The sequence below is a fragment of the Poromitra crassiceps genome (assembly GCF_964638095.1).
Source record: "Poromitra crassiceps genome assembly, contig: HAP1_SCAFFOLD_305, whole genome shotgun sequence".
Classification (NCBI taxonomy): Eukaryota; Metazoa; Chordata; class Actinopteri; order Beryciformes; family Melamphaidae; genus Poromitra; species Poromitra crassiceps.
Window position 1 is genome coordinate 174,679 of NW_028152096.1, and position 62,822 is coordinate 237,500.

The window sequence follows — 62,822 nt, forward strand, 5'->3', positions numbered from 1 at the left end:
ACTATTAATTATAATAATGTCAGCAGTGTCTGTCTGTCGTTCACATATGTGTGGAAAGCTACCTTGGGCCTGTGGTGGGCTCCTGCATCAGGCTCTCTATTTCTGTGAACTGGACCGCTCGCCCTCCTCCTCTGGTTTTCACGACCACACCCTGTACAGAAGAAGAATAGGGGAAACAAACAGGAGGCATTAGGTGCATTGTGTCCACCGCAGACCCTTCCAACAGGCTTGTTGCACCACATTGACCTGCCATGGGCCGAGCATGTGCTGCTTGGTGCAGTTTAAAACATTTCAATGTGTGTCCAGAATACAGTATCTTCACCATTTCAGCTGATTTACCTTGATGAGTTGGGTGTGGATCTCACCACTGGAGGCCATCGGCTGATGCGTGAGCACATATTGATTACACCTGGACAGGGCCTTCAAACTGGGGGCAGCAGACACTTTGATTGTAGATTTGGGGCAGACGGGCTGCAAAATTGACCCCAGGTCCAGGCTGGTGGAGGGGTTGTGTTGCATCCATTTTTTACGACCAGCAGAGGGGGCCCGGCGATGCTGGTGCAAGTATGCTGGCAGTGGACTCCTCTACTCGGATCAAGAGTGGAGGAGAAATTAGTGTCATTTTTACTGCATGGAGAGTGGTCTCAACAACATTTAGCCTTTATGTCCAATGATTCCATTAAAGCTTGCAATGACACTGTGCTTGCTCCCTCAAAAAACAAGCGCAAGTTAAATCTATGATATATTAAAGTCAAAGAGAGCAGGATGTTAATAGGTTAGGAAACACTATATTATTATAAACATTTTCACATTTAAGCTGGGGGAAAACATGAGCAAAGAGTGAAAAACACAACACCACCATCAGCTCCTGACAGCTAAGGAAGTGCACTGACCGTGTTGGTTCTCTTGAAGGTAGGAGGGGGGGACCGGACTTCATCCTCAGCACAGCCTCTCCTGACCTGTCTGGCCACAGGCCCTGAAGGGATGGGGAACTTCCTGGTTGTTGTAGGGGAATTGTTAGCCTGGCTGCTGTCCGGGGCTGCCCACTGCTTCCCTGCACTGATGCAGGAGGCCACAGATGCAGTGCTAGGGGTGGGGGAAGGGGGCCTTGGCCATGCCCTGCCCTCCAGAACGCCATTGGCTCTGGCTGCTAGTGACCAAGTGACCTTTGACCTGACATGGAGGTCATCATTAAAGCACTGTGGAGCAGACACAGAGTGGAAAGACAGTCACTGCATAGTTACATACACTCAGTACACAGACATCAAAGTAGTCCAGAGCATATACATGGCTGTTTTACACTATGTGTTGTATGTGTGTATGGACATGTATGCGTTTGGTCTATGAAATTAATGCTATTTTGATGTTAGAGACTCACCTGACCCAATCTCGACGGGGGTACCATCCATGTTGGCAGCGCAGGGCAGCGGGCAGCACTCACTGCACTCTGGGTGAGTGACCACTTTGCAGCCACGGCACACCAGAGTGGTCTTCCCACACCTGATCCTCTCCCCACAGGGCTCGCAGTACTCTGCCTTATTGACCTTAGGGAGAAACAAGACAAGACTTAGTCAAGATAGTGGGCAGACAGCGGGAAACATACAGTGTTCAGTGAAACCTGGGGAACACACTGAGTTTTGAAAATAAGCTCTTTGATCAACATAATACTGCAAGAGACGTGGCCTAGTAGCAGCTTCACCTGTCTAATAAAATGTGTACTTCTTCAGTTCACTCCAGTGCATGTAAATGCTTTAACACACTGTATAGTGGATGGTAAACATTTGCTTTGCATCACCATGAAAGCAATACAGTAGAACTAGCGTTACACCAAATACAGAAGACACAGAGGTGAAACTGCTTCTAAGCTTCCTGTCAAGTGTCTATCTGATCGACATGATGGCACCCCAGGTTGAATATAACCAGACTTATCCTTGAATCAGAAAATAAAACCTGCTTTTCTACTATGATTAAATTATGCTTTATAGGTGGCATTCTTACAGTTTTGGCGACAAACTTATGAAGGTGGACTCCGCCGCTTGACTCCTGCTCGACACTCATCTCGCTCTCAGAATAACAATCAGAGCTCCACTCCATGGCAGCTGCACAGGGGAGATAGAAAATACATATGAGCTCAGGTATATTACATACCAATACCATCCTTTCATCTCACAAACACACACACACACACACACACACACACAGACACACACATTTGAATACCTTTATTTGTGTTCACATTTAGACAAAAAATCCTTGAACACAAACAATAATAGATGCACAATCAATGGGAAATCTTATAGTGACAGATGTATCTAGTCTGAATCTATGGATAAAGGAAACAGCGCCTCCTCCAAATGTGGCGACTGCCAATTATTGCAGAAATAGAGCAGAATTTGGCCAGAGCCTTGGCTCTCGGTCTGGGCAGTCCTGCCCTCTGCACTGCAGGCCACTTACGACCAGCCTATGGACATTACCAAGGCTTCCAAATATGAAAACAAGCCATTTACAATTATACCCAAGCTGTAAAATGGCATCCTTGAGCAGTTGGTATTTCAATGGTGATAAAAGCTTCTTCCAGACTGGAATCAAAAGCACACCCCACTTCCAAAATGGTGGCCTCTCTACTGTCCTCATCGACAACAACAACATCTGGTGTATTAGCTGTCACATTTTAAACAAACACACACACACACACACACACACACACACACACACACACAAACACACACATTTCGAATGATAGTGTTGTAAAATAAAACAAGAAACAAAACATTAAACATCTGCTAAAAAAAAGTGGATTGGATCTGCAGACAATCAACAGATAATCCACTCGACTCAATTTCCCTTTTCCATCATTCCATCATTTCTGCTCAAACACAGACCACCCAATCAAACCACAGACACTTTTGGCACTGTTTTAGCCAAAAGCTACACAAACGCTGTGGATATTTCATAGAACATTTTCAAATGAATCACAATCACAATGTTTGTTTACAATAATGTCCCAGTAGAGAATGCCTAATGGGGCAAGATTAACGTTAAATGTATCCAAAGTCTGCATTGATTCATTTCAGAATTAACCCAACTGTATCATGTCATCAGGGCAAGCCAATCAGAGTAGACTGTCTTGTCAAGTACAGTAACATTAGTGGGATCCTGGCCGACTCCACGGTCCACTGTCTTCAAAGCGATCAGGACGGGGGAAAAAGTTCAACTAATATGAATGTAGTTGAACTACCAGCAAGCTGCTGCAAAGTGTAGTTAAACTACGTCGTTCAAATACATGCAATGTAACGTTAGTACTTCGTGCAGCGAGGCTGAGGGCGTTTACAACAGCTAAGCATAAAGTTATTAATAGTCTATAACCAACGTTAGCTAGCTAGCTGTCATTAGTTTAGTTGACTATCTGTTGTAAACGCCCGCAGCCTCGCCTCCAGACAGAAAGTGCTAACGTTACATTGCATGTATTTGCCGTTTTCATAAAAGTCCATCTGAAACACCGAGAAAGAAAAGGCAGCGATGCTAAGCAGCTAGGGAGATGAACAGAGAAGCATCGACTAGCTAACTGCTAGCTAATGTAGCGTCAGGCCGTATACGAACCTGGGACCTCTGGCTCAGCACTTTACCTCTGGTGTAACACCTTCACCACTCGAGCTAAACGGCCGGCCCGATATCCTGAGTGGGAGTGAAGCCGTGCATTTCTGAGCCTACACTATAACCAAACAAGCAACCTAAACCGAAACATACAATTCAAAATGACACCGTTTGCGATATATCCACAATTTAAATCAATCATTTGTTCTTTGTCTTACCTGGTCCTGCAGGTTCTTGCTCCACAAATCTCAAATGTAGCATTAAATGTAACCGTCGTCTTCTGACTTTACCGTCTTCAGTTGTGGCTTGAGCTACGTCCGAACTGGTCTGCACCGTCTGAACTCTGAACTCAAAACTGAACTGGCCTCTGAAATATTGTTTTTTGAATCGTGCGCATACGTGTGCGTGAGCTGATTGGTCACGGACACGCGCAAACACCGTGACACGATTGGCCGACGCGCCGTCGCCAAAGTCAACGTTACTTTCTGCTTCATCATGCGTACCAAGAGATTTTCATCCACCATTTATTTTCCCATAGACATTTCCTAAAATGCGTAGCCTATAAAAATAGTTTTACTTTGTCAAATCAAACGATGCAGCTATACTTAGAAACAGGAGAGACCAGAGACTAAGACGTAAAAAAATATTTTTATTAATACTGAAATATCCACAATCAGCTTCCACAGGCGGTAGAAAGAAATTAGCCTACCAAATGAGCCAGACCAAATATCAGGCTCAACTGAGTGGGCAAAACTTTACCTATGCAAAAATTGTTTATAGGGTCACTATAGCCTAAGTGAATTAATGATAGCCTAACCTTTCCACAGGAGTAGCTTCATAATTATTTGAGAGTTTCACCTATTATGGGCACCAGACAATAGAAAAATGAACTAATAGGCCTAGAGTGAAACTTCCCCATTACTTATATTAAGATAAGTAGGCTACAGCAGTAAATCACTGGCTCTGGTGTCTTGTCTGTGTGTTGTATTTCTATGTATTGTTGGAAAGGGGGTATAGCCTAGGCTACATCTTCTATGTTTCATTCAGAGCTACAGAATATAGACTAGGCTACTGTACCGAAACCAAATAGCCTACCACCAACCTGGTTGTGTGGCAATAAGTACCTGTATCTTGAAAAAATGCTGAACAGCTCTTCAGATTCAGGTGCTGTGTGGGTGAGCTATTAACCTGCTACATTGCTACTGCCTTTTCCAAATAGCTAATTAAAATAATGGTTTGGAAAAAAGTAGTACTGTAGCCTATGTAATATTTATGTGATTTTCAAGACCCCCCCCCCCCCCTCTCATTTAGAACATATTGAGGAGACAAAATCCATTGAGTTTGGTTTTGTTGCAATGAGTGAGAGGTTGACCCACATTATTACTGGACTATATGGGAGTAGGTTTGTTTACAGAATGATAACTATCATTAAGCTACAAGATCAGCACGGATATCATACCAAAATAAACTAGACAAGACATGCAGGAAGACAAAAATACCAAAATTGGTTGGCCATCTTGGGTGATGCCAATTTCTGGAAATGTCAGCATTGGCCCATGCAATGGATGCACATGTATTGTTCTTTTGGTTTATGACACCCAGCAATTTAATATTTTAAAGAAAACAATATAGGACACTTAATGCAATATCATTTTAAGAAAACATGTTCCTTGTACAATGTACATACATTCATTGCATTAGAAAATAGGTCAGATAACCAGAGCTTAGTTAATATTAATCAGTGATGTATTGGTGCTGTCTGAAATGCTAAAATAAAATAATTGATAATAAAAAAAGACACAGCCTTTGTTTGAGCTCCTTATCAATAAACAAATAAGTAAACTTTGCCAAAACAACAATGAGCCACGAACAAAAAAAAATCAGTCACGTATTGCACTTAAGAGCTACAGGTTTACATTCAGTATAGCAGCTTCAACAGTCAACTTCAGTTAACAATGAATGAACATACATTTTAAGAGCTACAGGTAGGTTTACATCAGTATAGCAGCTTCAACAGTCAACTTCAGTTAACACACTTTTCTTCAAGTATGTTGTCAGAACTTGTCACTGTTCTAGTGTTCTAAAAAAAAAAAATCGTAAAAAAATAATAATTAATAATCGAATTTCGTTCATAATTATTAAATTCGAATAATATTCGAATATCAAAATTCGTTTCAACAGCCCTAGTATATACTAGGCATTACTGTAAAACCGTGCGAGAACTGATTTCAAAATAAAAGCGCACTCCCAGAACAAATCTATACTAATTAAATGTTCTAATTTTTACATATCGTCGCCTTGCTAAACTAATGGCCTAAGTCATATTTTCAAGTTTTTCAGGAGACACAAAAAACTGAACCAAATAGAGAGTATGTGATATTCCTTAATCATTTCACACAAAAAGGTTATGAAAATATATGACTATTAACATACAAATAACGCTGTATGTTAAATCATGTTGCATAAGTGGATTAAATGACTTAGGCCAATTTATGAACATGCCGTTGCATCTTAGGCAATTTTAAACCTGACTTAGGCAAAACAATGCACATCTTTTATTCCCACTTCTGTGACCACAAACAGTTTAAAACGCTAGTGGAGCACATAGATAGAGACTCAGGAGACAGAGGGCAGTTTGACTTTCATTTAATAAAGCAAACTCATCTTTACTGGGTCACTCTTAACAAATTGTAATTTAAACTTAAACTTAAATCCTTCTTAAATCAAACAATGTCAGTTAAATCAAACACTGAGGAGGCATGTGCCTCACTTGTTCCTCCAGCTCTTCTTTGCTGGGTCACTCTTAACAAATTGTAATTTAAACTTAAATCCTTCTTAAATCAAACAAATGTCAATTAAATCAAACACTGAGGAGGCATGTGCCTCTCCTCACTTCTTCCTCCAGCTCTTTGCTGGGTTTTAACTAACCCTTTAACATTTCAAACAATTTCACTGTTCACAAGTATCACAATTTTTTGCAAGTCCAAGTCAAGTCTCAAGTCTTTGAGGGGCAAGTCCAAGTCAAGTCTTTGAGGGGAAAGTCCAAGTCAAGTCTTTGAGGGGCAAGTCCAAGTCAAGTCTCAAGTCCCTATGGATGAGCGTTCTATCCAGCTGCATGTACATGGTCCTTCGAGCCCGGATGGGCCTCAGCAAGTGGGAATGGACCAGAGGAACCAGCAGCCAGTAGGGGGAAGAAGGGCACCTCCATACCTTCAGTTGTGGGGATATCGATTCATCCACCATCGCACCCCCCTCCCCCACAACGATACCATCCCCATGTAGTTGGGCCTACACCTGAGCGGCAGCATGGTCAACCTGCACGAGACACCATGGACTATTTGAGACACCTCTTGAGGAGGCTTGATGCGGTAGAGGGATGCTTGTACTCAAGGAAAGCGCTCCCTGTGCCTCACCCAGCCCAGGCGCTCCCTGTGCCTCACCCAGTCCAGGCGCTCCCTGTGCCTCACCCAGCCCAGGCGCTCCCTGTGCCTCACCCAGTCCAGGCGCTCCCTGTGCCTCACCCAGTTCAGGCGCTCCCTGTGCCTCACCCAGCCCAGGCGCTCCCTGTGCCTCACCCAGCCCCCGCACTGCCAGTCCTGGTGCCCTCCGCACCGCCAGTCCCGGTGCTCCCCGCATCGCCAGTCCCGGTGCCCCCCGCACCGCCAGCCCTGGTGGGCCCCCTGGCGCCAGTCCTGGTGCCCCCCACACTGCCAGTCCTGGTGCCCTCCGCATCGCCAGTCCCGGTGCTCCCCGCATCACCAGTCCAGGTGCCTCCCGCACCGCCAGTCCCAGTGCCCCCCGCACTGCCAGTTCCAGTGCCCCCCGCACCGCCAGTCCCGGTGGTCCCCCTGGCTCCAGTCCCAGTGCCCCCCGCACCACCAGTCCCAGTGCCCCCCGCACTGCCAGTCCAGGTGCCTCCTGCACCACCAGTCCCAGTGCCCCCCTCACTGCCAGTTCCGGTGCCCCCTGCACTGCCAGTTCCGGTGCCCCCCGCACCGCCAGTCCCGGTGGCCCCCCTGACTCCAGTCCTAGTGCCCCCCGCACTGCCAGTCCCAGTGCCCCTCGCACTGCCAGTCCCGGTGCCCCCCGCACCGTCAGTCCTGGTGGCCCCCCCCAGCTACAGTCCCGGTGCCCCCTGCACCCCCTGCTCTGGTGGCCCCCGCACCTCCATCTGCTCCCTTGGCGCCCATCCCTCGGCGCCAATCTTCAGTGGCTCCCATCCCTCGGCGCCACCCTCCAGAACAGTCCAGTCGGAGTCGACAATATCTGGGCCGGCCCCCTGAGTATACCTGCCGGCGTCACCAGCATCCAGGTCGGCCTCCGGAAAGGTCCTGTCTGTGGCGTCAGTGTCTGGGACATCATCCGGGGTTGCTCAACCTGTCTGCTCTGCCTCCTGGATGCCCTCCGGACCAGATGGCCCCTTCAGCCCTGCCTCCGGCCGTCTTGGCTCTTTTTCCACCGGCCATGCAGCTTGCCCCATTTCACCCTGCTATGGGGCGGCCATGACAGCCGAACAGTTTGCCTCATTTACTCTCCTTACCTTCAATTCCTCTGCCTCTAGTCACTTTTCTTAGTATACATATTCACTAGTGAATATGGGGGCGGCTGTACAAAAGTGACTCTCGGACTCCAATTCCCATAACCCATCACTCCCTCACCTCCAGCCATTTACCCTCCCCTAAGCACACCTGCACCTAATTCTGGACTGACAGTGTGTGCTCCAGACAGCAGTGGAGGAGGCTGCTTTCGTTCTTCCCTATTGATTGCCATGTACAGATGCATTATTTGAAGCCTAAATCATCTGCTTGTATATCTGCATCTGTTTGTACATCTGCATCTGCCTGTACATCTGCCTGTACATCATCATCAAGGGATCTGCTTTAAATAAACACCCTTGGCATATGTTCCTCTGGCCCTCTTCATTCTAATCGGTGTCCCACTTGCTGAGGCTACACCCGTAACCAACCCACTAGCAGTTTGTACATACAAAGAGCTTCCTTTATGTTGAAGTATTTATTTTTCCTTGATGCAGATGCCATTTTAAAAGCTTGTAAAATGGCCTAAGTCGCATTGTCTTGTGACTTAGGCAAAAATAAAATGGCCTAAGTCACAGTTAGATTGATTTAGTCACACAATTGATTTAGGCCATTAGATTATTGAGGTAAAAACAGCAATTTCTTTTCACTTAGGATGTTGGCCGTTTTACCAGAGGTGGGGAGCATCCTGAAGAGCTGACTTAGGCAAAAATATCATTTTCGTAAAAAAGTGACTTAGGCCATTAGTTTAGCAAGGCGACGATATTATAATTACAATTGCACGCTATGAGAGTTGATGTACAATTTCATAGTAAAAGCCTACTTTTCTTTTGTTTTCACTGTTTTCTGAACATTCAAATGGATAGTTAAAGGAAACTGCCTGTTATTACAAAATAATTATACTTCAGACTGATAGTACTCAACCCCAGGGTGTCATCCAGACAATTTCATATCAGTCTGATGTAGCATTTCACAATAAAAGCCTTCTAACTATTCATATTTGACCGCATCACATGTACATTTGGAGGAATTTTGATAGAAAACTACCTGTTATTATTGAACCATTCCACTTCAGACTCATAGTACTCCACCCCGGGGGGTCACCGAGAAAATTCTAGTGCTTTTCAAGGAGTCTAAACCTAAACTCTCACAACATATGACTTACCTGTATTATGGGCTGTATAATGCCTATTGATCTGAGCTGTTTTTCTTTGTTTTGTTATTGTTTATGTCTGGATTATTATTACTATTAATTTTAATGAAAATGATGAAATTCAATTGTTAAAAATAATACAATCGAATATAAATGTTTCATATTCAAATGTTATTTTATTTTTTATATTTGAATATAGAGTATTCTTTGGCAGCCCAAGGGGCTTCTAGATGGGCTTCTCTAGAGCATGCAAACTCCTCACAGAAAGGCCCTTGGCCTTTTCATGAGATAGCCCACCTGGGCAGTAGGCACTGAAGACATGGCGGGACACACTCAGCGCCCATAGTGTCCCAGGCGGGAATCGAACTCAAGACCTTCTTGCTGTGAGGCAAGCGCTACCACTCCACAGTGTATAAAAACACGAAAAAACACGATTTCAGACAGCAGGCCGTCTTTATTGTCACACGAACACACTACAACACATGCATGCAGCAACTACACACACTCATGCTGATCAGGTGGCCGGTGAAATATGTCCTCTGCATTTGACCCATCCAGGCTTGTCCTTTCCTCCAGGGGGCAGGCCAGGAGCAGTGGTCGCTATTTCTTTCCAGCGCCCGGGGACCTTCATTGGACCAACTTCAGATGTTGTCGTCACTGGTCGGATGACGATCTTATGCATGTTTTTAGTGGGGGGTTATGTACGGAGGAACCCCCTGGGGGGTACGGGGAGAACATGCAAACTCCACACAGAAAGGCCCTTTCGACGAGATAGCCCACCTGGGCAGTAGTCACTGAAGATATGGGAGGGTCACAACTCCAGCGCCCACAGCGTCCCAGGTGAGAATCGAACCCAGGACCTTCGAGCTGTGAGGCGACAGTGCTTACCACTGCACCACCGTACCCCCAGTGTAGGCTATAAAACTCAAGATGTGTTTTGGGGTCAATGTGACTGATTTTGATAGAGCAGGTCACTATTGAATGAATGAATGAATGAAGTTGAATGAAAATGAAATAATGTACAATATTGTGTTATGGCAACTGTCCATTCTGCAGAAGTGATGTTATGTGTCTATGGGTGTAGTGTTGTTTATTTTATTAATGAATTAATTAAATCAAATGACAATGACAAGCATAGCACTTAGACCTGCATGTATTTTATAATATTTAATATAATATAATACTGTAATATAATCTAATAATATATGAGGGGGAAAGTACACTGTTGCTGACGAAGTTTCTAACCTTTACAAACAGCCAGAATAATAATGATGAATGCAAATAAATGCATACAGCATTAAGGTAAAAATAAATCAACCAGGGTTTTAACATGTTTATAACTGACTATTTCGTGAAAATGGGTTCAGAACTAAAGTGAGTGAGAAGTCTGTATCTCTCCATACACTGCAGAGCTGCTTTCCTTTGGGCAACAATAAGACTTCCTGTCCCGTGAGCTAGCAACAATAAAACTTCCGGTTCTGTGTGCTCTAGGCTTGTGGAAAAAGGTTATTTTACTCTGAAAAACGGCCACCGGAAATGCTTATTGTTGCTGATTCAATTGGAGGTACACTGCAGAGCCGCAGAGAGCCCATCCCCCGACTAGTGTCCTCTAGTGGCAGTGTCAGTGTCAGTACAAGATGCAATGGTGACTGGTGTCTGGTGTCAGGTGTACAATGCAAGAGTTGTTTTGATCTGGCTGGCTCTGGCTCGCTGTTGTGTGACGTTGCGCTGTGGCTCTGGCGCCGCCCTGTGGCGTGGCGGGGTTTTACACCACTTCCTCAGTCTGCACCACATGGCCTGCAGAGAGGGGAGTGAGTGGCATTTGTTTGCTCAGCGTCATTGCCAATCCCACAGAAAGACTACAGCCAACTGTGGGTAAGTTGTGTGCTCCTTGCTCCGTGTCAAAGCTGTCCAAACTCTCATTGAAGTCGTCACACAGTGTGGAAAAGTCCTCAGAATATCACGTTGTGTCTTACTGTCACTCTGGTAGAGCACACTTTGGTTAGCTGATGGTTGGCTCAAATGCAGTACTGCTGATTGAAACGTGATGAAAACGCACGCATTGGAATGCAGCTGCGACCTGCGGTGCGACTAGCTTGTTAACACATTCAGTGCCAGCGACGCCATATGGCGTCATTAGAAATTTACCGTACAGTGCCAGCGACGCCAAATGGCGTCATAACTCGATTTTTTTTTTTTGACGGGGGGGTGTCGATCTATGCCTCTTACATCGCCTCTTACAATATTCAGAGGTATTGAATGTGTCTAACCTATTTTACAGAACCCTTAGGTGGCGACAGCGCTCTCCAGATGAGAGAACGTGGAGTGAAACACACAGAAGAAGTCATTGGGGGGAAGGAAATCGCATCGCATCCGTCCGTATGCAGCGGCTTCATTGAAGCAACGTTTAGCTGTGCCCCTGCAGCAGCCAATCTGCTATCACAATTGAGCACCTCGATGTCCGCTGCAACAGCCTCCGTGTCCGCTGCAACACATGATCAGCCGTGGATTTGTTATTATTCTCAACTCGAAGCATGGGAGCTGGTACACGCGGCTGTAAAAAAGCAGGATCTAGCTGACTTTTTCAGTGCTGAGCACAGGCAGAGAAAACGAGAAAACAGCAGAGCAGAGAGACACTCCTCCCACAACGGGGGGGGGGGGGGGGGGGGGGGGAGGAGGAGGGGGGGAGGTGGGCACGCAGAGCCAAGTACACAACACAGACCCAGACAGCAGGACAGGGTTGGCAAACGCAAGCCAGAATATCCGATGCCCACCAGCAGCAAAAGATCAGCAAGAAGCTGCAACCAGCAGCGCATGCAGGCGCCAGCGCTGCTGGTTTCAGCTAAAAATATTATTCTTCCAAACAAAATTCCCTTGCCTTCACTGTTTTATTGAAGGAAATTATTTTTGAGGTGTGACTACATCAGAAAATTAGCTTCAGAGTCAGTGATGTGCTTGAAATGTTTAATTTCACAAAAGGCTCATTATCTCAGCTCGTAGAAAAAAAGCTCTGTTTTTCGTTCGATCAAGCTATCTTCTCCGGCTCATAACTAAAGAACGGAAAATGGGATCAATAAACTTTTTTTTGCAGGTGATAGAAGAGAGTCTCATCGTTATTTGTGCGTGTTCAGTGTTTACATAGTAATTATTAAAGAAATTATATGACTGTTTTAAAATGCATTGCGGCCTATGTGGCACAGCAAGCAACCTTTTGCCCAAGGGCCGTGGCACTGAAAGTGTTAATGTGGAGCTTTTCTGTCTTTTCAACAAAGTGGGAGCAAGTTGCCGATGGTCTTGCAGTAGTGCTGAACTGCTCCCACTGTACAGGCATGTCAAATAGCATGTTAAATAGCATCACCACGTTGTGTCAGTTGGCTACGTTAACACGTTAACTGCCAACGACGTACTGATACGTCAAGCAGAATCCAACCGTTGACTGCCAGCGACGTATGGATACGTCAAAAAAATCGTTTTTTTTTTTTGACGGTGGATCGTTGATCTGGCCCTTTTGCATCTTCTATTATACTGTTAGAGCCGCCGGGCGTGTGCAATCCATTCCGCCGACCCACTGAGTGGCGACGGTGCTCAGACTATTGAGTGTTGTTTGGCCAGAAACGCACGCATTCCAGCTGAGCTCAACCGAGGACCCAGAAGCGAACGAGCCTCATTCTCATACTGTAGGCGAAAACCTTTCACACGGGCGCACGGCGGTGGGGGCTTCCAAAGGTGGACTGGGTGGAAAGCACACTTTGAAGCGCGCAGCATAAAGCCTAGAGTCACACAAGGCTTCGTTAAAGCTCTCAACCGAAAATCCAAGAACGGATTAAGCCACATCCACGCTCGCCGACGAGGGGCCGCCAGAGAGAGAGGCTGCTGCTCACTGCTCAGACAGGCAGGAGAGACTGGCTTGTGACTGACAAACGCTGCTGAAATCCACCAGACACGCCCACGGAGGGAGGAGTTGTAAGGAGAGGGGGTGCGGGTGCTGCTATGGAGGAAATTACTGTTCAGAACTATATTGTTTATGTCTGATGTCTCACTGATGCCAAAAATAAATGGTTAAAGTGACTGTTTGATATTGAATTTCACAAAACTGCGATTATCTCAGCTTTTTGTCTCAGACGCTGAAACCATGCTGTACTCAACGGCTAATATCTACATAACTACTAACTCTACAAACTAACTCTTTTAGACAGAGAAAGCACACATTCTATTAGTACTTTTGTGAACTTTGTGTTGACAAACTCCAAGCAGAAAATTATCCTTGGCTCTTGTAAAATGAGCCAGAATCCTCAAAAAAACCCTCTGGCAAAAGCTACCTACAGTAAAAAAAAAAAGGCTGGCAGTGAATGTGTTAATAGGCAAAAGCCATTCATTAGTGTTTGTGGAATTTGTGGAATGTGACTGCAGTTCTTTTTGTGCACCGAAGGTGGCAGCATGGCACGATATATTACATGTCCTTGTAAAAAAACGATGGGTATTTCATGTATGGGGGATGAGACTGTTGACTGCTGACTGTTGACTCGCCCCCCCCCCCCCCCCCACACACACACACACACACACACACACACTCACTCACTCACTCACTCACTCACTCACTCAGCCTCCCTCTCAAGTCAAGTGTCAGGTGTCAGTACTTGTACTTAAGTCTTTGAGCTCAAGTCCAAGTCAAGTCTCAAGTCTTTGGTCACAAGTCCAAGTCAAGTCTCAAGTCTTTGGTCACAAGTCCAAGTCAATTCTCAAGTCTGGTGTCAGGTGTCAGTACCAGATGCAAGGCTGGTGTCAGGTGTCAGTACAGGACGCAAGGCTGGCCATAATTCCAATGAATCAGCACTTGATCTGGCGCTGTTGTGTGACGTTGCTCTGGCGTCGCAGGGTTTTACACCACTTCCTCAGTCTGTACATGTGGCCTGCAGAGAGGTGTCTAAAGGTGCGTTCACACCGACCTATTAAAGTTTGTCACTGGCGTCGAGTTTACATACAAAGTCAATGCAAACGAGCGATTGAGCGTATATTCTCCTGGGAGAATAATTGCTGGGCGTCCGAGCGGCAGAGACAGAGCGATAGGGAGAAAATACGCTCGTCGCTCAAGATGAAATATTCCAACTCGAGCGAAAATACGCTGGCATCAGTCGCTCGCTGTTCAATGCTGATTGGCTGCCGTGTGAGAGCGAGTCAAGGATCACTCTGGCTTGGAACAAACCGCTGGTTTATTGTGTGGCAACAAACCGCATTGACAGGCTGACAGCTGACATGAAGTGAAGTCTGTACTACCGGTATGCAGTTCGCATTAGGATCACGCTGATAGGCTTAGCTTGTAAACAATGACGGTGGCTCGTAGTGGACAAACAGCATGACATTGCGTAACGTTATATCCCCCACATGTCCGTCATTTCGTGTGCCTGTTGATGAGCGATTTAAACAGAGCGACAGAGCGATTCCAAAGGGTTGACTTGAGCGACAGAGCGAAAAATAAATATCTCGGTGTGAACGCTCCTTAAGAAAACCAAGGTGAACTACACTTACACAAACCTGTACATATTAAAAGCCAAAAACACCTTCATTGCAACTGAAGAATATAGGCTATACGATTATGATATGATATGAATCTCAAACTTAAAGATTCCTATTTAACTCTGATTTAACTTGTGTGTGTGTGTGTGTGTGTTTACATTAGTCTGAGCAGACATCCATGGGGTCCAAGCTGGTTCCTGACCTCCACACGGCTGGCCTCAGCTCCCGTGAGGGTGTCTCCTACCAGGGAGTGGAGCATGAAGTCAGCCAGACCTGCTGCTGCAAAGACCAGTGTCCCACCGATAGTCCATCATGGTCCCACCCAAGCCTGAAGGCCTGAAGGAGCTGCTGGGAACGACCAAAGGCAAAGCCGGGTTACGCAGACTTTGGAAACGTTGTTAATGTTAAGGCCCTCCACACTACAGCACCTGCCACTGCATCGTGGGACTGGGGAGAGGCCTGCTAGCCATATAGGCACTTACCTTGACTCTGGAGAAAGAAAATACACAAAACATTTTGTTAAATGCATTATGTGATATTAACCCATTGATACCTGATGCAGCATTTGCGTGTATATCCCTCATTTGTGTGTGTGTATGCCTTTAAGTAAGTAAGTAAAACTTTATTTATATAGCACCCTTCCCAGCACGAAGAGTGCTTTACACATTAAAACAGCAACACAGAAATATAAGTGCAGGAACAATACAAGAAAAAGCAAAAACATAAAAACATACACAGAGCATGAACAGGTAAAAAACAATGGCTAAGAATGACTAAAAACCCTGTCTAAACAGGTGAGTCTTTAATAGTTTTTTAAACGAGAGCTCAGAGCGAGCGGCTCTCAGATCGGGGGGGAGGGCATTCCAGAGCTTCGGGGCTGTCACTTCCAAGGCTCTGTCGCCTTTTGTTTTGAGCCTGGTCCTGGGCACGACCAGGAGCTCTTGGTCGGATGACCTCAGAGACTGGCTGGCTGCATAGGGGTGGATGAGGTCAGAGATATAGGCGGGGGCTTGGCCATGGAGGGATCTGAATGCGAAGACGAGGATTTTAAAATGGATCCTGTGTTGTACCGGGAGCCAGTGCAGTGAGGCTAGGATGGGGGTGATATGGCATCACTTTTCTGACCTGGTGAGGAGTCTGGCAGCAGCATTTTGGATCAACTGGTGTTTAACCACCGATGATTTATTGAGATATGAATAAAGGGAGGTTGCAGTAGTCTAGTCTAGATGAAATGAATGCATGGATGGACATGCCTTTAAGACCTTCGCGGTCTTAAAGGGATACACACACAAATGCTGCATCAGGTATCAATGGGTTGTTGATGTTAGGTTGGGGGGGGGGGGATAAATGGTCAGTTTGTTTTGTGATTGTATTTTTGTCCAGAGGAAAAGGTGGACTTGCCATCCTCCTAGTACATGAGTGTATTGCTGCTACTTATGTTTTACGTATTTTTGAGTGTACTGCTGCTACCTATGTTCTATGTATGTTTTATTATGTTTTACGTTTTATGTTTCTTGTTTTGTTTTTTGGGGACAACGGATGGAAATTAGCCTTGTGCTAAATCCGGCAATTTTTACACTTTTATTATGTTCCAGGTTTTATTATCTGTTCCATGGTTTCTGTGTTCATTAATTTTGCACTGTCCCGTCCAAATAAACAAATAAACATTGAGAACAGTAAGATGATGACATTCCCTGTGTGGTAACTGATAAATGGAGTAAAATAAAGGCATCAAGAGGAAACTCCCATTCAGACTGGTTGGTCTGTGCAGATCTTATGAGCAGGTGTGTTGAAAAGGTGTGGCCTGTGTGCAGGATGTGCTCCAAGTCAATAAGCAGAGAGATCTGTCAGGAGAAGTGATTGGGCTTTAACATCTTTAGAATGTGCAGGTAAGTCTTGTCAGTACTGTTTATAATGCCGCACACTGAAATAATATTTTTGTCAGCTCATCTCCAGTCAAACGCAGTGAGTAGGGATGCACGATATATCGGCAATCATATCGGTATCGGCCGATGTTGGTCATTTTTTAACATATCGGTCATATCGGTATCGGTCAGATGTTGCAATGTTAATATCGGTTATCATTATCAGCCAAATTCTTCACATTGATATGAAATAATGCAGTAAATCTATGATTTATGGGCTTTTCCAAAGGCTTTGCAAATAAAGAAATGCATAACTTTTTCAAATTCAGTGTTAACATGTGTTTTTCAGTATGTACAAAATGTGATGATCATAAAAATGTGGTTTTATACAGATCATATCGACATCGGTAAATATCGGTCATCGGCCATAACAGCAATGTTAATATCGGTTATCGGCATCGGCCAAAATTTTCATATCGGTGCATCCCTAGCAGTGAGCCTTTTCAAAGTGACAATCAGTAGAAATTCTTGACACCTGTGTGTTAGTAACACCAAGGAAGCTCAATCGCTGCTCAGAGATTCTTTGGTGAAGACACTTGGTAAAACACTGCAGAAATTGAGTCAAGTGTCATTTGTTGAATTAAGTTAAATATGAAAAAGAGAAGGATAGGAATAATTTCTTGATTTATAAGGCCAAAATGTTGTAAACTCAGGGGTGGATAGTAAAGACTTACAAATCAGTCACACAAGTGTTTTTTTTTAAGGAAGTACTTTTCATGTTCATTTTTTTTAAACTGCTTCTACTCTTTACTCGAGTATATTTTTGAGCCAGTAATCTACTTTTACTTCACTACATCTGTCCACTCTGGGCCAGATAGGCAAGTGGAGAAAGGGAGGTGAGGAAGAGAGGAGGGGTAGAGGGGAGGGGAGGAGATGGAGATTGTTCATATCTAAATTGTATGTTTGATTAGCCTACCTGCTCTACTTCATTACCCTGGCCTTTATCCTATTGGTGACAGATTCTGTCCTTTTTAATATGCGTATTATTATTTTAAATATTTTTACAAAAGTGTGACACTGTTCATGTTGGAGACATGTCCTTTCCCCCTGTATAAAAACACATTTACTATTATTATATTACATGTCCTATTGTGTGCTATTTTTGTGCCCAAAGCTATTTTTATATGGAGCATGCATTGCCAAAAATTATGCTCCCATCATGGACCAGAGACCTTGGAATTGTAAAAGGCCTTTTTATATACTTTGTTGTTTTGTGTTAATCTGACACTGTTGGTGGTTCTCATCACATCCCTACCCGCCACTGGTTAAAAGGAACACTCTGCCCATTTTCAACCAGCTTTGTATCATTAGAACATCAGTACCGGTAGTATATCAGAAAACTGTAAACGGTTTTGAAGTCTGTCATTTAATTTGACAGTTATTGAGTCTTAAAGTGTGGACCAGTGACATCACTGGTCCACACTAACTCAAATTAATAACTCATTAACTCAAATCAACTCTCAATAACTGTCAAATTAAATGACAGACTTCAAAACAGTTTACAGTTTTCTGATATACTACTGATGTTCTAATGATACAAAGCTGGTTGAAAATGGGCAGAGTGTTCCTTTAAACCCTCACTCAGTTGAATGCCAGATGCCTCTCTCTCTCTCTGCCCTCTAGGCCCAGCATGTCTCATCTCCTGCATGCTGCTGTCATGTGGCTCTACCTGTCCCTGCCCTCGCTGCGTGGTGACAACCTTCTCTGCTTCTTCAGTCCCGTCCTGGAGAGGGAGCACACCTTTCCAGCTCATCGTGACAGAGTGCCCCCCCCGACGAGCTGTGCTTCCGGGCGGACGGCCGCTACGGCAACTACAGCGCCCTGTCGGCCCACGGCTGCATGGCGGAGGGCCACTGCAGCCAGGTGCACAGCATCCGCCTCAAAGGAACCGTCTACACCATGAGCTTCGCCTGCTGTCACTGGGATTACTGTAACTCCGGCCCCTGCATCACGGCCAAACGCTTCCCCGTCATCCTCACAATAGCTGTGATCCTCCTGGGCAGCTGGTGACTAAAGACTCCTCATCACATTAACATGAGCCTCTCAGAAAGGGAGTTAATTTCACAGGGGAACATGATTATGTGAAGGACCTGAGTGTGGGGGGCCAACGCACAGTGAGCGGTGTGGAGACTGACATCTCCTGTAGGCTCAGCATGGAGTTATGCTGATGTCTGCAGAGGTACTACTATGCAGTGATGCCTGCTGCTGTACTAACTCAATGAATGACATGCCCAGTCTAACGACACTGAGGTGTGACTGTGTGCACCCATGTGACGGCTAGATTCCATTTCAATGGAATTCAATATTGAACATTATCTAAGCAAATAAGCTTGCTTTTAAAGATCTTTTTTAAATCATGAAATAAATATTTTGATCTGAAATCTAAATCCACATTTATTCTCATCACACACACACACACACACACAGCGAGAGAGAAAGAGAGCAGCTGGAGCAGTGCGTGTACAGCATGAGGTTTGGACAGTTCTTTATTTCCCTTTTATAAGGCTGCTGGGTCTCCCCATAGTGGATATACATATATATACAGGAGATTGCTATACTGGAGTTACACTGAGGGGAGAGGGTCCATATTACACAGACTTCAAAAAACAACACTGATAGAGCCTCAGGTATCAGAAATCAGCAGAGAGAGAGAGAGGAGGGGGAAACAGCATAAGAGAACAGGGAAGGAGAGAGAGAGAGAGATAGAGGGGGGAGATGCAGTCAGAGAGCCTGACTCGACCGCCTAATAACTTAACACTAGAAAATAACATACAGATTTCACGCACAGTGCATCTTAAATAGGTTACGTGGAGAACCATTTACCATAAATATCTGTATTTTTCGGGAACCAACATATATAAAAAAAACGATAATAAAAAAAATCATTGTTCAGTCTTTAATTCTTTTTTTCTCTTTTCCCCGTCGTGCAAATCGTTCTTTCCTTCTTGCCGTGGAGGCGGGGCGTGTTCCGACTGGCCCACATCCGTTCTGGATAAACGGGGGGAAAAAGGGAACAGAACCGGGCCCCACCCCCCCAAAAAAGCATGAATTAGTAGAAAACGAATGAACGAACGAACGGAACACCACAGTCAACTCATCACGAAAAGAACCCACAGACACACAGAACAGCAAGAACACAGTACTCTTTTTTTCTGTTTTTGTTTTTGTAGCATCGTCATCACCGTTATTCCTCTTAAAGGAGAATTTCGTTTTTTTTTAACCTGGAGCCATTTCCTGGCATTAATTAAGATTTGGCCACTCACCTAGCGATGTCTGCGGCGTTTCTGGGCGTCCTAGCGTTGTTTTGAGATCAATATCGTCCAAGTCAGTCGTAAAATGGAGTTGATTTGGGGCCAAGTGGAAGCCTGTATTTCCTGCATCTAAATAGCTATTTTTCTTCCCGTTTTTGAGTCCATGGGGGGGGAAAAGTAAACAAAAATGGCCGCATCGTCACTCCTTCCTTCCGAGTCTCCTTCCCGCCAACTCGCGTGGTTGGGGGGGGAAGGCTTTGATTGGCTGCAGCGTAAACTGAACAGATGGGCCCGTGTGTCTGGCAGAGGGTGGGAGGGAACGGAGGTCTAAGGCGGACTGGAATCCAGCGGTGGATGGGACTCGACAGGGTTGATGACGTGTTGTCGGGAGAGCGCGGAGATGTGCGCGCGGGCGGAGATGTGCGCGGGTGGGCGTGGTCGATGATGGTCGTGATTGGAAGGTCAGAGGGGGCAAATCCCTTCTCGGCGGGTTCAGGCATGCTGCCGCAGTGCCCGCCTCTTGCAGCTGTAGTAGTGGCGCAGGCCGGTCTGTCTGGCAAAGTTCATCATGTAGTTTTGCTTACGAGTGCTGCGGGGATACAAAGACAGTGAGAGGGGGGGGGGAGGGGGAAGAAAGGGGTGTGGCCATTAGTGATCGAATAAAAGGGCGGCGGAAAAAATGCAGACGTCTCCATGCCACGCCCCCTCTCATCCATGCCACGCCCCCTCTCATCCATGCCACGCCCCCTCTCATCCATGCCACGCCCCCTCTCATCCATGCACACACATTCATGCGGCCATTTTTCAGTCAGGTTTCAGGCGTAACCTCAAACACTCAACATGGCTGATGATGGCTCAGAGGATGGGTGGCGGTGGCGCTACTCTACACAAGTGGAGTTCTTTACACTACTGTACATATGAGAGGCGGTTAATAACGGGTGGACAATGGCGGTAGAACTATAGCTACATGTATCGAATGGCGGTGCGAGACCAAAATGTCACAAGACGAGACACGGGACACAGAGTTTACAAACATACTACGATTACAGATGCTAGAGGGTTGAATAACTCTGACCCTGCTCTACCGGAGTGTTTGAGGTCAGAGTTCAGAGGAACAGCCATCACATGGGAGTGAGGTCAGAGTTCAGAGGAACAGCCATCACATGGGAGAAAGGGAAATAATGTAAACAAAACAAAAAGGCATAACAAAATGCAGGGTTGTGAGCAGAGAAGGAGTGATATTGAACTAAGAGACACAGAGAGAAGCTGCGGGAAGATCGCTTTTGCTTAGCCTGTTCATTGCCTCTTCCATCCAGCAGTGCGGTGCCAGTGAGCCAGGAGTGCAGCCAGGGCAGGCAGGGGCCTCTGCGAAGCGGGTGGGGGTTTGGGGGTCGGGGGTGGGACTGGTTAGGGGATGGGGAGTGTGTGGCTGGTGTGGTGATGGGTGGGGGTGTGAAGGTGGAAGAGGGGCCCGACTGATGAAGTGGATCGTCTGTGTGTGTTTTTCTGTCAAACAGCAGGGGGCAGCACGGAGGGAGCTCCTGGCTCTTATCATCGTGTGGTTGGCCGTAGACAGACAGCCATGAGTGTAGGAGTGATGGAGAGCTGGCGTTGACAGTCGATCCGTGAAGCCATGCAAGGAACTGGATGGAGGTTCGTCAGGTGAAACTATATCTCTGGCCAAATGTGTCTGTAGCAGGAATTAATGTTGCTAGATGCCCTGCATTGCAACTGATATCGGTGTGTGTGAATGGAAAAAAAAAAGATGTTCAATGCTTGAATGAGATAAAGTCCTTTTCAAATAGAATCCTTGGACTGTGTGTGTCAGCTGGTGGGCTGAATTAGTAGCTGGGTCAAAGACACTAGAGCGGTGTCTCATAGAGGCAGCAGCAAGAACACAACAGATATAGTGATGGATTACATCACACATATACACACAAACACAATACCATTGACATTTGTACATACCAGTATGTGTAAGTTCTTTGCATTAAAAAGATAATATACGAAAAATAGAATTATAAACTACACATCAAAGCCATAATACAATAATGTATCCTCAGATGGTGACATTGTGTTGAATTAAGTTAACAAACCAACTTTTAGGAATGGAGTTATTATTTCACGATTGGAAAATAAAGTAGAATATTTGCGCCAAGCGTTCATGATTTCACCATTAATTATTTCCTTCCACAACAGGTCATGATTTTCTATTTTTATACAATACATTTTTATGTTGTTTTTCTCTCTAAAGATGTGTTCCTGTGTGGATTGCTGCGTGCTGCTTCATTCTGTCAGCAGCGCCTCCACCTGGACACTGTGGGGTGGCTGGCCTGCTTATAGAGTGCTGCAGGAGTCCCAAAACCCAGAAATGAGTTTGTATCAAAGTCAGTGTGGGTTTTTTTATGGGTTTGTGGTTATGATGCCTGAAATATGGTTAACAAAAGTTTATGATACTTGCACATTTTGTTCAGCAAGATAATCTTCACAAATGAACACCACTTTTTTTAAGCGTTTTCTGTCGATCACATTTACGCTTCAGAAATCATAGAAGTTCTGTTCATTTGTGAAGATTATCTTGCTGAACAAAACTTGTTATTTTCGGCAATAATCAAAACCTGGGGCGATGCTAACTTTCGGGTCGGCCGATAAAAATATGAGCTCTATTGGCCTGACTGGGGCTTACGTTAAGGTGAAGGCATGGAGATGATGGTGGTGGTGATGATGAGGGGAGGGCTGGGTGACAGTGAAAGTGAGGGAGGGGGTGCGCGATGTAACAGGGAGAAGTTGGGTTGGGGGCACCGGGGGGGGGGGGATTCAGGAAGTGGCGGAGAACTTACCTGACATTACAGCCATGCCAGAGGGAGCAGAATACAGAAGAGAGCAGAGGTTAGAGCGCGAGAGGGGAGGGGCAGGTGGAGGAGGGGGCAGCTGTCTCGCAGAAAGGTCTGGGGGGGCAGAAACCCCGGCCTGGGGAGGCAGGCGGAGGGGGCCCGAAGCAGGGAGGAGGGGGGAGAGAGGAGAGGCAGAGAGATGGTCAAGAAGGTTCAAGGAAGAACCCAAGTATCAGGAGGAGAGAATAAGTAGAGGAGAAGCCGAAAGTGGTGGAGAGCGAATGAAAGTGAAGGAATGGAACAAAGATGGAAGGAAATGAGAGACAGGTAGAGGTGGATATAGCGGTAGTCCATGAGAGACAGGTAGAGGTGGAGATAGCAGTAGTCCATGAGAGACAGGTAGAGGTGGAGATAGCAGTAGTCCATGAGAGACAGGTAGAGGTGGAGATAGCAGTAGTCCATGAGAGACAGGTAGAGGTGGAGATAGCAGTAGTCCATGAGAGACAGGTAGAGGTGGAGATAGCAGTAGTCCATGAGAGACAGGTAGAGGTGGAGATAGCAGTAGTCCATGAGAGACAGGTAGAGGTGGAGATAGCAGTAGTCCATGAGAGACAGGTAGAGGTGGAGATAGCAGTAGTCCATGAGAGACAGGTAGAGGTGGAGATAGCAGTAGTCCATGAGAGACAGGTAGAGGTGGAGATAGCAGTAGTCCATGAGAGACAGGTAGAGGTGGAGATAGCAGTAGTCCATCCGTTGTATGCCAGAGAGGGAGGCAAACAAATAGAAAGAGGGACCCGGGGGTTTTGGAGCAAAGGAAGGACAGGAGAGCAGCAAGGTAGGAAGGAAAGGCGTGAGGACCATGACGTAAGCAGAGGTCAATAGCAGGAGGACACAAGGCAGCACGAGCAGAGGAGTGAATAATCAGCACATGATCAAACAAGGGAGGGAGTGATATACATATAAGCAGCAGGGAGGAAAGGCATGTGGGATGCAAAAGAAAAGAGTGAAGAGGAGGAGGAGGAGTGAGTGAAGGAGTGAACAGGTGAACAGAGAGAAAGAAATAAACAAAAGAGCAAAGTGTGAGGATCACCATCACTCTTTTCAGCAGACACTGTTGAAAACCGTGTGAGTGAGAGAGAGGGAGTGGAGTTGGTCATGGCCACACTAGACCAGGGACAGCTCAGGTTAGGTGTGTGTGTGTGTGTGTGCGTGCGTGCGTGTGTGTGTGTCTGTGCGTGTGCGTGTGTGTGTGTGCGTGTGTGTGTAACTTGACACATCACTCTATATCGATTGTACAAGTGCTAGAGTGCATTTGACATGACTGTATGTAGCATTTGAAATGCATTGGGTACAAGCCTGAATTAGCCCCCACATCATGAGGGAACATTGCTCTGTTACCCACAGCAACATGCAGGAAATGCATTCAAAACACTTCATGATCAGCGGCATGTAAAGAATATGTACGAATTATCTAAGTGTCGACTTTTTTGCATAATATGTTCGGTGACCTGCAGAAACTTTGCAACTCCAATTTTGCTATTCCTTTTTTCCTACTATAATCGGATGCTGGAATTGTCTTCCAAATTCACGACCCTGGTCGCAGACTAAAACACTAAATCACTTCTGAGGCAAAGGCAGACTGGGGCTCTGTCAGGAGGGCCAGTCTGGGGGCGGGGCGCCAGGGGCCCCGACTGGCGATCGGGTACTCACAGAACTACTTCCACGTGGTCCAACGCCCACTGGTCATGTCCTGCGCCGGCGTGGCGTGGCTGCCACCATCGCAGCATCACCCCTTTAACCCTCGCCTCTCTGGAGACACCAAAATGGGAGACATGAGGTCAAAGGTCAAACGGTTTCACACCATTCCCAACTGTCTTTACGGCATTGGGTTCAAATGTGATGAGTGAGGGTCAAACACTTAATATCATAGTAGTGATGTGCCTGTGTCTGTCTGCCTGTACGCCTCTCTATGTGTCACTCACAGTGGGATGTTGTAGGAGACCCTCTGGGCCTTGATGAAGTCTTTGGGCTGGTGCTGGGCGATGACGTGCCAGCTGACCCCGTTGTTGACGCTGTACTGCAGCAGCACGGCCCGGTCCACCGTGTCGGCCTGGTCCAGAGCGATGTTACAGCTGTCTGTCTGCGATGTGCTGCCGATCTGCAGCACAAACATGATCTTGCTGGGGGGGGGGGGGACAGATAGAGGGGGAGGGAAGATGTGAGGGAGGAAATAGACGTTTTTTCTCCCCAATAGACCCATTTCATGGGGGCCATTTTGTGCCGAAAAGACAGGGTAAACACAGGTGCAAGCAAAACACTAATGAGGGTTTCCAACTTCCAATGATTGGAATTTGGAAACCCTCATTAGTGTGTTGCTTGCACCTGTGTTTACCCTGTCTTTTCGGCACAAAATGGCCCCCATGAAATGGGTCTATTGTACTCCCCCCGCTGTCTCGCTCGTTGCTCCGCCCCCTCTGCCGATCTGGGGAAAGCCGTAGACGAGCACATGATTCTTCCGATACATGTGCAGTCGCCAGCCGCTTCTTTTCACCTGACTGCGAGGGGTTTCACCGGCAGGATGTACGTAGGGCATGGGAGGATCACGCTATTTCCCCCAGTTCCCCTCCCCCCCGAACAGGCACCCGGACTGACCAGAGGAGGCACTAGTGCAGCGACCAGGAGGACACATGCCCCACCCGGCTTCCTGCCCACAGACACGGCCAATTGTGCCAGTATAGGAACATCTGACCAAGCCGGATGTACCGTTGCCGGGAATCGAACCCGGGTCTCCGCGGTGTTAAGGGCTCATTATACTCGAGCAAGCTCCGTGGGGGTGGAGCTCCGCGAGTCTCCGCGAGTCACCGTGCAGACCTCGCGCTGGGGCAGATGCTGTTATACTCAGAAGTGATCAGCCAAGTGATCAGCATGTATTGTACAATGGTAATAGTGAGAACAGCCCGTGAAAAGTCGCAATGAAACGCTATTATGTGCAGTACTGAGTGCGCTTTCACTCTCAAACGACCGTACATCAGCACATGAATGAATCACCAAACTTGTTTTTACTGAAAGCCGTTTTAGTTCTCAGCCCTGATAGCCTACTCTGTGCTGCTTTTAATCTCTCTCAATCATGCTCTCAACACAACACATTTACTTGGTGAAATGACTAAAAACGAACAGTTGCAAATCAAAGTTTATAGCCTACCACATGGGTCAAGAAATGTGGGGAAAACACAGCTCAGTGTTCAGGGCTCAGTGGCTTGAAAGCGGCCATGTTTGGAGAGAAGCCGTGCGGAGGTCGCACTGTGAGAAAAAAAATCAGGCACAAGGCGAGCGCCCGACGGAGGTAGCGAATAACCACGCCCAACAAATTTACGTCATTTGACGTGCCCGGCCCTGGGGGGCGGGGTGGGGGGTGGTGGTGCAACCGGACGCGTGCGCGCCTCGGTGCGGACAGCTGCTGCGCTTTTTCAGAGAGGACTGCCTCTCTTCACAGTCTGATTCAGTCAGCACATCCGATACAGGCTACAGTATCATAAGCAGTACTAATGACCAAACCACATCAAACCTGCACACCGCATGCAGCTCTAAAAAGCAAAATCACAGTATGATCTCTATAGTTTATCTGCACGCTCAAAGACACTCTTGTCGTGCGCACGGGAGGGAGGGAGAGAGACAATGTGAGCAGCATTAAATAAAAAACAGAGCATGCCAGGCTGGCTGACTCCACCTGCCTGCGTGAGTGACGTTTGATTTGCACCTACTGTGCTGGCAGCGCCACCACGCTCGATGTGGTGAGGGCGAGAATAACATGCATTTTGGTATATCCTTACTGTGAATTCGACAGTGATTAAGCACACTCGGAATCATATCAAAATCGCGTAATTTTATGCAGAATCCATGATAAGGTACAGGAAAAACATTGAAAATACAAAGGGAAAATATATATATAGTCAATATTTTAGAGACCCCCCAAAGTTTCACAAGTCATGTTTTCAGGGGGTCTCATTTTTTTTTAGGGGAGCCAACGCCCCCCCAGCTCCCCCGTAGTTCGCACACTGAGCATAAAGCAGCCTTTAGGCGATGTTACCTCTACATTACCCAGACACCCCCTGACTCTCCGTCTGTTGTACTGTATGCTGTGGTGTTAAGCAGCGACTCCAGAGGTGTAGGCTACGTGCACATAACTAGTTGATATGTTTTGGTAGTACCTGTACCTGGCTCTGGTGAGGTCCAGGGGTTTGGTAACAGCCTGCCTCATCTTACAGCCGTTAAAGTAGAGCGAGTCTCCGTGGGCGTGGGGGGACAGCTGGCCACACCCACTGCCCACGCCGCCGCCCTGGATCAGCTGCCAGCTCTCCTGAGACACGCTGCCAGACTCAAAGTTGTCCTTGATGGAGCTGGGCAGGTCACTGCTGGACAGGGAGCAGTCGTCACCTGTTGAGGAGTGAGGAGAGAGAAGAGGGTGACGAAATAGAGAGAGAGAAGAGATGACACAACTGGCGACTGTGGTGCTGACATGATTTGTAAAGTAAAGCGTACATAAAATAGCAACTTTGGCATGTATGAGAATATGTAAGCCCCCCATTTTTCTTTTAAGGGTAACATATGGATATGCTGCTTCATGTATGTCCAGATGTATGTCTGGGCGAATATACCGGGATTCACATTCACAGTATAATGACTCAGATTGACGTTTGAATTGTGCTCTTGGTAGAGCTGCTATTTTATTGTTACACTCTACTGACCAGTCCTTATGCAGTGCCTTGATTTATGACTTTCATACATGTACAATGCTGTATTACTGATTGTATGTCTACATTGTTTTTGTACAAAAAATATATATCGCAAAAAAAGGAACTTTGGCCAACTCCGAGTGTCCAAGACATTTCTTCAGAATTGTTTAATGTTTAATCACTTATGGAACTTTTTTTTACCACCAATAGTAATTTGAATAACTCCACTTAGACTAACACCTCTCAGCTCAACAGGTTCAATGATAAAGAACGGTGTTTGTTGCTACGAGTTTGAATCTAATATGTTGTTTGTGGCCCACCATGGTACCCCTCGTCACAGATGCAGACCACTCCATTGGTACAGTAGCCATGGCCGCTGCAGAGTCCTGGACAGGCCTCTCCTATGTAGACGTGGTCCACGGCCCAGCCGTGACGCTCTCCTGTCCCCTCCTTTTGGATCCAGCGGAACTCGGTGGCCCTGGACATATGAATAACAAATCACAAGATGTTTACAGAACTCACGGCTTGCAATCGAGAGATCAGCAGCACACAATTTGGCATTCAAAGACAGAAAAGAAAAAAATATCCAAAGGGTGATAATTTGTGATATTTCCCAGTGCTAGGGACAAAAGCCAAATCTGCATGCTCCTACGCTGAAGACACATGTTCCTACTATGAAGATGCATGTTCCTACCCTGAAGACACATGTTCCTACTATGAAGATGCATGTTCCTACCCTGAAGACACATGGTCGGGCAGCTGCACGGTGACCCTGGTCCATGTGGAGCTGTTGACTGGGCTGTAGATGGTGGACTCGTGGAACTGGAAGGGAGAGCAGCCCACGTTGTTGACGGAGGAGGGGAGGCACTCTGACTGAACCAACTGCCACGAGTCAGACCTGGGGGGGGAGAGCGGGAGCTGAAAACTGTTCTTGTACAATGTGTTTCCATGCATGAACCATGTATCAAATCATCTTTAAAGGCAGAAACAACAACACGGGGGATTCTCTTACACTCTTTAGAAGTTACCCAGAAGCTATTTTGTGATGAACTGTTGTTATGACTTTCAACAACCCCTAAAGAAATGGTGTGAAGCGTGAGGACGTTTTCATCTTTTTAGGAACATCTTTCATAAAGGAACCCCCGTTTCTCTCACCTCGCGTCCTTCCTGAACTGCAGCAAGATAGAATGGTGGTCTTCACAGGTGTCTGCCTCGCATCCAACAACAATCTGCACCATAGAGAAAGATAATGAAGGACTGAAGACACCATGTACACAAGATTAAAGACAGCAGTTGAGTTGAGACGTTCTCGGGCGCTACCTTGAACTGCAGAATGTATCCAGGCTGCACTATGAGTTCACGAGTGGCCAGGATGTTGTGCGTCTTGTCCTGGTTCTTGTTGGGCCAGTACAGGTGGAAGGACGGGTTCCCACAGAAGCCAGCTGTACGCACAGCGTTAGGGTAGAAACTCCAGCTTTCCTCATGAGAAACACCCTCTGGCAAAAGACACAAAGAGAGAGGGAGGAAGGAGATTCAATACAATTTCCAAAATCTTAAAGGTCCCAATTCGTGCAGCTGTAACCTCTTAAAAACCTGTGTCTCTGGTCCATAAAACATGATTCTGGATTAATCTGTCGAAAATATAGCAACCCCGTTTGTTGTGACGGAGTTCTCACTTCCTCATCTCGTCGCTTCCCAAGAATGGCCTGTTTCTATAATATATTCAGAACTAACAGTTCCCATTGGCCGCTGAGGGAGAGCCCGCCCCAGGCTCCCAGCGGCCAATCAGATTAGCGTCTGTGGACCAGCACGCTAGGTTGCGAGTTATCGTTAACTTAACGGTACTATGCTAAAGAGGACATCTCAAAATGCCTAGACTTACCGAATGCACCTCTGCAGTTGCTGGATCACGTACAGTTGGCGTCGCTCCAGCTAGAAGTGTTAATTTTGTGGCTATAGACTAAATGGTGCAGGTAGCTTGTGTGAGAGAGACCCGCGCAGTATGCAGGAGGAAGCTAGTGACGTCCCAATTCCCCTCTGGGCAAACGAAGCGTTTGGGGGTGTGGCTTGGAGGAGACTGCAGGGGGACGCTGGATAGGGACAAATCCAACTGTGGCAGTTCTGAGCGTGTGACCACTCATTACAGGGAGGGCTGACAGCAGTATATATGCATTTACAAGTAAAAACAGCTTTTGCACGGAATGGGACCTTTAACACGTTCACTGCCAATGACGAGTTGACTCGTCAAAAAAAATCCAACGGTTGACTGCCAATGACGAGTTGACTCGTCAAAAAAAAAAAAAAAAAAAAATTGACGGTGGGACGTGGATCAACGCCCCCCACGTCTCCTATAAAAATATTGGAGCCACCGAACGTGTACAACCCATTCCACCGACCCACTAAGTGGCGACAGTGCTCTCCAGACTAGAAAAAGTCGAGCCAAAACTGCAGGGGAAAGCGCGAGGAAACCATTCTCATACTGTAAAATGGATTGGCGAAAACGCTTTCGCTTTCGCGCATTATCGCACTGGGAGCTGGCGGTGGGGGATTGCAAATTTGCATAATAGATTATGCGTGCAACACACTTTGAAACACCGGCAGACAGCCCACAATCGCACGCAGCTTCATTGCAGCTGAGCTCACAACCGAAACGACTCATGCAGACTCGCCCAAAGAGCAGCCGCCAGCAGCCAGGCAGCACAGACAGGCAGAGCCTCGCTTGTGACAAATGCTGCAAAGCCACCAGAGACACACCCACGGAGGGAGGAGTTTGAAGGAGAGGGGGGTTTCCTGCTGCTATGGAGGAAATTACTGTTCAAAACTATTGTTTAGATGTCTGACGTCTTACGCCAAAAATAAATGGTTAAAGTGACTGTTCTATCGAATTTCACAAAAAGCCATTTATCTCAGAATAAATTTTCAGACGCTGAAACCATGCTGTATTCTACTGCTAATGCCTACATAACTACTAACTCTACAAACTAACTCTTTTAGACAGAGAAAGCACACATTCTATTAGTTCTTTTGAGATCATTTGTGTTCACAAAATCTTAGCAGAAAAGAATCCTCGGCTCTTGAAAGATGAGCCAGAATCCTCAAAAAAAAACCTTGGCAGAACCTACCTACAGTATTGAAAAAACGGCTGGCAGTGAATGTGTTAAGATACAAATTATTAACCAGTACCGAAACGAGGCAAATACTCATTTCGACTTGTGAGTTTTCACCCTCCAATCATAATGAGCCGACGCAAACCCGTCCCCGTCTCTGAGCCCAGAGAAATCTCACCATCGTCGAAGGTGTCGAGCAGTGTGGGCGGGTTGATGTCTGAGCCCCCCACCAAGATGTTGTCTATGGCCCACTGGGCTCTCTCCAGGCTGGGGGAGGCCAGGCCAGAGGAGATGGTGAACGGCTGCCACCAGCGCAGGCGCGTGGCGTTGGTCAGGGCGCCCTCTGGGAGGACGATATAGTCTCTCCTCACGGACACATACTTCAGATAGTCCATCTCATGCAGCAGGGTCCATGACACGCCTGAGAAACGGATATGGACAGGGTGAGAGAGAGAAAGAGAGAAAGAAGAAGAAATAACCGCCTTGCGGTTGTATCCCCCCGCCAACAAGTCAAGTTGCAGTTTACATCCATGTCTGTCCAGACTCGTAAAATATATGTAATGAAGGAATCTAATAAAAGTTATTATTATGTGTATTTTGTGGCGAAATGGAAGTTACACTATAGAGTATTGACATGTATGTTTCCAGTAATATAAGTACTTCTCAGTGAGAAACATGCTGTCTTCAGCTAGAGACTTTTCTTTTCTTTTTTTTAAGAGGAGAGGACTGATAGATCACATGGTGCAATGACAATCACCTGAAGCTCAAATATCAGCAAAAACCAATGAGCTTGTGGTGGACTACCAGAGGAACAGGAGCCTTGTCCTGGTTGTCATCCAGGGAGAGGAACTCAAGAGGTTGGATTCATACAAGTATCTTGGAGTCCAAATCATGCTTGAATGATTATTCAGTCAGATAGGATTTTGCTATCTGCAAAAATAAGTGACAGCACTTGCACCGTTTTTGTAGAATGAAGTCACAGTGAAGTTGACCTTTGAACTTTTGGATATAATGTCACCACTTAATTTTATCCTATTAGACATTTGTGTGACATTCTGTCATAATTAGTGTATGAATTCTTGATTTATGGCCAAAGACGTCTTTTGTGAGGTCACACTCAGTGACCTTGACCTTGACCACCAGATAGTAATCAGTTCCTCCTTGAGTCCAAGTGGACATACGTACAGTACACTGTATGTTATATTAGCACTGCACCTCCATCAGTAGAGTAGTCCAGCAGCACTCCCTCTTTACGGCAGGTTGGACGGTGGCACATGGTCACGTTATCTTCACTTCCTATCCTGGCCCAGTACTCCACAAACCTATAACCACAATGACAAGCAGCTTAATGATGCAGTAGAACAACAGTACAACATGGAGAGAAGAAGTATGTGCTGAATTTCATTGCAATTATTGACAGAAGCCGAGTACTGACTTGGCCCCGCGGAGGTCCAGGTCAGCAGTGACAGCCTGTCTGGCATCGGCCCCACCGAAGTAGAGGGCCGTCCCCTCCACCAGCACCCCACAGTCTGTACAGGGCCGACCGCCCTCCAGCACCTGCCACTGGGGCCCGGCTGACCCTTCCCAGTCAAAACGCTCCTTCAGAGATGCCTGGGGAGGGGGGGGGGGGGGGGGGGGGGTCAGAGAGAGGGGGGGGGGGGGGGGGGGGTGGAGGAGAGGCTAGAATCAAGGACCAGCTCAGACAGATGGATTCTATTTTTATTCTAATCTGTTCTTGACATGAGCAAAGATATTTAAAAACAAAAACGACTGTGAGGATTTAGGCTCTTCCACTTTACCTTCAGAGCAGTGCTGGCGTAGCAGTTGGGTCCAGTGAATCCCGGGTCGCAGAGACAGCGCTGGTCCAGACAGTCCCCATGTCCCCCACAGTGGCCGTCACACGCCGGCCCGATGTAGAAGTTCTCCACACCCCACTGAATGTCTGAGTGCTGCTGGTAGAATCTGAACCTCACCGGCCTGAGGAGCAGAAACACAAAGACAGTGTGGCTGAATCTTTCTGTTCATATACAGTATAGTGTAAGTGTGTTTTAAGTGCATATCATTTTCATGATTCATATCACAGCAGTCTTTTCGTTTCTCATGGCATTCAAATATGAAACGCATGCTAAATCTAAAGGAAGTGAAGGCAGACGATGGGAGAACTTGGAGCAGGACTTGAGAGGCATTTGCTTCTTGTTGATGTAGTTCAGGGATACTCAACTTGCTTTGCCCGGGGGCCACCTTCGCGAAATGACAGAAGGCCAGGGGCCAGTCAACAAAATCAATATACATTTTTCCGTAGCGGACCGCAGGCCCCTGGGGTGTCAGCCGGAGCCCAGTCCGACAATGTTGCGCACACCGGATAGTTAGTTAGGTTAAGTACATACATAAGTGCCTGGGTAGCGAGCAGACGGCAGTATTTGACAATTTAGCAGCTAAATCATAGATTATTGAAAGATATTCCATATTCCAGACTGAACGTTATAACAGAAGTGGAGTATTGGCCAGAATGACATGAACATTTGGACACTTATTCAGCGGGTATCTTGCATGTTGCGTTCAGGTGCACTGGGATTTTATTTTTATTTTTTTGCAATTCCATCGTGGGCCACACAGGGGGCGGGGCCGCCAGTTGAGTATCACTGATGTAGTTGATGTTTTATTGTCATGTTTATTTATTTATTTATTGTCACGTCATGTTTTATTGTATGTTCTGTATTGTTTGTTAAAGTTCAACTTCAACCCACTTGTCAGCCAGGCCGTCCGGCAGGAGGTAGACAGCCCTCTTCCAGCCTGCAGCAGGGAAGAAGACCGAGGGCTGGGAGACCTGCCCCCCACAGCGGGGGTCAGCAGGCAGGCACTGGGGCACCAGGTACTTCCAGGTCACCCCATAGTCCACCGAGTACTGGACATGGACCTGCCGGTCTGCATGGCGCTCTGGCACACTGCAGCCTACCGCCGTCTAAATGAACACACAGATATTGATGAACATTATTTCACTTTCATACAGAATAGGTTCTCCCCACTCTCAAATGCGTGTAAAGGTGCAATATGATATCATGGGACAGCTGTTTGCATTGCCATCGCATCAGAGTGCGTTTACATGCACACCAATAAACTGATAACTGTGAGTAATCAGTTCATGGCAATAATCTGATTTCTGCGTTTACATGCACTTTAATAATCCGACAATAGGAAAAACCCAGGTTGACATGATTCAGTCAATTAGTCGGATTTCTCTCCAGAAGGCGGCGGTAATTCAACTTTTTACATGCAACTTGTACATGCGCAGATGTATAAACCCACAAGAAACCTGATACGCTGTATACATGCACTGAAAAGACAGGTTATTGGCCAAAAACCTAGGTATGTTTATCGGTTTATTCATAACCCGATAACGGCCATAAACGGATAAAGCTTATCAGTTTATGCTGTTTACATCAGCATTTGAATAATCAGGTAACTCCAGAAATCCACTAATAAACGGTTTATTGTCTGCATGTAAACGCACTCATTAGTGGGCTCATGAGTTACCTTGAACTGCATGACCCAACCCTTGTCAGGGACAGTATCATGTGTGACAGCGTACACCTCTCTCCCATCCACGTTGCCACACACCATCACCCCGTCAGGGGAGCTGCAGAAGCGTTGCACTGTGCAGTCCTCTGAGAACAACCAGTGATCGCTCACTGAGCAAGACGGAAAAAGAGACAGATATATGAGACAGAGAAAGAGTGAGACAGAGAGAGAGAGCAGACATGCAAAAGGTAAAAGCTTTTGATATTAATAGTTATAATAACAGAGATGGGTGATTGATGATTGGCTAAACATGTGGACAATACACCAAACATCCACCAGTTCTCGGGTATGGAGAGAATTCTCTTGGAAAAACCTGATTCGTGTTTTTGATCACGCCCAAGGTTAAGAGTAAATATTCAAATATAAATGCACAATGTTGGAGAGAATGTGGAACAACAGATGCAAATCACACACATATATTTTGGAATTGTCACAAGTTAACATTGTATTGGACTGAGATTCATAAGTTTGTACAGAAAATACTAAGATGATGATATCCCTAAGAGTTACAATGTACTTTACCTGTGTAACTTCACTGAAGGAAATGTACAATTGCGAGATAGATATCTGATCAAAATATTGTTAATAGCTAGTAAAAAAGCTGTCACAAGGAAGTGGGGAAAAGTAGAACCTCCTACTCAAGGGCAATGGAGGGATATAATAGAAGAAATCTATAGCATGGAGAAACTGATATATCGACTAAGACTACAGGAACAACAGCTGGAAGAAAAATGGGAGAAATGGACAATATTCAAATCCCAAAACAGTGACGAAGATAACTGATATAACAGACAGACGATTGACGGACTCACTGGATGAAAAGGAAAACATGAACGTAGCACCCAAAAAGTAATTTTCTTTGTCATTTTCTTTTTCTTATAATTATGTATGTCTTTTATGTATAAGTCTTGTCCATTTTATGTATACTTGTTCGGAAAATGAAACTCAATAAAAAAAAAAAAAAAAAGTTATAATAACAAAAAAAACATGGAATAAAATGATATTCGATTGTTGACTGGGACAAATTAATTAGACCCCCAGATCTAACTTTGCTACAGTATACCTATGGGGGTTTCCTCCTGCTCGTTGAGTTGACTTGTCCTGCCTGTGGGGGTCCCATCAGCAGGAGCTCTTTCGTGGTTGGGCAGTGCCACGCCTCCAAAGGTATCCGAGATCTGAGCCCGTGGGTCTGAGCCTGCGATCAGGACGTTATCCAGTGCCCAATCACTGTGGTCCGCCCCCTCATGCTGTGGCTGCCACCAGCGTACACGCACTCCCTCCTGACGGGCAGCAGGGGGCAGCAGCACATTGACAAACCTGAAGACAGACATGAACTATGTATTAATACAGAAAGAGCAGGCATACAGTAGGCCTTTCATAATACTACATATACTCTTGCCTGTCCACAATGCAAGTCCAATATATTTCTTGCACATACAAACAGCTATTTGTCAAGTACATGCTCGACAGCACATACAGTATTCAGGATGTAAAGTGAAATGAATGTGTGGATGGTGAATGGACCCACCCAGGCTTGGTGTACAGATCGTAGAAGATCTCGGTCAGTAGGTGCCAGTTGATCCCTCCGTTCAAGCTGTACTCCAGAAGCACACCCTGGTTAGGGTTGCTAGGTGCGATCATGCAGCCGTACATGAAGTAGAACTGGATGAACTCAGCATTGGTCAGGTTGAGGTCACAGTCACCAGCTGACGGCTGCAACTCTGCGCACACACACGCACACGCACACACACGCACACACACACACACACACACACACACACACACACACACACACACACACACACACACACACAGCAATGTAGCTTAAATTCAGTCAGGAAGACTCTATGCTTTAAATCACTTCCCATCCCATCCTGCCCTTCACATCCTTCATACATGCATGCTCACACACAACGCCCCGTCACTCCCGGGGCGCCAATAGAGGCATCAGGTGTTTGTACCATCTGGCCTCAACTAACCAATAGCATAGTGACACATCTCCACACACCTCCATTGCAAGCCAATCATATTGCTGCTGTCTTTTTATTAAATACTATGTGTCTTTCTATCCAATTCAGCCTGCCATCTCCTGCTGCTGTCATCGCGCAACAAGAAAGAGAGATGGAAAGAAAGAAAGAAAGAAAGAAGGAAAGAGAGAAAGAAAGAAAGAAAGAAAGTATAGTTACTCCGCTGAAGTGCAGTGCAGCTCCGGAGGCCACAGCTCCACACACGGTGCTGAGCTTGCCCCCGGTCAGCAGGTGCCAGTGGCTGAGGGATGGGGCTCGGCTGAAGCTGTCCTTCAGCTGGGAGGGCAGGGGAACCACAGGCTCGTCACAGTACTCCCCTCCCCACTCTGGGTCACACCTGGGGGAGGATGGTGGAGACACGCACACAAGATTCAACCACAATGTGGCCATCAAAACACAGGTATACATAACTATAACCATACCATAAGATTATATGCTTGCCCATTCCTATCCACATTAATGACAGTAGTTGTGATTCAAACTGATAGCTTAAGACATTATACACAATAATAATTTTGGAGAGTGCACATGCATAGGTACTGTACACTGCCCTGCAAAGCTAAAAGGGGGTAACTCAATTTTTGTCAAAAATGAGTTTTTGTCATTTTTGGAACATTGAAGATCTGCTTTATCATGTGGAAAAATATCTTGAGTCAATTGTGTTGTTTTTTGGAGAAAATAGGCGGTCATATTTACAGTAACTTCCAAAAGCCCTAGAAAAGCCAAGCAAGACTAAGGTAACATCAGTTACGGTTGTTTGGTTTGGTTTGACTGCACTCTGAATGCTCTGCCCTGCAACGCAAAAAGGGGGTAACTCACCAGTATGCACAGGTTGAGTTGAGGTATGAGTTACATTACTGGGCAGGCCTAATGCCATGATTGTGACATCGGACCAATACCACCCCCACCCACACAGACACCCACACACACACCCACATTAACTCCCAAGGTTGCCAGCTCATATGGCATTAACCCCCTAACCCTTATACATTAACCCGCGAGGCACCTCATATGACATTAACCCCCGAGGCACCAGCTCATACCACATTTACCCCCGAGGCTCCAGCTCGTACAACATTATCCCCAGAGACGCCAACTCATATGACATTAACCCCCGAGGCGCCAGCTCATACGACATTAACCCCCGAGGTGCCAGCTCATACCACATTAACCCTGATGCGCCAGCTCATACAAATTTAACCCCTGTGGTGCCAGCTCGTACAACATTAACCCCCGAGGCGCCAGCTCATACCACATTAACCCCAGAGGCACTGCTCATATGAAATTAACCCCCGGAGGGGCCAGCTTATACAGCATTAACCCCCGAGGCATCGCTCATATGAAATTAACCCCAGAGGTACCAGCTGATACAACATTAACCACCGAGGCGCCAGCTCATATGACATTAACCCCTGAGGTACCAGCTCATACAACATTAACCCCCGAGGTGCCGCTCATATAAAATTAACCCCAGAGGTGCCAGCTCATACGCCATTATCCCCAGAGGTGCCAGCTCATACAACATTAACCCTCCAGGTACCAGCTCATACAACATTAACCCCCGAGGCGCCGCACATATGAAATTAACCCCAGAGGTGCCAGCTCATATGACATTAACCCCCGAGGCACCAGCTCATATGACATTAACCCCTGAGGTACCAGCTCATACAACATTAACCCCCGAGGTGCCACTCATATGAAATTAACCCCAGATGTGCCAGCTCATACGACATCAACCCCCGAGGAGCCAGCTCATATGACATTAACCCCCGAGGCGCCAACACACAGAAACACAACAGGCCAACAAGACTCCCACCAAACTAGGCTTGAAGGATGTGTAGCGGCCTGATAATCTAGTTAGATTATATTTATACGTATATTATATTAAGCGTAATTGTGTCATGAACATGAGACTTCATGTCTATGTTATCATTATTATCATATATACTGGTTTTATATAGTGATAAGCAACCAAGTGAAGGATCAAATTGAAGTTACTGTCTTTTTGCTTGGTATCACCCCTTATTATTTTGCAGACAATGCAAAGCCAGAGTAAGTTAACTTCCAAATAAGGGTCAAAGGTCAAGTTTGAGCTAAAAAAAATTATGTAGATAAATAACTACATTAAATAAACAAATAATTAACACATTTCCAGTTTTCTTCCTACAATACATTTGGCTGGACAACAACAAAACTTTAAAGTCATTTTTCTCAGTTCTACACTCTGGCGAGTTACCCCCTTTTAGCTTTGCAGGGCAGTACAGTATTCACTCTTTTTGTCTCAGAACATAGAAGATTAAAAACATAAAAAAAAAACATAAAAAATGCACAGTCTAAAGGTAAATAACGAAAATGAGATGCCACAATTTACTGACATGGTGACAAGGTGAAATGAAGGGTGCAAACAGAAAGTGCACAAAAAGAGAAACGGTCACATCAGGAGCATCATCAGTGCTTCAGTGGAGTCTTCAGAGTGGAATGTGTGTAGTGTAGGCATGCAAGAGCAAGCGGTTACTCACACACAGGAGCTCTGTTGGCAGCGTCCGTGTCCAGAGCACATGTCTGGGCAGCCATCTCCAATATAGAGGTTGTCCAGAGCCCAAGTCTGCTGCTTGTCAAAAGGAGCCTGCTGGAACCAACGGAACCTAGTGGCTGGAGACCTGACGGACATAAAAAAAAATCACAGATAAAAAAATATGTAGGATAGAATTCAACCGTAAACTGTGTCACTGTAATTTACTGCTTTCATTTCAGATGTTGTCGTGCCACCGGCTGTGTCTACGACGCTAACCTGGCGTAGGAGGGGATGGGCATGGTGACGCGCCCCCACTTGTTGTATACGTGTCTGAGAGCAGCACCCTCTGCAGGGTGTAGGACGAACAGTCGGGGCTGGTAGGCAGACAGTCTCTGACCACAGGCTGCCAGCTCAGACCCAGGTCCAGAGAATACTCCAACTCTATGGCTGTGGAGAACGGAAAACGACAGAAACAAGGAGACGATCAAAAGAAGGTATACTGATTCAACTGCTAACATCTAGAAATAGCTGGATAGTCTAAAAACTAAATAGAATATTGGAGGCCTTCTTTAATGCCTACAATTTAGTTTTCATGCAAACATTTTAGACCTGATAGAACAAATTAGCCTTACTTCTATGTAATGCATATTCAACACCTCCTAATGTCACATGTCACTTCTGCTTGTAGACTACAATCTCTCTTGTCAGTATTGAGCATCAGGCCCTCCTCATCATGCTGCTTGTGGCTTACAGTAGCAGGAGTTTGTGACGGAGCACGAGGCGGAGAAGTCAAACTGGATGAAAGCGTCCTGGCCCAGGCTGATGTCAGTGGTGACAGCGTAGCGAGTGTTGGACTTCTCTATGAAGGCGAAAGCAGCCCCGTCCGAGCCACAAACAGGCATCCGGGTTCCTCCAGGGTGGAGGAGCCAGGAGCGTCCGTCGATGGAGGAGAAGTCGTCTTCCAGAGGCCCCCAGCCGCTGGCGCTGCCGCCCACCACCACCTGGAGGGAGAGGAAGAGACGCGTTAGTTCATGTCTAATAGAAAGAGGAGAATATCGTAAACAAGGGCAGAGATTTGTCAGCCGTATTTCTTTTTATAAAGTTTTCTCCCCTTGTGCATGTGCATTCGCCAGCCGCTTTCTTTCACCTGACAGTGAGGAGTTTCACCGGCAGGACGTAGCACGTGGGAGGTTCACGCTATTCCTCCAGTTCCCCTCCACCCAGAACCGGCGCCCCGGCCAATCAGAGCAGGCACTAGTGCAGCGATGAGGACACATACCCTTAATCCGGCTTCCCACTCGCAGACACAGCCAGTTGTGCCTGTACAGTATGGATGCCCGACCAAGCCGGAGGAAACACGGGGGCTCAAACCTGCGACCCTCGTGTTGGTAGGCAGGGAATCTACTGCTGCACTACCCAGAGGCCCATTTGTCAGGTGGAGGATGAAACAATACATGGATAACAGATCAGATCTGTTAAATACCCATCGACCAATCTAGCCATGGCTAAAACGATGGCTAGACTGATGGATGGATGGATGAATGGATAGATAGATAGATAGATAGATAGATAGATAGATGGTAGATAGATAGATAGATAGATAGATAGATAGATAGATAGATAGATAGATAGATAGATAGATAGATAGATACATACATGTAGATAGATAGATGGATAGATGGATAGATGGATGGATAGATGGATAGATAGATAGATGGATAGATAGATACATACATGTACATTAGATACATAGATAGATGGATAGATAGATGGATGGGTGGAAACCAATGGGTGCTGCCTCTCCTGCCGTACTGTACCTGGTCAATGACCCAGGGGCTGTAGAAGTGTCCGTTCTCAGAGGGCTGCCACCAGCGGAGGCGAGTGGAGGAGGTGCGGGCACGCAGCGGGATCTCCAGGGCCACCAGGCGAGCCTGGTTGCTGCTGTTGCTGAAGAGGAAGTCTTGGAGGAGGCCCCAGGTCAGACCTCCATCCACAGAGAACTGGAGCAACACAGGCTGGGAGCGAGGGTCTGGGGCGTCCTTACCACAACCCAGACGTAGAAAGAACTGTACAAACCTGGAGAATACAGCCATGAAAACATGAGCTTATCGATAACAAGTGTAAACAAATAAATTAAGTAGGTTTATTTGGGTGAAGTATACAGGGAGTTTTGGTAGTTTTTTAAGCGGTGCAGCCACTTCTATAAGTGACTATGTGTGTTTGTGGGCAAGATGTGTGTGGCGAGATTTAGCCTAGTACCCCAGTCTCCACAGACAGAGACACAGGCGTAGAGAGACGAGAGAGGGAGCGTCTCTTCTCGAGGACGATAGTGTTTGAAAGCCGGTAAAACACGCATGCACAGTTTAAGATACGTCTGGAAATGAATGGAGAATTCATTTCCTCATTGGTGAGACTTTTGCACGCTATGGAGAGCGACTCAAAAGACGCATGAACACACAAACACACACACACACACACACACACACACACACACACACACACACACACACACACACACACACACACAGTGTCAGAGAGAGAGGGGAGGGTGGAGGAGAAGGCAGGGTGGGACCTGCTGCAAACCTCGGACCTGCACACCTTCACTGCTTACTTCAACACCTGGGTGTGATTTTTGTGTTTAATGTGTGTGTGTGTGTGTGCGTGTGTTTGTGTGTGTGTGTGTACCTGGCATTGGACAGGTCCATGTCGTTGGTGACCAGCATGCGCAGGCCATCCTCACTGAAGAACAGGTGGTTCCCACTGGACATGATGCCACACTTCCTGGATGGTTTCCCTCCACTGAGCAGTCTGAACCGCTCAGCATCCACGGCTCCCCCTAGAGACAGAAAGACACAAGTGTCACACACACACACGCGTGCGCACACATGCACACGCACGCACGCATGCACGCTTGCACGCACACACACACACACACACACACACACACACACACACACACACACACACACACACACACACACACAAACATTACATGTATACGCACCATATGCATCAAACATACATGATATATACAAAACAAAGTGAAGTATCGGTAACTGTAGTATGATTAGGACTAGTATGATATAATATAAATAATGATAATAAGTAAATTATCATCTTTATTTATTGAGCACATCAAAATAGTGTTACAAAGTGCTTTATAAGATTAAAAAAACTGAGAAATATATAAAAACATGAACAATTAATGAAGAAAAATGAAGAATAAAATAAAGGACAAGACTAACAAATTAATGTTAAAATCATCATAATGGATGCTGGTTTGTGTGTGCATCTGTGTCTTCTTGTACCTTCAAAGTCCTCCTTGAGGAAGTCAGGGTTGGGGATGTCGGGTACGGAGCAGTCGGGTCCAGAGTAGCCGGGGTCACACACACAGTGGGTGCCGCCCACACAGGCCCCGTGGCCGTTACACATGTCCTGACACTGAGGGCCGATGTAGATGTTGTCCAGGGCCCAGGTGGGAGGAGCAGAACCGGTCGCCTAGAAACCCTGGTACCAACGGAACCTCACTGACCTGGATGGAGAGAGAGAGAAACAAAGGAAGGAAGAAAGAAAGAAGATGAATAGAGAGACAGACAGAATAGAAAGGATGTAAGACAATAGAGTACCACAGGGATGATGTATTTTTGTAGTCGGAAGGCGGAAGTCCAGGACATGTTGGATCCTCAGGGGAAAAGTCAATGGGGTTTTAGAATGGGGATTTCACTTAAATGCATAAAATAAGGTCTGTGGTTAACAAAGATGTATGGGAGTGGTAATTTGTGTTCAGCAGGATCATTTTCACAATGTGAATCACGTGTATGACTTTTGAAGTTTTCTGAAAATCGTTTCATAAAAGTGATTCATGTTTGTGAAGATTATCATGCTGAACACAAATGACCACTCTCATAAACCTTTGTTAACCACAGACCTTATTTTATGCACTGAAGTGAAATCCCCGTTCTAAAACCACACCTGAAGATCCAACATGCTACTTCCAGACTCATTCCTGCAGTGCTCTATACATTTGACTGTAACACAACATGTGTTTTTAACATCATCATATTCTTTTCTTTTTATCAATCCTCCCCCATGCCCCCCCTCCACCCCCAGATTTTCTCCCCAATTGTACTTGGGCCAATTCCGCCTGCTGTCCCGGTCATTGATCCGCCCCCTCTGCCGATCTGGGGAGAGCTGTAGACTAGCACATGCTTCCTCCCATACATGTGCAGACACATATCCTTAATCCGGCTTCCCAGCCCGCAGACACGGCCAATTGTGCCTGTATGGACACCCGACCAAGCCGGAGGCAACACGGGGGCTCGAACCTGCAACTCTATCTACAGCTGCACTACCTGGATGCTATTATTATCATATCTTGTGTTGACAAGTAAGACAAGTGTGCATTGTCCCAAAGAAGACACACTGATGTGTAACGCCGGGATTGCACTGGTTGCATTTGCGTTGCGTTGCAGCTGTTCTCCGGTTTTGCTCCGTGCTCTGTGCTCCGCCAACACTAACCGGCTGCGTGCAGAGCACGTCACAGCTCCGCTCCGCCAGACAGCTAGAGTGACGAGACCGACAGGTTATCACGGTAAAATCGAGCGAGACAATTTGTATGTGGGATAAATGCAACAACAAACAGGCAGAAGATCATTGTTCCCAACTGGAGGAGCAGAGGAGGGGTGGGCTTGCTTGGTGTTGTCCTTGTAAAAAGGATGTGTTGTGTCATATATTATTTTGTGGTTTTCCACTTCAATTATGAACTTTTCCTCATACATGTTTGTCCTCTGGCTTGATATTGAATGTTGTAAACACCTCTGCCCTGTTGATTTCATGCCTGGCTCCGCCCAACTTGCTGCGGCTTTGCTCCGTCATCCGTGAAAAATAGAAGCCTTGCTGTGTATATTTTTTGGAGAGCTCTGGATCGTCGGAGCTGGGACGGAGTAGACACGCAACGCAGCGGAGTAGGTGGGAGTTGACACAATGATTAGAGTGGAAACGTATCGGCTCCGATGCCGTACCGCAGCGCAGACGGACCGAACACGGACCTAGTGGAATGTAGGCGTTAAACATGATGCATCCTTCTAAAGTGTTGTTTTCCTTTCTGCTGCCATCTACTGGAGAGGACGTGTCCAGTTCTTACCCACAGAGGCGCAGCTTGCCAAAGTGGATGACCTCCCTCCTCCAGCCCTGGGTGGTGCCCGGGTAGTAGACGCTGGCAGGGTGGAGCTCTGTGGAGCACAGCGACGAGGGCTGCGGCCCGCCGGCACACAGGGGCACCAGAAGGTGCCAGGTGGCACCGAAATCCCGCGAGAACTCAAGATGCACCGGGTTGGCAGAGGAGCTGTCGGCTGTGCAGCCCACGTTAATCTGGAGAAGAAATGTACAGTAGATGTGACATCATCAGCGAAGGCGACCAGTCATAATTTATCTTTTACATACAGTAAGTAGGAAGTCATGCATGTTCCTTGTGACTTCTATAAAAAGTGTTTGTCTACCTCAAATTGGATGATGGTGTTCTCATTGACGTCAATGTCCCTGGTGGTGATGGAGTGTTCTCCAAGCTCGCTGGAGACAAACACCATGGCTGACTCATCCTCCTCCCTGCACACATACACACAAACGCACGCACACATAGACACAAACGCACGCACACATACACACAAACGCACGCACACACACACCCAAAAGGGACTGTCAAGGGAAAGCTCATCTAGTTGCATTTTTCAGCACCATCATGCATCATTTAAGACAGAAGAAGAAGCCATTCAAAATAAACCGAGCCTTTGTTGTTTGACTCACAGGCCAGTCTTCTGGTAGGGGCAGTAGAGGCCAGTGTTGCCCCCCGGGTAGAAGAGCCAGTTGGACTCGTTGGGGCCTTCTTCAAAGCCATCTGTTACCACTGGTGGGTTGTGCAAGGAGCTGCCATCAATGATGAGATCATCTATTACCCAAACCTCCTCCTTCTTACCTAGAGGGCACAAGGAAAGAGAGAGAGAGAGAGAGAGAGAGACTCACACATCTACACTGGGAACATGGCCTGAGGACGGCGACTATACGCTGTGACCTCGTGGAGTGGAGATGTGTGATGTGATGAGGGTTACGTGAGAGAGAGGGAGAGAGGGAGAGAAAGGGGTAGGGTGGGAGTGGAGGAGGACAGATGATCTGAGCTTCTGTGTTGTTGTGCGTGTGCTTCCACCAGGCGCGGACTGCATAATCGGGCATGATAATCGGGCCTGGCCTGCAACAAAAAAACAAAAAAAACAAATGTGGTGCCCGCAGTCAGGCCACTCACTGAACAGCAGGCCAGACGCCGCCTACTGGTTTACTAGTGGTTTTATTACTTTATTCAGGGTTAAAGTGGGTGCATCTCATTGTAAAATTGGACTCGGCCCAAATGGGCTTCAAACGGCCCAAATCTGGCTTCAAACGACCCAAATTGGGCTTCAAACGGCCCAAATCTGGCTTCAAACGGCCCAAATTGGGCTTCAAACGACCCAAATTGGGCTTCAAATGGCCCAAATCTGGCTTCAAACAACCCAAATTGGGCTTCAAACGGCCCAAATTGGGCTTTCGCGCGTCGGCCCGTATCGGCCTGGCCTGCTTGGTATCTAATGCCCGGCCTGAATTATGATCCCAGTCCGCCCCTGGCTTCCACGGTATGTGTCCACTCACCGCCGTTGTACGGCTGCCAGAGTCTGAAGCGGGTGGCGTTGGTCTGGGCGCTGGCGGGCAGCGGCAGGTGGAGGAACAGAGTGTCGGTGGAGGTGGGGAAGTAAAACTCATCCAACAGCAGCCAGCTGATCCCTCCATTCACAGAGTACTGCAGCAGCACTGAGTGGGAGCGCTCTGGAACACCTAGAAAAGTCCATACAATCAACTGTTACAACACAATTGAGACGTACACAATTTTGATTTATGCCATACAAACACCTACTGTATACCAAAACTAATCTATATTCTGAAATGTTGTTGCACCTTTAGTGATGAATTTGAAGGAGAATTGGATGGTACAGTCCAGATCCCGTGACACCAACATACGCATACCATCCTACAAACAAAACAACAATTACATATTTGATTACATACTGTATGATGATCTTTTTGTTTGTGCTGTTTATGTTCTGGTAGTTCTCTGCATGGCTTTTAGGACCCACACCCCTTTGAAGATGAGGGCAGTGCCAGACTTAAGTGGCTCTCCGCTCAGTGTTCCCCTCTCCGCTCCGTACACCTCAGGCCAGGTCTCCTGCTGCAGGTTCTCATTAAAGTCGTCTCTCAGTATAGATGGCAGAGGGCTCAGGGGCACGCAGTGGGCCCCTCCATAACCCTTATCACACCTGGTGGGGAGGCGGGGGGGGAGTAAAGGTAAGGGTAAGTATGACTGGTTTGAATGGAAAAAACATCAGTAAATAAGTGCCAATGAAAATGAATCAAAATTGGCATAAGAACCATTTACATTACATTACGTCATTTAGCAGACACTTTTGTCCAAAGCGACTTACAATATCACAATTTGTCAACAGTACAGAAAACAACTATGCAACACAATCAATGACATCTAAGATATTTTGATAGACTAGCACCATGTAGGAAGTAGTTAGAGAAGGAATAAGTAGTAATATGTAGCATTAGTATTTTTTTTTTATTACAGTAAAAGATGTTAGTTCAAGAAGGGCCCAGGTGTAGCCTGAAAAGGTGAGTTTTTAGTCTCCGCCGAAAGATTGGCAGTGATTCGGCCGTTCTGACTGAAGGGGGGGAGCTCATTCCACCATTGCGGCGCTAGGAACGAGAAGACTCGCGATCGGGACGGGCGACTTTTGAGCCCACGTAGCGGTGGAGGAGCGAGGCGATCTGGACGGGTGGAGGAGCGGAGGGAGCGATGAGAAGTTTGGAACTGGACCATGGACTGCAGATAGGAAGCGGCTGACATGTGGACTGCCCTGTAGGCCAGTACCAGTGTCTTGAATTTGATGCGAGCCGAGATGGGAAGCCAGTGAAGGTCACGGAAGAGGGGAGTGACATGAGAGAATTTAGGTTGGTTGAACACCAGACAGGCTGCAGCGTTCTGAATGAGCTGAAGCGGTCGGATGGCTGCAGCAGGTAGCCCAGCCAGAAGAACATTGCAGTAGTCCAGGTGAGAGAGATGACAAGTGGTTTACTTACACACAGCGTCCGTTGTCACACAGGCCATGACCAGAGCACATCCACGGAACAGCCGGGGGTAAGCAACACATTATCCAGGGCCCAACCTTCTGCCCCTGGGGTGAAGCGTGTCTGGATCCAACGGAACCGAGTCCTAGGGGAACTGGAGGATTCAAACAGCAAGTTAGAGATACTAGCCGTCCGCGTAGACATATTTCAGCAAATAAACAAATACTGTCCACTCCTCCAAGCATAAAGTCTAGACACAGACATCCACACTCATATTATTCCACGTCATACACTTACTTGGCAGCACTAGGCAGGTAGACGGTGATCCTCCTCCAGTGTTTATACTGGGTGGAGGTATAGACGGAGCTCTGGGTATAACCGGCACAGCCGATGGCTGGAGGTACACACTCTGGGGTGATGAGAGACCAGTGACGCCCACAGTCTGTGGAGTACTCCAGGCGCACGCCGTGGGAGAAGGAGGTGGACTTACTACAGCCCATACTCAGCTCAAACTGCAGGAAGGACGAGCCGGACACCTCAAAGTCCCAGCTCTCTGCATACCTCGGCTTCTCTGCAGGCACAGTGACGAGACAACATTTTTAGGCATTTACCGTCAGCCGATGCTCTTAATGGATACCAACGCACAGCGATGAAGCAGTGTTTTCCCCCAACACACTTTGAAAGACACAGAGTAGCCTAGACACACTAGGCTATTCTGATGACAAAATATGAGGCATCTGAATAACTTCATAATCCTCGATACACCATTTTATATGTGACATAAAAAGTGGTAAAACCCGAAAGCAAATGACAAAATCAAGAAAATCTTCTATGTTGACATATTGTATTTCGACATCAATACCATAAGAAATATACAACAGACAAAGTCAAGACAAGTGTAGATGCACAGTACTTTCAATTAAAGATCTTATACAAAATACTGCCAACAAGAAAAATGCTTTTTATTTGGGGTTTGGAAAAGGGATCAAAACTGTCGCTTTTGTAATTCTGAAATTGAAGATATGTTGCATTTATTTTGGTTCTGTGCACATGTGGTGACTTTTTGGTTGACCATTAAGAGATGGCTAGCTTTCAATTCAATCGTGCTAACCATGCGCCCTCAAACAATTATACTTGGTGAATTAAGAAATTGAAGTCCTGTTATTCTAAATACTGTGATATTATTGGGTAAGAGATTTATTTTTGAATTGAAGGGAAAAGAACAATTGACTCTCCCTCATTTTCTTTCTTTTCTAAAGCATTACCTTTTGTTAGAAGGCATTATTGCAAATAGACAGGGAACAATGAAAGATTATGATAAGAAATGGAACAGATTAAGGCCAACATTAGAGTGATAACGATGATCATCACTATGTTTTTGTTTTGTTTCGTTAAATGTTTGTTGTATGTATGTGGGTATATGTATATGTACAGTATATGTCTGTCCTGTAATTTTTTTAATAGTGTCCTGTTTAAATTGTACTCTGTTGCTCAACTGTGTTTATTATATGTTGGCGGTGTGGGAAGTGGCGTGGTGGATTGCATTGTTTGTATTATTGTAATACAATAAAAAAAAAAAGTGCAGATGCAAATATAGCTGTGGCTATAATAGACGCTGTTGAGTTATGTTTGACTCCATATGGGAACAGCCATCAAGCCTAACAGTCAGTGCGTAATGTGTTCACAGCACAGGCACACAGGAGCTCTACTCTATGTATACAGATACGTTGCCAAATTGCTCTTGCTGTGCCTGGTTAATGGATGGAGCCCAGTTGTAATATCATATTTGCACAAAAGTAAATGTGCCCACAGCTTGATGCACACATTAATAACAGCCAGGCAGGATCCTGTTCAATCAGCTTTGCTCTCATTAATAATGCAGAAGCCACAGGCCATATGTACATGGTTGACTTGGTTTCAGCCTGTCGTGTGTGTAATACTGTAGTCTCCCCTCCCTCCCTACCGTGAGAGGAGTCTGGCGCCGCAGGTCTCCATAACTGGGATAAACCCTCCCCTGCTCTACTCTGCTCTCCCATTGGAGCGACTGTTGCAGTCGCTGCCGGATGTCCGCTCCCGGTTTATTACAAACTCTGTCATTGGCTCCGACCACGTCAATCAGAGCGGCTTCCGCTCCCTCCTCCCTGTGTGTCGCTGTAAATAGTGCCCTGCCGCCGCAGTGAAAACAACAACGCTAACTAGCTAGCAAGGTAACGGCAGAAACCTACACGCTAGCTCGTTGCTACACGCCGAAAACGGCAAGTTGGATTGTTGGAAACTATTTTCCAATGGCACTGCTGCTAAGCTTCGCCCATCGCAATCCCACTATGGAGACCTGCGGCGCCAGACTCCTCCACGGTAGGGAGAGGAGGCTGGCCAGTGAGACTAGTAATACTGTGATGTCATGACACAGTCATCTTTTTTATTGATGTGGTTTGTCTGTGTGAATGTGTGTGTGTATGTGTTTGTGCAGTATATATATGCACGTGTAATTATATTTGCACACAAATTCTGTAATCATTTATTTTGTTATTCTTTATTCATCGAATGTCGACTGAGCAGCACCATGCTGTTTTTTCATACATTCACACTGGGAGCTGCCCAGCACGACCAGTACAATCACAGAACCGTCCACTGTCAGCCACTGAGCAGCTTCACTAGAGCAGTTGGGCGTCGTTAAGTGCCTTGCTCATGGGCACGTTGACAATGCGTTCCCCCCCTTCTTTACGCGTGTGTGTGTATGTATGACTCACTATCGATGGCCTCAGAGTTGAAGGTCAGTGCGGTGTCCAGGGACAAACAGTCCACAGTCACCTCCCCGCCCTGAATGCGGTACCAGTTGTGCCTCAGAGGGGACGCGCCGTCAAACTTGTCATGGAATCCTGTTCTGGAGCTGTCATTCATACCAACCAGGACATCATCCAGGGCCCACTGGGCAGAGTGTTTCCCTGCAGAGATGACAGAAGAAAGAGATAGAGAGAAAGACGTAAGAAAGGGCTACTACTGTAGAGCCAAAACTCCTCCCTTCTATAATAATATTATATTGTGTGTGTGTCCCACCCATGCGCTCACCCTGCTGTGGCTGCCACCAGCGAAACACAGTGTAAGGGGTTTTGGCTGGAGGCGGTAGCTCGATGGTCACCACTTGAGGCTCCAGGAAGGAACCAAAGTCCAGCTCCCTCAGAAACTGCCACTGGACACCATTGTTGGTAGAGAACTGGACAAGGACACCTAGGAACACAGAAACAGAGGGAGAAATTGAGTCAAGTCAAGTCTATTTGTATAGCACATTTCATACACAGAGGCAATTCAAAGTGCTTCACATAAAATGGTTGACACAAGAAAAATAAAAGAGTAAGAGGATAAAATATACATTTAAAAGCATCACAACAGAGAAAGAGCATAATAAGTGCATCAAGCGACAGGCGCAGCAGTTACAAAAATAGCTAAAAACGTATTGGAAAAATGTCCATAACCTTTATAACCTAATAGTTGGACTCAAACCTTTATAGGCCACACACATCTCCTAAAAAACAGCTGTCAGCAGTTAAAATGAGGGCAAATGAGTAGTGGCAAGAAATAGGATAGATAGCACACAGGAACACAATATAATAGAATATACTGAGCCTTCAGTACTGCTGCAGGCTAGGCTAATCTGCTGAGTGAACTAGACAACACTAGACTTTGATTCACACATTCAGGATGAGGTCCAGATCTGCAGCTACACAGCCTTGGCTGGATCACAAGGCCATAGAGCAGCGATCCCCAAAGTCCGGACTCCGGTCCGCATCCGGACCCAGACGGCGTCCTATCCGGACCGATCGCCTATAACCTACAAATCATTGAGAATTGTTACATTTCACCGAGCCGGCACATGCTTTTCTACGCTTTACTGGTTTAATCTGCCAGGAGGCTCACAGACCAATGCATGCGCTGTAAATCATCACACGTGATGCTACTGAGCCAATCAAATATCCGATTAGATTCTGCCTGTTCCAGTCGCCAGTCGGTTCCAGTGGTGCTGCAGGCGAGAGATTGTCAGACACGGAGATATGCAAGAGATATAAGTAATTTAACATGGTGTGCTCAAAAGAAACGAGTAGACCGCAAAAACAAAGATTTCGTTTTAATCCGGAGCAGGCAGACTCCTAGATGTTCATTCATTGTTCTCACGGGCAGTTCGATGGTCAGTGCGATGCGATCCTAACCTGTCTGTGAAAGCGCCACAGGAGCAAACACACTCAAATCCAGACTGAGGGCACACTCACACATTCACTGCCCAACGGCATGTGACGTTTGCATTGCGAACGATCGATAGTCAGGCAGGCAGACAGACAGACAGACAGACAGACAGACAGACACACAGACAGACAGGCAGGCAGATAGATAGATAGAGACAGACACTGAGATAGATAGATAGATAGATAGATAGATAGATAGATAGATAGATAGATAGAGACAGACACTGAGACAGATAGATAGATAAATAGATAGATAGGGAGCTCACTTCTCTCAAGAGAAAAGGTGGAGTTAAGGGAAGAAAATAAGATTTTCTTTCTCAAATTAAAACACTTTTAACACATTCACTGCCAGCCTTTTTTTTTTTTTTTACTGTAGGTAGCTTTTGCCAGAGGGTTTTTTTGAGGATTCTGGCTCATTTTACAAGAGCCAAGGATAATTTTCTGCTTGGAGTTTGTCAACACAAAGTTCACAAAAGTACTAATAGAATGTGTGCTTTCTCTGTCTAAAAGAGTTAGTTTGTAGAGTTAGTAGTTATGTAGATATTAGCCGTTGAGTACAGCATGGTTTCAGCGTCTGAGACAAAAAGCTGAGATAATCGCAGTTTTGTGAAATTCAATATCAAACAGTCACTTTAACCATTTATTTTTGGCATCAGTGAGACATCAGACATAAACAATATAGTTCTGAACAGTAATTTCCTCCATAGCAGCACCCGCACCCCCTCTCCTTACAACTCCTCCCTCCGTGGGCGTGTCTCCGTGTTTGTCAGTCACAAGCCAGTCTCTCCTGCCTGTCTGAGCAGTGAGCAGCAGCCTCTCTCTCTGGCGGCCCCTCGTCGGCGAGCGTGGATGTGGCTTAATCCGTTCTTGGATTTTCGGTTGAGAGCTTTGACGAAGCCTTGTGTGACTCTAGGCTTATGCTGCGCGCTTCAAAGTGTGCTTTCCACCCAGTCCACCTTTGGAAGCCCCCACCGCCGTGCGCCCGTGTGAAAGGTTTTCGCCTACAGTATGAGAATGAGGCTCGTTCGCTTCTGGGTCCTCGGTTGAGCTCAGCTGGAATGCGTGCGTTTCTGGCCAAACAACACTCAATAGTCTGAGCACCGTCGCCACTCAGTGGGTCGGCGGAATGGATTGCACACGCCCGGCGGCTCTAACAGTATAATAGAAGATGCAAAAGGGCCAGATCAACGATCCACCGTCAAAAAAAAAAAAACGATTTTTTTGACGTATCCATACGTCGCTGGCAGTTAACGGTTGGATTCTGCTTGACGTATCAGTACGTCGTTGGCAGTTAACGTGTTAAGATGCACATTTTCCCAAAGCACTCTGTTGTATGTTATTTTTAAATGCAGCCATTATTTTACTTGAAATGAGAAAATAACATGTATTTATTATTATTGTAGGCTAGTTATTTATAATTAATCCAGTTAAATATGAAAACTAAATAAACATTGTTGATGTTTATTTTGATTTAACAGTCAGTCGTTGACTACATACAGACATTGTACCATTAAGCTACTGCAATCATTGAAGTAGCCTAAGTTCAATGGCACTGAATCATAACGCAAGCTACGTTACAATGTTCCAGACCTTTGCTTGAGGACATTTTCTCTAACTGGACCTCTATGAATTTTAATTGAGTGCCCCTGCCATAGAGGCTGATCAGAGTCAGAAAGCATGAGAAGGAACAGATGGAGACGGGGCAGACAGGCCAGTGGAGGTCTGATCAGATCTGATGTCGAGCTGTTCTCGATACGCAGTGGTCCTCAAAGCGAGATCCGGGGACCCCCAGGGGTCTTTTAGTGGGCTCCAGGGGTCCCCAGGAAAAAGGGGGATAATTTATTTTCACTATAATTCCATCCATAAGTAACACAATGACCGAATGTATGACTATTTTGGTCATGGGTTTCATACACTTTCTGTAATAAAACATTTAAAAGCTCAAATCTTATCAGATGGGGACCCTGGGACAAAATCGTATTAAATGGGGGGTGTCTGTGGTCTAATTTGTGTCAGTTTAGGGGTCCTTGACGTGAACAAGTTTGAGAACCACAGCTCTATAGGCTGCAGTGTCAGGGAATAGCCACATGGAGGCATCGGAGAGCCTCACTCATAAAACACCACCAGTTTGATCCTTATTACCTTCGTTGCGGGAGCGAGGCCTGGTGCAAGTGGGTCCCAAACTCTTGCTGCCAATCAAGATGTAGAATTGGACCAAACTGTAGGGAGGTGGTGATTACATTTAACTACAGGTAGGAGGAACTTGCACAGATTCAATTGGTATTGCCTCTCCAATCCTTCATTGAAAGAGTGAATGGTGCTGACCGTGTGTTGGTAGTGTCTAGGGGCGTCGTGCGTGCCTCTCTCCTCCCAGGGCTACTGAAGTAAAGTGCCTTGCTCTGGCTGATGGTGCCACAGCCTCCTCCGATTTGCCCCCCACTTAGGCTCTGCCAAAGTGGGCTCAGCTTTGCCTCAAAGCCCTCCGTCAGCTCTGTGGGACTGGCCACAGACGGCACGCAACTATCCTGCTCCACTACGGGACACAAAGACAAAGAGGAAACAAATCATAAGGCATATAATATAACAATACCGTGACTGAGGTAAACATGAAGAAGCCAAACAACATATATTTGAAGATATTTGGATGCCATTCATTATTTAGTAATTTAAATTTAGCAGATGATCAAGCGAATAACTAGGTTTTGTGATGGCAGTGCAGTTCTTCCTGAAGCTAGAATTTCTTTTTGATACCTTGTTATTTATTTATTTTCTTTACCTGTATGGCATTTAATTAAGAGTTTTTATATGGTTTAAGATTACCTATGTAAAAATTGGAGGAGCAGATATGTGGTTGTTGTTGTTGGTGTGGTTGTTTTGTCTGTATGTATTGTAAAGATAACAAATTGTAAATAAAAACATTTTGGAAAAAAAAAACATTCCCAAATAGGGATGCACGATATATCGGCAATCATATCGGTATCGGCCGATGTTAGTAATTTTTTAACATATCGGTATCGGTCAGATGTTGCAATGTTAATATCGGTTATCATTATCAGCCAAATTCTTCACATTGATATGAAATAATGCAGTAAATCTATGATTTATGGGCTTTTTCAAAGGCTTTGCAAATAAAGAAATGCATAACTTTTTCAAATTCAGTGTTAACATGTGTTTTTCAGTATGTACAAAATGTGATGATCATAAAAATGTGGTTTTATACAGATTATATCGACATCGGTAAATATCGGTTATCGGCCATAACAGCAATGTTAATATCGGTTATCGGCATCGGCCAAAATTTTCATATCGGTGCATCCCTATTCCCAAACTATTCAAATTGTCTTCTCTTTAGAGAGCCAAAGTGAAACGTCACTTCCTGCTTTCTCCCTGTACCAGCGCTGCGAAAAATATGAATGGCGGTGGACGGAGAATAAGGTGACTTTTTTGATCCCGTTTGAATTGTGCCACGGGGTGCGAACGCTAATTTTGTCCATTTAAAACATAACTTTGTCAAGAAAGTCACAGTTTGTCGTCAAACTGAAACGTAGGGGTTAGTTTCGTATATAAACTACATAGCTCGTGGAAGCTCGTGGCATGTCGCCGGTCTTCAGCTTTGCCGGTAGAGAAAGTGACGTCACTTAGGCGACAGTGCGTGTAGTCTTTCTGATTTATAACTTCTAGTGCGACAGTTTGACGACAAACTGCGACTTTCTTGACATGCAAAGTTATGTTTTAAATGGACAAAATTAGCGTCGGCACCCCCGTGGCACAATTCAAACAGGATCAAAAAAGTAACCTTATTCTCCGTTCACCGCCATTCATATTTTTCGCAGCGCTGGTACAGGGAGAAAAGCAGGAAGTGACGTTTCACTTTGGCTCTCTATTGTACCTGTGTATCCCATATCACAGAAGCAGACTCCGGAGATGCAGTCTCCGTGTCCCCCGCAGTGGTTGGGACAGGGCTCAGAGATGTAGACCCCATCCAAGGCAAAGGCCGGGGCGTCCCTGTACATACTGCTCTCCTGGAACCAACGGAACCTCGTTTTACTGGCGAAGTGAAGGAAGGGGGCGGAGGACGAGGAAAACGAGAGACACAGTAGACACAGTTTAAAATCCCCTCAAGTGTCAGTGTGTCGACACTTCATCTATAGTGAATCACTGAGTCGCGTTGTTTAGCACGTTCAATTGCATGCGTGTTACCATAGCTACCTGGCTGCAACGTTGCGGGGTATGACCACAGTGACCCTGGTCCACTGTTCATAGTCTCCAGTGTTGTAGACAGTGGGTTCTCTGAGCTCGCGGCCGCTCCCCTCACAGCCAGTGGCCCCCGGGGAGCCTGGGTAACAGCCCTCCTTAACCCGGGCCCAGGTACGACCCGCGTCGTGCGAGTACTGCAACAGGACCGGGGCCGACGCGCTGAACTCTGACTCGCAGCCTATGTTCAGCTGGGACAGGATGAGCAGGACAACGCAACATCAAACAAGGAAACATGTAAATACATTATTATTCACCTCATGTGTAGAAGAGACCGTCTGGCTTGAGAGACTAACAGGAAGTGTGAATACAATCGGAAAAGTTCCGATTGTATTCACACTTCCTGTGACTCATAAACCTAGTCTGACTCATAATGTGAGTCAAACTAGGTTTGATCAGGTGAGTCAGACTAGTTTGAGCAGGTCAAACAGCTGGCGTTTTGAACAGGAAGTCGTGATACAATGGGTCAAGTGGGCGGGGCTACATAAGGTGAATAGCTTCTATGTGTTTCTCAAAATGAAGATCACATTTCCCTCTCTCTCTCCCTGGTATTGTTCCCCATGTGTTTGTTTTGAAGAGCAAGAAGAAGAACAAGAGCCGATCACACAGTAGAGGCTGCCAATCTTCTCAGCAATGGTCTCATTTTGTTCACGGTATACTAATATCACACAATTATTATGGTCATACTTTATTGATGTTAAAATGCTATATGCAGGACCTCTAAAATATGTCACATTTCCATGCCATTATGCATGCTCCTAGTTCCTCCAGTATCCCTGTACTGTCCAGTATGTACCTTAAACTGAAGGGTGTAGCCGGGGCGCAGGGCCAGGTCTCTGGTGACTGCCACCCTGTCGCCATCAGAGCGTCCAAACACCATGGCGGAGGGCGTGGGCGCACAGAAGCTGCTGTTGCTCTCCCTCTCCATGCCTTCGTTACCCAGCATCAGCCACACACTCATCTGGTTCAGAGGGTAGTCGAACGCCGGCTTCTCATAGAAGTTCTGTAGAGACGGAGGACAGGGGAGTTGACTTTAGCATTTTGTGTAACAGGAGATGGAGGACAGGGGAGTTGACTTTAGCATTTTGTGTAACAGGCCCGCAGCAGAACATATCTCTAAAGACTCTAGCTATTCAAAATATGCGATCCAAGAGTGTGTTTGATATTTTCCATTACATTTGTTCTTTTTACCACAGCGCTGGACCAGCGGTCCCACCGGGATCATGAGATGGCAAAGTCAGGACAGTCACTCAGTCAGTCACAAAGTCACAAACTCACTCAGTCACTCATGGATGTTTAGTGAGTTTAGTGAGAAAATGGCCGTAGCTCGGGATAGAAAAAGAGAAAAAAAGCGCTGTGGTCTAAAAGGTTTGCACTTGTTTCAGACTCCGCCCTCCTTTTCTCCCCAATTGTACTTGGCCAATTCTCCCTGCTGTCCCAGTCGTTGCATCACCCGCTAGACTGGTGCTAGACTGGCACATGCTTCCTGGGATATTTCACCTGACAGCGAGGAGTTTCACCGGCAGGACGTAGTAGGGCATGGGGAGGATCATGCTATTAGAGCAAACAGGAAATGTCCATATCTCACCTGTGGCAGAGTAGGATTGGCCATGGGGATGATGTGCTTCTCCCTCTCTGACAGAATGATGACATCATCGATGGCCCACTGGTCATATCCATCTCCAGAGTGGAGAGGCTGCCACCAGCGGAACCTTGTGGAGGGGGTCTTAGAGGCCAAGGGCAGCTCGTAGTGGACAAAGCTGAGGAGGAGGAGGGGCACAGAGAAGGTTATGGTCTTTTCACAAATCTTTTGAAAAATAATGACGACTTTTTCAGGTACTGAAAAAATGCATTGCAGTCTACACTCCCATTAGGGTGTATTCAGAAATTAAACATTTAACAACATTATACAAAGTACTACTTCATCTGATCTCATCTCTCCTACACTCGTACATGATTTGCACCATTCCAGCATCCAGTTCTGTTGGATCCAGAACTAACATGGATGTTCTTTCTCATAGTATACAAGGGACAGTTAAAGATTCCAAGAAATTACATCTTTACTTCCATGATTTGATGCATTCAAAAGTCTGAAGCAATGGAATATGAATCAGGGATAGAAAGGCAATTGATGTGGAGGGGTTTGAATGGTTAGAAATGTAGACATGTATTTACGCCTACTAGTGGCAACATGAGGGCACCATGAAAGATACGCTGTTTTCCAGGAAGTCAAAGTAATGGGGGTTCATTTCTTGGGGACTTTAAAACACTGTCCTGTTTATTGGTCAAGAAGGCGATTATAACTCCTCCCCTCCCCTCCCCTCCCCTCTCCTCCCCTCCCCTCCCCTCTCCTCTCCTCTCCTCTCCTCTCCTCTCCTCTCCTCTCCTCTCCTCTCCTCTCCTCTCCTCTCCTCCCCTCTCCTCTCCTCCCCTCCCCTCCCCCGTCCCCGGGTGTCTCACTGCGGCTTGGTGAAGTCAGTGAAGTACATCTCGGCGATGAGGCCCCAGCTGATGCCCCCGTCGTTGCTGTACTGCAGCAGCACTCCCTCCTCCCTGCTGTCTGCCTGGTTGCACTCCGCCCAGTCTCCGCCCACACGCAGGTAGAACTGCACAAACTCTGCCCATTCCGTGTCCAGATCCCAGCTCACCAGCTGCCTGAGCCCAGCCTGGGGGAATACATTTCACACTTTGGAATAGAAGTGGAGTGGGAAAACCTGGAACGTGTTTTTGTAATTTCGTAGCACGGTCGCCCTACCTTGCTGAAGTACAGGGAGGACCCGGAGGAGACCACCCCACAGCCCATGTCAGGCGTCACCACCTCTCCGCCAATCACCTCCTGCCATGTGGCCAGCAGTGCATCCTGGGACTGGAAGTCAGAGAGCACGCTGGAGGAGAGGGGGGAGGAGGGCTGGCAGTCTGTTCCAGAGAAGCCATCGTCACACCTTTGAGAGAAGATGGCTCATTGTTACCCCACTATATACAATGATGTGCACAGTTTAAAAATAGATACAGAAACTGCATTTTGGGTAAATATAGTATTGAGGAAGGGGAGTCCAATGCACAATCCTCTTAACTCATTCACCGCCAAAGACGTCTTTGACGTGTTATCAGAAATAGCCATCCACGCCAAAGACGTGTTTGACGTGTTTTTGTTTTTATTAGTGCAGCGCCTAGTTCAAACACTTGCCCAGCCTGTGACATAGTATCAGGTCCCTAGCATCTAAGACAACACGTGAACAAACACATACCGCAGCTGTTGTTTTGAAATTGAGCAGGAGGAAAATCAGAAAACGGATAAACGCTTCTTTGTGCAGACAGGAAAAACGCCATTGAAACACACCCCTCGGCGCGCTGCACGAGCTGGTCGCCTTCCTCTGTGCCAGCCCGGAGAAAACGGGAGAAAGTAATCCAGAGAGATGTGTTTGATCATCGGAGGAATGAGGAACTGATCGATCAGAGGGCGGTGAGGACGTTTGGATTGGCGAGGGGAAAACGGGAACGATCAAATAGCAGGGAGGATAGAACAGGGAGACATGGACGAGGACGGGTGGACCAGAACAAAACAAGCGGCAGTCAGAGCAGCCCGCTGTCTGTTCTCAAGAGCTATTCAGTTGGTTCATGAAATCGCTGGGCTGCGTGCCCTCCAGTGTTGCTCCTGGCCAATCCCGGCGCCACAGGGCGTGGTTATTGCTTATCCTATGTGGGGTTAGAAATCACGCATCGTGCGTGCGTGTGTGTGTGTGTGTGTGTGTGTGTGTGTGTGTGTGTGTCTGTCTGTCTGTCTGTCTGTCGGTGTGTCTGTCTGTCTGTCTGTCTGTCTGTCTGTGTCTGTCTGCACACTCACACTGAGTAAACTATATTGTTGAATGTAAAAAAAAAAGCACTTCATGTGTATATATTTATTTATTTTTTTGTGTCATAACGAATAATATACTGTCAATACAGTTCAAAATAAAAGAATTGAGAGCGAGTTCTGCATGAGATTGTGTGATTTAGAAAAATGCCAATATCTGCAATTTATCTTGTCAGAGAGACCTTTTTGGTGAAAACAGGGTGTATATAAAGGGCTATAAGTAGAGTACAGAACATGCTAAAAGCTCACTTTTTTTTCCCTGGTGAACCCAGAGACGTACATCTTCATTTTGAGCTATTGCAAATCACTTTGGTGCTAATAGATAATTTACTGTGGGTCTTGAAAGATGACCAACAATTATGAAAATCTTTGGCCTGTGCTAAATATTGGCAGTCCTAAACTGGCCATGAATGAGTTAATAGTGTCTGCTTTTCTATAAAAATAAATAAAAAAAAGTTATTTTCTTCTTACATTCATGAATGAATACGGTTGTTGATTGAGTAACTGTGTTATAATGTTGATAATTATGTAGTATGTAAATTGAGTCTAGTTATGATGAACTCTGGAACAGAGTATATTAGAGAATAAGGGTAGGACTAGACAAGCATCTGCTTCCTCCTACTCCTTTTCGGACATGACCATTTGATTAGCTATTTTGTTTTGTTTTTTGTCTGTTTTTATTTCATTTTTTATTTCTTATTTTATTTTATTATATGTATATATGTGTACATGTATATTTCCTTTTTTAACGTTCAAAATAAATTTTCATTCATTCATTCATTCATTCATTCATTCATTCATTCATGTGGATGTGCAATGGATGGTGAAATGTGTTATTTCCCAAACATACTTCAAAAGCTATCTATGGTCTTCCATGTAATCTTCTATGCAACTTTTTATGGCATGCACGTGTGTGTGTGTGTGTGTGTGTGTGTGTGTGTGTGTGCGCATGTGTGTGTGTGAAGACTGACCTGCAGTGTCCATGGTCACACCAGCCATGTCCGTGGCACATGTTGGGACACTGCTGGCCGATGTACTGTAGATGTCATCCAGGGCCCATTCATCCTGCTCTCCGTAGTAGCTCTGGATCCACCGGAAACGTGTGGCGCTGGACCTGAACACACACACACACACACAGACACAGACACACACACAAACACACACACAGATGCACACACACACAGACACATACGCGCGCGCGCACACGCACACACGCACACACACACACACACAGACACACACCATATTAACAGACATACTGTATCAGTAGGGAGCAATCTTGAATCTATTTCAAAATTGACAATCTAGACATAATACTGGCTGAACATACGTGAGTATAGACGGTTTTCACCACCTGCAACCCCACAGCACTTCCTTTTTCTCAGCTTCTTCTTCTGTGTTTTATGGTGGTTGGCATCCTTAAATGTTGCATTACCGCCACCTACTGAATTGTATCATAATTCACAGTGCTAACCATTACAGTGTCCACTTTCTCAGCTGTTCAGGGGGAAACACAAATACATCTATTTCTATTTTAATTTTTTTTGCTATGTAAACGTTTAAATGTAAATATAGGCCTATGCGTGCAATAACGTACTGATAGTCAGCTTACTCTGTAACATGTAGCTTTATTAGCCTCTCAGGATAGCTCCGTCTGGACCAGACGACAACGCTTCCTACTACCAAACGTGTGTCTTTCCGACAGGCATGGCAACTATCAACAACAATAACAACTACTACTAACTACTAGAAGACTGAAATAGGCTACGTTGTTACTGTGTGTGTCGGAGACACGGCCCAACGTTAAAGGAGGACTTACCCCCTAGATATGTATCAGAACAGTGATTTGAAAATACCTATGGAAAAAACCAAGAAATGACATATGCTCTTGTCTATACTAGACTCTTTGGCTGTGTTCAAGTCAGGATTTTTTTTCGGAAATCGACGCCATTACAGTTTGCCTCCCGCCTTGAAAATAATTTATTTGAGAGGGGCAATATCTTTATAAATATCAACAACTAGCCAACGCTGGTGGTCTGTATGGAAACAGCGTTGCTTAAAATGGTTTAAAGTTATATAAATTTGGTAATTCAGTGGCGAACTAGAAATTTAATTATTTTTCTCCATGTGTGTGTGTGGCGTCTGTACCTATCGATAAGAGCAAAGTGACGTGAGGCTCGTTACAGCAGCACACCGCACAATAGGACAAACCCCCCGCTCTGGGGTAACACAATGCGAGATTTCTCCACGTCATTCCCTCGTCCAACTTGCCATGAAGTCCCTTTTTCATTTTAGTTTATGGGCTTTTCGTGATTCTTGTTAAAAGTTACTGCACCGCAGGGCAGTGTCAGACCTCCATGTGAAGAGCTCCGCCCGCGCGCCCCCGCTGCCTGAGCACACAGCAGCTCGTGCTCGCGCTCTAAAAGGCAGGGTGCCTACGAGCTGCTGCCTGGCCGGCAGAAAGTGCTCCAGACTCGGTGTGATAATCCTGTAACAGCATTTGAGCTTATTCAGGTAAGATATTAATAATGTAATGACACATTCAGCGATAAACTGTCTACAATGAAGACATATGTCAAATATGACAACGTGGTGTCCAGTATTTTAAGAGCACAGGGTTTTTCTAGCCTACCTACAACTTGCCTGATCACAAGGCAGTGAGTCCACGTGGAGGAGGAGCACACACACACAGACATAGAGAGTGTGCTGTGCTGCTCACCCCCCCCCCCCCCCCCCCAGTCCCCAGTCGCTCTGCTGACTTCATTTCCTGAAAAGTTGGTGTTGCTTGTACACAGTGACGATATAGTAGCCGATTTGTTTAGAGCAGCTTTGTCACGTCGTAGTATAGCATTATATTTTACATGTGCGATGAGATTTGTTTGCGGAAGGATGAAAGTGAGGCTCTCACTTTGGTGCTGGGCTCTCGGAGCTGATTGCTGCAAACACACAATATACCCCTCCCTCCCTCCGGGCAGCAGCTCTGTGTCCCCAGCGAAAAGGGGCACAGAAGACCACCAGTCGTCCTTGAGAGGATTCCAGCATTCGTTGTCTCTCAACCTAATTATATGGAATTCTGGACAAAATCATATCTAGGCTATAAAAAATAAAAAATAAGATTTACATGAGACCAAATCTCATCATAGGGCCCCTTAGTATGAAAACGGTTGGGAATGATTTACTTGCTATGCCATGTCCTTTATGATTATAGTGGCGTTTATTGATAGTATTGTGTTACATAGGAGTTGGTAGGAAAATAACAGGCGATTGTAATAAATTAACAGGTCAAGTGACATCATGGGAATAGGCTTGGAGTTGTGAGGAGCCGAAAGGGTACAGGGGGAGTAGTGGAGTAACTATCTTGAAATCCCATAGTCTTTGGGGACAACCTGACGTCAGGTTGTACCAAATCTCCCATTCATTTGTGGGCAAAAAAAAAGCAGTGTTCCACCCTTAGAGGGCGCTTATGCCAGGTATGCTGCTGAAAAATGATACAAATGGCAGAATGGCAACAGTTTGGTCACAAATGTGGAAATGATTTTGACCAGCATTCTTCACACAT

At 46.1% G+C, this 62,822-nt stretch overlaps 1 pseudogene across 1 annotated transcript; it reads right to left on the bottom strand.

Annotated features, from left to right (window-relative positions):
- Nucleotides 1-20,464: 20,464 nt before the first annotated feature.
- Nucleotides 20,465-60,377, bottom strand: LOC310771018 (reelin-like; annotated as a pseudogene). Its single transcript has 42 exons — nucleotides 60,235-60,377; nucleotides 58,166-58,352; nucleotides 57,871-58,076; nucleotides 56,999-57,170; nucleotides 56,207-56,413; nucleotides 55,366-55,601; nucleotides 55,046-55,203; nucleotides 53,482-53,689; nucleotides 53,299-53,375; nucleotides 49,988-50,146; nucleotides 49,669-49,863; nucleotides 47,216-47,489; nucleotides 46,931-47,072; nucleotides 45,927-46,104; nucleotides 45,746-45,818; nucleotides 45,443-45,625; nucleotides 44,570-44,738; nucleotides 44,266-44,371; nucleotides 43,911-44,137; nucleotides 42,076-42,299; nucleotides 41,453-41,603; nucleotides 40,585-40,843; nucleotides 39,519-39,768; nucleotides 39,044-39,214; nucleotides 38,772-38,912; nucleotides 36,412-36,589; nucleotides 35,754-35,946; nucleotides 35,289-35,542; nucleotides 34,181-34,335; nucleotides 33,394-33,608; nucleotides 32,446-32,623; nucleotides 32,082-32,257; nucleotides 31,862-31,968; nucleotides 30,825-31,067; nucleotides 28,860-29,035; nucleotides 28,695-28,768; nucleotides 28,276-28,437; nucleotides 27,860-28,017; nucleotides 27,021-27,240; nucleotides 24,789-24,986; nucleotides 24,517-24,615; nucleotides 20,465-20,561 (listed from the first exon to the last, which is right to left on the bottom strand). The product of its transcript is annotated as a reelin-like (transcript).
- Between the last annotated feature and the right edge of the window lie 2,445 nt (nucleotides 60,378-62,822).